This window comes from Triticum urartu, chromosome 2A, assembly GCF_056163025.1.
Source record: "Triticum urartu cultivar PI428250 chromosome 2A, HENAU_Tu73, whole genome shotgun sequence".
Lineage (NCBI taxonomy): Eukaryota > Viridiplantae > Streptophyta > Magnoliopsida > Poales > Poaceae > Triticum > Triticum urartu.
Genome location: NC_141874.1, coordinates 265,900,968 through 265,973,056, shown reverse-complemented (window position 1 = coordinate 265,973,056; position 72,089 = coordinate 265,900,968).

The following is a 72,089-nucleotide window of genomic DNA, read 5'->3' as shown; positions in this document are numbered from 1 at the left end:
CACATAATCCAGTCGACCGCCTCCGGGCTCTGAGACGTAGGGCTATTTCTTCCTCCGAGAAGGGCCTGAACTCGTAAACCTTGCGTGCTTACAACTTCCCCATAGCTAAGATCCTGCCTCTCCATACGTACCCCCCTACATTACTGTCAGACTTAGAACCACGACAGTTGGCGCCCACCTTGGGGCTGGTATTTTAGCGTTTGTTGGAGAAGTTGCGACTTTTTTCCGACCCGAATCATCATGGTTTTGGGCGGAGTTTCGGTGGAGGGCCGCGAGATCCATCTCGGCGCGCTCACGTTCATCGTCGACGACTCTGCTTGGCTCCGGGAGGCTCCGCTCGACGTGGACGCACTCCCTGCTCGCGGGGCAACGCACTTTAGCGCGTGCGTCCGCGGCGTTCTACTGCGGCAACCGTGGACCCCCTACCGGTCGGCTCCTGTATCATCCTCCCTCCATGTTTCCCACCAGCGCAAGCGCTCCGGTCGGTCGAGACTTCAGCGGTGGGTGAGGCACGGGGTGGCACGTCAGTCGGCCACCCCTCAAGTCGCGGTGATCGAGCCCAACGAATCCCTCTACGGCCTGTTCGATCTGTCGACTAGCTCCGCAGAGACCACATCCGAGTGCGATAGTAGCGATTCGGTGGTGGAGGTTCTGCTGGCCGATGGACCACCCAGTCCTCCCGATTTTCCCCGCACCGACGGAGGCGCGGGTGGAGGCGACACGTCGCGTCCCCATGAGGAGTATCTTCCCGAGCCTCTCACGTCGCTGCAGAGAGAAGAACTTCGCCGCCGGAACATGGATGCACTGCACACTCCTATCATTGGAGAAATCCCCGAGGCTCGCACCTTGGAGGACGCGCGCCTGGCATACTTGGCTGAGCGCACTCGACTGGAAAACCTCCAGCGAGCACTCGATGAGCGTGCGCGACAACGGGTTCCCGAATCAAGTCGATGTCAGCCCTTCCCGCCCCCGCAGGTATATCAAACTCCAATTCAGAATTTAGCAGCTGCGGCCCGTATAGAGGAGTCGATTCAGCCTTCCTAGTCGGAGGCTGGCGGAGGCTTGCTGTAGATCAGAGCGTTACTCCGGGCAGCAGGAGATCAGAATTCCACTGTTTCTCAGTCGCGGAATAGGATTCACAGCAGATCCGTTGCCACGGACACAGTCCAGTCGGCTCACAGCCCGAGATCGCCCCCGAGGAGTGAGGGACGTGGAGACCGGCATGACCAGTATGGGAACCATGAGCAGTATGAACACCGAGTCGACCGTGACGGTCGACGTCGAGCGCCCACGCCTCCCCCGAGGAGCGGGTCGTATGTGCCTCGTCAGCAGGATGACAGGCGCCCTCATAGTGGCGGGTGAAGGATTCTAGTCGACCCCAGAGGGCCAGGTTTTGACGCGAGATCCATTCTCGTCCAAGGTTTGGTCGACAGGAACAGGGCTCACCGAGAAGGTCACGACAGAGATGCACCTACCAGCAGCAGAGTACATGTTTTGGGGCCAGAGTGCTTTAGTAGAGCCATCAGTGCCGCTGTGATTCCTCCCAACTTTAGGTTGGCGACTGGAGTCAGTAAGTTCACTAGCGAGTCCAAGCCTGATACTTGGCTTGAAGATTACCGAGTGGCCGTCCAGATCGGCGGCGGTAATGATGAAGTGGCCATGAAGCACCTGCCTCTCATGCTGGAGGGCTCGGCCAGAGCGTGGCTGAACCAGTTAGCGCCTAGCAGCATTTACACTTGGGAGGATCTCTCCCGAGTGTTCGTCACCACATTCGAAGGAACTTGCAAACGACCGGCAGGGCTGACGGAACTACGGTCTTGTGTATAGAAGCCAAATGAAACTTTGAGGGATTACATCCAGAGGTGGATCACGTTACATCACTTGGTGGAGAATGTGCTTGACCACCAAGCAGTTTGTGCTTTCAAGGAGGGCATCAAGTACAGAGAACTGAGTTTGAAATTCGGTCGAACCGGAGAGATGTCCCTGAATCGGATGATGGAGATTGCCACCAAGTACGGTAATGGTGAAGATGAGGATCGACTCCGGAGTGGCAAGCTGAAGTCAGTCGCCCAAGAAACCAGAGGAAATTCCACTTGGAAACATAAGAGGAAAGCCGAGCCAGCTGCTCCCGGAGAAGCCTTGGCTGTAACTCAGGGAAAGTTTAAAGGGAAACCTAAAGGACCTTGGAACCCCAAAAAGGTTAAAGACCAGGACGGTAATGATGTGTTGGACTTGCCATGTCTCGTCCACACGAAGAAAGATGAAGAGGGTAATTTCATTTACCCGAAACATACCACTCGACAGTGTCGACTCTTGATCCAGCAGTTCCAGGTCAAGCAACCCAAAGGTAAGGAAAAGGAGTCGGACAAAGTCGAGGACAAAGAGGACAGTGACGACGGATACCCTCAAGTCAATTCAACCTTGATGATTTTTGCTGATGTTGAGAGCAAAATTCGACTGAAAGTCATCAACCGAGAGGTGAATATGGTTGCTCCGGCGACACCAAGTTATTTAAAATGGTCCCAGACTGCCATCACGTTCGACCAGTCCGATCACCCAACGCATATTGCCACCCCTGGGAGGCAAGCTCTGGTGGTCGACCCAGTGGTTGAAGGCACTCGCATTGGACCATGTTCTTTGACGGTTCCAAGATGCTAAATGGTTCCAGAGCCGGAGTGGTGTTGCTCTCCCCCAGAGAAGATAAACTCAGATATGTTCTTCAAATCCACTTTGATGCCTCTAACAACGAGGCAGAGTACGAAGCACTTTTATATGGGTTGGGCATGGCCATTTCACTCGGCGTCCGTCGCCTCATGGTCTATGGCGACTCAGATTTGTTGGTCAATCAAGTGATGAAGGAATGGGACGTCAGAAGTCCAGCCATGACTGGTTATTGCAATGCAGTGAGAAAGCTGGAGAAGAAATTCGAGGGGTTAGAGCTTCATCACATACCCTGACTGAAAAATCAAGCAGCTGATGATCTGGCAAAAATAGGTTCCAAAAGAGAAGCCATTCCCAGCGATGTGTTTTTGGAGCACATCCACACATCGTTGGTCCAGGAGGATCCCTTCACCGAGGAGGCCCCGCAGCCAAAAAGTGCCACGGATCCGACTGAAGTTGAAGTTCCGGCTGTGGTCGACCTGATCATGGAAGTCTTGTTTATCACTCCCGTCTGGACAGAACCGTACATCGCGTACATCCTAAGGAAAGAACTCCCAAAAGACGAAGAAGAGGCTCGACAGATCGTCCGTCGATCCAAGGCCTTTACAGTCATAAAGGGACAGTTATATAGAGAAAGCGCGACTGGGGTTAGCTAGAAGTGTATTACACCAGAAGAAGGTCAGATGATCCTTAACGATATCCACTCAGGGACCTATGGTCATCATGCATCCTCTCGGACCATTGTGGCTAAAGCATACCGAGTGGGGTTCTACTGGCCAAGAGCCAATGAGATGGACAAAGATATAGTCGACAAATGTGAAGGATGTCAGTATTACTCCAATATGTCGCACAAGCCCGCGTCAGCCCTGAAAACCATTCCACTCGTCTGGCCTTTCGGTGTTTGGGGGTTGGACATGGTTGGACCACTGGGAATAGGCAGGAGTGGCTTCACTCATGTAATGGTAACAGTCGGCAAGTTCACCAAATGGATTGAAGCCAAGCCTATCAAGAATCTTGATGCTTGCACCGCTATCAGTTTCATCAGAGAGTTGATATTCAGATATGGAGTTCCACACGGCATCATCACCGACAACGGGTCAAACTTCGATTCCGACAAATTCAGGGCCTTTTGCGCCTCTCAGGGGACTCGGGTCGACTATGCTTTGGTCGCTCACCCCTAGTCGAATGGGCAAGCAGAAAGGGCAAACGACCTAATTCTCAAAGGACTGAAACCCCGATTGATGCGCGATCTCAAGCACACAGCAGGTGCATGGGTCGACGAGCTTCCATTAGTCCTTTGGAGGTTGAGGACAACCACAAATCGATCGACCGGAAGAACCCCATTCTTTCTGGTCTATGGAGACGAAGCAGTCTTACCGAGCGACCTGCTTCACAACACTCCCAGAGTTGAGCTCTACTCAGAAGATGAAGCAGAACAAGCCCGGCAGGACGCAGTCGACCTCCTAGAAGAAGAAAGAGAAATGGCCTTGATTCGATCAACCATCTATCAGCAAGACTTGCGTCGATTCCATGCCAGAAACGTGAAGAGCCGAGCCTTCAAGAAGGAGACTTAGTCCTCCGAGTGGATCAGCAGAAACCACACAAGCTCGCTCCTACTTGGGAAGGCCCCTTCATAGTCACCAGAGTCCTCCACAATGGAGCATACCACCTTTACAATGTCGATCGCCAGATTGACGAGCCACGAGCCTGGAATGCGGAGCTACTCCGCCCCTTCTATACTTGAATTCTCACTCGAATGAGATGTTATAAAAAAAACTCCTGTAGTTTATTTATCAAAGATAAGAGCGTTATAATTATTATTTTTATTTGCGTAAGAAATCCCCCAGTGGGTGGCCTAGCTGCAAATCCGCTTCGCCTAAGTTTGTAAAAACAGTTTCCTACCGAGTGGCGAGCCAGCCTCACACTCGGAGGCTTAGCTGCGAATCTGTTTCGCCTAAGTTTGAAAAAATCATACCGAGTGGAGAGCAATCCTCCCACTCGGGGGCTTAGCTGCAGTCCAGCACTCGCCTAAGTTCTCTCACTTAGAGACTTAGCTGCAGTCTGGCACTCGCCTAAGATTGAAAAAATCCTATCGAGTGGAGAGCAATCCTCCCACTCGGGGCTTAGCTGCAGTCCAGCACTCGCCTAAGTTCTCTCACTTAGAGACTTAGCTGCAGTCCGGCACTCGCCTAAGTTTGAGAAAATCCTACTGAGTGAAGAGCAATCTTCCCACTCGGGGGCTTAGCTGCAGTCCAGCAGTCGCCTAAGTTCTCTCAGTTAGAGACTTAGATGCAGTCCGGCATTCGCCTAAGTTTGAAAAAATCCTACCGAGTGAAGAGCAATCCTCCCACTCGGGGGCTTAGCTGCAGTACAGCACTCGCCTAAGTTCTCTCACTTAGAGACTTAGCTGCAGTCCGGCACTCGCCTATGTTTGAAAAGATCCTACCGAGTGGAGAGCAATCCTCCCACTCGGGGGCTTAGCTGCAGTCCAGTACTCGCCTAAGCTCTCTCACTTAGAGACTTAGCTGCAGTCCGACACTCCCCTAAGTTTGAAAAAACCGTACCGAGTGCAGAGAAATCCTCCCACTCGGGGGCTTAGCTGTAGTCCAGCACTCGCCTAAGCTCTCTAACTTAGAGACTTAGCTGCAGTCCGGCACTCGCCTAAGTTTGAAAAAATCCTACTGAGTGGAGAGCAATCCTCCCACTCGGGGGCTTAGCTGCAGTCCAGCACTTGCCTAAGTTCTCTCACTTAGAGACATAGCTGCAGTCCGGCACTCGCCTAAGTTTGAAAAAATCCTGCCGAGTGGAGAGCAATCCTCCCACTCGGAGGCTTAGCTGCAGTTCAGTACTCGCCTAAGCTCTTTCACTTAGAGACTTAGCTGTAGTCCGGCACTCGCCTAAGTTTGAAAAAATCCTACCGAGTGGAGAGCAATCCTCCCACTCGGAGGCTTAGCTGCAGTACAGTACTCGCCTAAGCTCTCTCACTTAGAGACTTAGCTGCAGTCCGGCACTCGCCTAAGTTTGAAAAAATCCTACCGAGTGAAGAGCAATCCTCCCACTCGGGGGCTTAGCTGCAGTACAGCACTCGCCTAAGTTCTCTCACTTAGAGACTTAGCTGCAGTCCGGCACTCGCCTATGTTTGAAAAGATCCTACCGAGTGGAGAGCAATCCTCCCACTCGGGGGCTTAGCTGCAGTCCAGTACTCGCCTAAGCTCTCTCACTTAGAGACTTAGCTGCAGTCCGACACTCCCCTAAGTTTGAAAAAACCGTACCGAGTGCAGAGAAATCCTCCCACTCGGGGGCTTAGCTGTAGTCCAGCACTCGCCTAAGCTCTCTAACTTAGAGACTTAGCTGCAGTCCGGCACTCGCCTAAGTTTGAAAAAATCCTACTGAGTGGAGAGCAATCCTCCCACTCGGGGGCTTAGCTGCAGTCCAGCACTTGCCTAAGTTCTCTCACTTAGAGACATAGCTGCAGTCCGGCACTCGCCTAAGTTTGAAAAAATCCTGCCGAGTGGAGAGCAATCCTCCCACTCGGAGGCTTAGCTGCAGTTCAGTACTCGCCTAAGCTCTTTCACTTAGAGACTTAGCTGTAGTCCGGCACTCGCCTAAGTTTGAAAAAATCCTACCGAGTGGAGAGCAATCCTCCCACTCGGAGGCTTAGCTGCAGTACAGTACTCGCCTAAGCTCTCTCACTTAGAGACTTAGCTGCAGTCCGGCACTCGCCTAAGTTTGAAAAAATCCTACCGAGTGGAGAGCAATCCTCCCACTCGGGGGCTTAGCTGCAGTACAGTACTCGCCTAAGCTCTCTCACTTAGAGACTTAGCTGCAGTCCGACACTCGCCTAAGTACAAAAAAACATCTCAATCCTCAAGGACGACGAGGGGCAGGTCGACCGCCACCTTCTCCTGGGGAGCTTCGCCACAAATACAATGCGCAATTCATCCCGCTATACAGCAACGAAGTGCAGGTCGACCGCCAACTTCTCCTGGGGAGCTTCGCCACAAATACAATGTGCGATTCATCCCGCTCTACAGCAACGAAGTGCGGGTCGACCGCCACCTTCTCCTGGAGAGCTTCGCCACAAATACAATGCGCGATTCATCCCGCTCTACAGCAACGAAGTGCGGGTCAACCGCCACCTTCTCCTGGAGAGCTTCGCCACAAATACAATACGCGCTCCGTCCCACTCTGCAGTGGCAACTGTGGGTCAACCGCCGTCTTCCCCTGGGGAGCTTCGCCACAAATACAAGACATGTGTCGACTGCTTCCCTCTCCTTCGGAGTTGCGCCGCGAATACAAAAGTTGTCTCGAATGAAGAATGGTTTCACTCAGCAGGAGATTCGTAAAGATATTCAACGATAAACCAAGTTCAGGTAAATTCCAAAGGTTCCAGATCGCAGATCGAAGTACTCGGGCATGCAGCCTGAAAAATTTTAACGGTTACAAAAACCACTCGGCATTCCGAGCAAAATTTAAGGTGGGACATAAGAGTTTGTTCACTCCACGGGAGGAGGACTGGCAGGCTCGACGGATTCATCCAGGTCGACGCCGTCGGCTATTCGAGTGGCTGCAGCGATGAAAGTCTCCATAAAGTTTCGAAAGTCATGTTTCTGGGTGTTGGAGACCTTGATTGCTGCCATTTTGTCTTGTCGCACCTCCTTGTAATGGACATGAACCAAAGACAAAGCCACATCAGCGCCACACCGAGCAGAAGACTTCTTCCACTCCAGCACTCGGTCAGGGATTCTATTAAGACGAGCCATCAGAGACTCAAGATCGTTTTGGAATGTGGCCTCTGGCCAAAGTGCCGGGTCGATACGTGACATGGACACCTTCAGTCGAGCCATGTAATCCACCACACTGTCGATGCGAGATTCCAGACAGAGCAGATTCATGGAAGCTTCATCTTTCACGGGAGAGTTGATTGGATCCAAACCTGGTTCGGTCCGCCCGGTCTCCTCTTCAAAGTTCTAGCAAAACTCTGCATTCACGATCCAAGGATAAGTCAGTTTTCGTACACATAGTTGACAAAAAAAATCAGTCGGAACAAAATGTGCACCTTCAAGCTTGATGAACAACTTCTTGGCAAGACTTCTCTGATAGCTCTCCAGATCATCCCTCCTACGGGCAACACTTTCCATTTTCTCACCCTGGTCAAGGTACGACTTCTTCCAGTGCGAGCACTCCCTGTTGGAGTCATTCAGAGCGGTCTTCAGCCTGGTGTTCTCTTCTTCCAACTGGCCGACCGAAGCCAACTTCTGTTCGGCCAGAGCGGTCCGGTCGTCGGCCTCCTTACGAGCAGCAGCCAAATCCTCATCCCTCTTCGCCAGAGCTTCTCTCAGTTTTTCTGCAAAAAGTAAAGATTGACTCAGAAATAGCAGAAGGGTACTCGAGCCTAAAACTGAGCAGTCGACAAACTCGTCTTACCAGCGGCGCCGTCTCTGACCTTTTGCAGCTCCGTCCTGGCCAGCTCCAAGTCAAGGTTCAGTTGAATCTGCTGTGTCTCCAACTCAGCAAAGCGAGCTCCAAGATCACAAGATTTCTGAAATCAAAGGGGAGAAGTTATTTTACAGCAAAAAACAACAAAGGCAATAAATACTAAGACTACAGTCGACTGCCAGCAGTCCACCGTAGTCTCGGGGACTACACCCAGTGGGTGCACTTGGCGTGCCCCCACCGGTTCTGATCCCACTCGACCGACCAGCCGAAGTCGAGTCCAAAAAAAAACAGGCAGGAAGAGAGAAAGCAGAATTAAGACTACAGTCAACTACCAGCAGTCCACCGTAGTCTCGGGGACTACACCCAGTGGGTCCACTCAGCGTGCCCCCACCAGTTCTGATCCCACTCGACCAGACCGAGTGGAAAAGAAAAACTATACATTCGACAAAATACAAAGACTACAGTCGACTGCCAGCAGTCCACCGTAGTCTCGGGGACTACACCTAGTGGGTGCACTAACCGTGCCCCCACTAGTCCGAAAATTCAATCGACGCACCCAGTAGGTGTACAAATGTAAAGATTTTCGGAAAGAATCTTCAGGTAGCATATCCTAACAGAACAAGCGGCAACCAACTAACCAGAACGTTGCTCTGGAGAGCTGAGCTGGCATCATAGGCGGCTTGGCTGGTGTCCCGCACCGTCTTCATCTTCTCCATCATAATGCCCGCCTGGCGTATGGCTTCCCCAGCAGCATTCACCTCGTCCTCTGCGACATGATGGGTCGCAAAAACTGAAGGCGGGTCGACAGGGGCCTGAGCAGTCGACGAAGAAGGCAAGGCACTCGACCGCGGCTCAGCGAAGGTAACAGAACCCCGATTGACGTCGCCAGTGTCCTGAACAACTGGTTCCGCCCTCGGCATCGTCTGTAGCGCCTCGCTTGCAGGAGCTCGCCTATTCTTCCTCGTCAAAGGCCTCTCGGGGTCTTCTTCATCATCAGGGAGGTCAATAATGTTGGGTGCTATACAAAGTTCAATTGCCAAGATCAGGTCACCCAATGATGCACGTTGCAGTTGAATCGACCGAATAAAGATAGTATGGCAGAAATCATACCCGGATTAGAAGTGACCGCATCCTCCATCACCTCGTCATCATCCCTGTAAGCTGAGGTCCCAGAAGTGGCAGCGCTGACAATTCCAAAGTTCGTCCAGTTAAAACAAGAAAAACAAACAGTGCGGAGCGTCGAGTGAATACAAAGAGAGACGCTCACGCGGAAGCAACGGGGATATCAATCTTGATCTTCGGCAACGCCTTCCGAGTCTTCGGCTCTGCAACTTTGGGGTGCTTTGGCGCCTTCTCAGTGGGGGTTGGCGAAGAGATCCGAGGATGCTTCAAGGACTGACCAACCGGAGCAGTCGCCTTGTCACGGGCACTCGGCCGTTCTTGGATCGCCTCTCCCTGCGAGGGGGCGACTCAACTTCTTCTCCATCACTTGAGTCGTCACTTCCTCCATCCCCTTCGCCATCGGAAGTCCACTCGCCACTGTCACCGCCACTCGCCTCGCCTTCCAGAACTCGCTCTTGCTCCCCGTTAGGCATTGAATACATTTCAATAATGGTCTGAAAGAAAGCGGATAAATCAAAGTCAGTCGACGCAATACAGGCAGCCACGCGAGTGAATTCAGATTACAAGTAAAACTCAAAATCAGACCTGCTCTGGTGCGTGAGACTGGTCGAATGGAGGGACTCTCCTAGCTCCCCTGGGGTTGTCCTTGTTTCCGGTCATGCCCGACAACCACTTCTCCAGTGTGTCGTCGTCGACCTCCTCCGGGTGAATCCGAGTGGAGTCTTCAAGACCCGAATACATCCACATGGGATGGTCTCGAGCTTGAAGAGGCTAGATGCGCCGCTGAAGGAAGACCTCCAAGAGATCCATACTGGTGACCCCCTCACAGATAAGCCGAACCACTCGCTCTACCAGCACCTTCACCTGCACCTTCTCCTCCGGGAGAACCTTCAAAGGGGAGGGTTTTTCCACTCGGTCCATGGTAAAGGGAGGGAGGCCGGTCGATTGCCCTGGTGTCGACTGGTCTTTATAGTAAAACCAAGTCGCCTGCCATCCGCGAACTGAGTCGGGAAGAATCATGGACGAAAAGGAGATTTTCCCTCTCGTCTGGATGCCAAGACCCCCACACATCTGGATCACTCGGGTCCTCTCGTCACTCGGATTGGCCTTTTTCACTGTCTGGGAGCGACAAATGAAAATATGCTTGAAGAGACCCAAGTGAGGCCGACAACCCAGGAAGTTCTCACACAAAGAAATAAAAGCGGCGAGATAAACGATTGAGTTGGGGGTAAAATGGTGGAGTTGTGCCCCAAAGAAGTTCAGAAACCCTCGGAAGAAGGGGTGAGGGGGCAGAGAAAATCCACGGTCGACGTGGGTGGCAAGAAGAACACGCTCACCCTCCCGAGGCTGTGGCTCAGATTCCTTCCCCGGAAGCCGCGCCGAGTCGTAGGGGATCAGCCCCCCTTCAGCCAAATCGTTGAGGTCTTCTTGGGAGATCCTCGAGTGGATCCAGTCGCCCTGGATCCAACCCCTCGGCAGGCCAGACCGCGAGGAAGATCCGCCCCGGCTGGTCGTCTTCCCCTTCGACCTCGCCGTCGCCTTCTTGGCCCGCTCCAGAGCCGCTGTCTTCTCCCTCCCCATTGTCGCCGGCGAGACGCGTGCGGTGCGGTGGCGCTAGGGCAAGAGCGAGCGCAACGGAGGGGCGTGAGGGAGAGAAGAGGTAATGAGGTGCACTGTTCGGGAGACTCCGGTCCGACGCTTTATATCAGGACGCTCCCGAGTGGCTGACGGGTAGGCCCAGGTGGCTCTGTGAAATCCCGTAACGCCCGCGCGCATGATACGTGGCGAAAAAGGTGGCACGGGGATCGAGGCGGCTCCGCTCTATCCCATCCGATTACTGCGGCCTCCCCCGTCCGCGCGCTTCCCCAAAATTCGGATCCCACGAAATCTGCGCGCAGTAAGCAACTTGTCAGACCAAAGATCTCCTCCACACCATCACTCGGAGCCTTACAAGTAAAGAAACCCACTCAACGAGGAATTAAGAATGGATCAAGGTGACTGGAAAGGAAGTTGCTGCCATCACTCTGGCCCGTTGATCTGAAACTAGATATGCTCACGACATGAAAAACGAGTCGGAGAAGTTCTCAACTCCTTCCCCACTCAAACCTCGATCCATTCGGGGGCTAATGATGAAGCTATGTACCTAGGGTAGGGTCATGGACCTGTCCTACCTAGCCTACCCAAGGACATCTCTAGAAGAAATCACCTTTCAATCGACTTGGAGGTGTTCTACTCGACAGACTCGAAGACACTCGACCAAGAAGCAATCACTCGACCAAGACCAAACCACTCGACGGCCAGGAGACCTGAAGTAACTCCGCACGCTAACAGTCGGTCATTAAATAGCTTTTATGGTCATCATAGCACTTTATTACTAGCGTTACCACTAACGCCCCGCCTTAATGTACATTGAACCCTTGGTAACGTGGGCTGGCCGGGGTCCTGGCGCACTCTATATAAGCCACTCCCCTCCTCTGAGACAAGGGTTCGCACCTCTGTAACTCATACTCACATAATCCAGTCGACCGCCTCCGGGCTCCGAGACGTAGGGCTATTACTTTCACCGAGAAGGGCCTGAACTCGTAAACCTTGCGTTCTTACAACTTCCCCATAGCTAAGATCCTGCCTCTCCATACGTACCCCCCTACATTACTGTCAGACTTAGAATCACGACATTACCTCCATAGAGAGGGCCCGAACCTAGGTAAACATCGTGTCCCCCGTCTCCTATTACCATCAATCGTAGATGCACAGTTCGGGACCCCCTACCTGAGATCCGCCAGTTTTGACACCGACATTGGTGCTTTCATTGAGAGTTCTACTGTGCCGTTGATGAAAGGCTCGATGGCTTGCCTTGTCATTAAAGACAACATTACCGGAGGGGTAGTTTTGGCCTCAGGCCAAACCCTCCGGCTGGGCGACTTTACTATGATCGCCCGTTCAGTCGCGTAGCCGACGATGACCTCTCGGGCCATCGAAAATCCCCTTCGCATCAACTCCGAGCACACCAAGCAGATGGATCCGGTTGAGTTTTCGTCCTTAAACGAGCTTGTCGGATTTCGGGTTCCGGCAGGCCCTTGAGGTTCGAACACTTGGGTGCGGGCGGAGCTTTCGTCTCCTACCTACCTGCACCCCTCCGCCTTGCTAGGATCTAAACTAAGGAAAGAACAACACAAGAGACATAGGGTTTATACTGGTTCGGGTCACCCTTGTGGTGTAATAACCTACTCCAGTGTGTGGTGTGGTGGATTGCCTCTTGGGCTGATGATGATGAACAATACAAGGAAGAACAGCCTCGCGAGGGTCTGTTCTTGGCTGGGGCGATGAAATGCTGGGAGGAGCTCAGTCGCCCTTCTCTCTCTCTCTCTCTTTCTTTCTTTTTGCCCTCGGTCCTCTCTCTCTCTCTTTCTCCGTCCGTCCCCGGTGTCTAGCGGGTGGCTGGTCCTATTTATAGGGGCCCTGGTCCTCTTCCCAAATATCGAGCGGGAAGGGAGCCAACAATGGCGGGCTAATTTGAAGGGGGCAGCTAGTACTACCTATCCTGACAAAAGTAGTCTTCGCCTGCGCAAAGCTCTAGTGATGATACCGTCTTGGGCTCCACGGTGACCTCCATCTCGTAGTCCTCTTGGTCTTGGTCTCGTTGCACCGAAATGGCAACCTTTGCCGGATGCCTCGGTACTCCGCGGCTGCGCTTGCCCCCCTTGCACCATAGAGGGAAGGAGGACACTGCGCGGGCTGGCACCCGCCTGGCGCCCTCGGTCGTCATGGCTTGCGTCATGGGCACCTTGTGAGGTACCCCGCCTTGATCTCTCCGCCTCCTCGTGAGCCAGCCCGACGAGGCCGTGCCTGAGGAAGCTCCGCGTCGACCGCCCCGCGAGGCTTGGCTCCTTGCGAGGGTCTTGGGTTTGTGTTGGTGAAGATGGGCCGCGCTGGGCCCCCTTTTGAGCCACGCCGCAGGCCGCATGCAGGCAAGTCTGGGGACCCCCGCTCCCATAACGCCGACAATAGCCCCTGGGCCCAAGGCGCGCCCGGACATGGCCGTGCAGGGTGGCGGAAGGGAAAGAGCGAAGCACCGCGGGCCCTAACAGTCTGCGGCCTTGGGCGCCGCGTGGCGGTTGATTGGATTTGGGCGCCTCCACTTCCCCATGGCACCTTGGCAACTTCACGGATTGGACAAGTCCCTGCATGCAAAGTGGGTCATGATTACCTACGATCGTGGAGGTAGGTGGTTGGCCTCTGCCGGCCATAAGTACGAAACAGCGTGCGCCTTCCAGTCCATCCCTCCTTGCTTCTCCTTCTTCCCGATCCTTGCTCCGTCTTGCTGCGTTGGCTCCGATCCGCCGGTTCTCGACAGCAGAGAAGGGAAAGGCTCCCCGAGAGGAATCAGACCCACTCCCGTCGAAGAAACGGCTCGCCCCCCGTGGCTCGGATGATGGGGCCCTTCAGGTGGTGTCGAGGCCTTTGTGCGAGCGGGCACCGCCGGGGTTCCCGCTTCCATTGTACGCCCATGTCGAGGGCCCTGAAGGAGCTGATGCGGACTGCCACGGGCGGCGCCGCCGTCGGCGCCGGCGGGTCACGAAGGTGTGGGTCGTCCCCCTGGGGTCCACACCGAGGGCTCCTCCCGAGAGTTCGTGCTTCACGTCGCCATTCCTCTTTAGTCTTGGATCTACCTTCCTCCCTTCTTCGCCTCCATCATCCCGCAGGGGGAGCCCCTGGAGCTCTGGCTGCAGCACGCCGGCTGCAGCACCCTCGTGACCGAGGCAGAGGTCGCGGTCGTTGCCCCGGGCGAGGTCTACATGACTCGGGGCTGGAGAGAGATCGCTCGGGTTTGCAGGGTAAGGGGCGTCTTCGCGGTCCACCTGGATTACGACGGTGCTTCGGTGATGCTCTTCAAGGTCTTCGATGCGAGCGGGCGCTGGTTGGAGTGCTGCCCCCGGGGAAGGTGGCCAGGACCCTGCCGCGGCGAGGACTGGGCCCGCCAACCGCTCCCTTGGCGGCTCCTCAGGTGGTGGAGGCGTCGGAGGTTCCAACGACTCCGGCGAGCTCTTCACGACTCCGGAGACGAGCGACGATAGCTACGAGCCCCCGAGCCGGCGCCGCTCCTGGAGCAGGCGGGCTCGTCAGGCCGCCGTCGACCCTGATCTGGATGGGGTTGGCGTCGGTGCTTGACGGCCCACTGTTGATGATGGCATCTTTTGCTGGGACGCGTGTAGTTTGTGTCCCTTTAGGATCTGTTCCCTGTGAGGAATCAAAAACGCGTCCCGTGGGGGCTTGTAAGGTGCCTGTGATCCTGTTTTGTTAATATAACCCCTGTCGTAGAATTGTGCGAGTTGCTCATTCCGTCTTAGCTCAGTCCTTCCTTTCGAACCTCACGAGGGCTTGGTGCTCTGCACCGATAGGTCCCAGTCCCAAGGCGGCTTCAGCCGTCGCTGGTATGCCAGGTCGCGATGCCGTGGTCAAGGCCAGGAGGTGAGCAACCCAGAGTCCGATAAGAGCCCCTGAGTCGCGATGCTTAGGAGGTCCCCTTTGGCGCCCAAGCAGCCGTCGTTTGGTGAGAAAGGAGAGTGGCGTCGCTAACACGGGATGGCATTAGGTGCGGGGATGGTGCCACGGTAGCTGGCGCTTCCGGGTGATGACTTATCTCGAGGATCAGGGGCCGCTCTCTGGTGTGTCGCCGGGTCCGTGCTTCGGCAGGCGCGGGGTTGCTCGGCGAGGTCCTCGCGTGTCTCTCCCCTCTTGCCTTTGTTCCCCTTTCTACTCTATGTCCTCGGGTCCCGGCCGTCGAGCGGGTCTCAGCCGTTGCTGGTATGCCAGGTCGTGATGCCGTGTTCAAGGCCAGAGGGTGAGGGCTGGAGAGCCGGTAGGAGCCCTGAGTCGCGATGCTCAGGCACCCCACCTTTAACGTGCAAGCGGTTCGCGCGGACGAGGGCGAAAGAGACACCGCAAGGGCCTTGCCTGACGCAGCTCCTTAAGGAGGTCCTGCAGGTCCACCATAGAAAAAACAAGGGGTTGCCATGACAATTGACAGTCAGCCGTTGGTTGCTTCCGAGGGGTAGTGAGGCACGGAAGGCTTGATGAGGTGACATTGTGCGGGGCTGCCGCGGCCAGAGCTCAGCCATCCAGGTATGTCGGCGTTGCAGGGACGGACCCATGTGCAAGCGTCGTGCCGTTTGGGAGCAGCTCCGTTAGTTGGCGTCAGCTGAGCAGGCAACTAGGTAAAACACATTAGCCGTGAAGGGGTGGGTTCGTTCAAATAGATGCTGGGAATGCGGACATCACTGGGTCAGGCCCAAGCGACTTGGGGATCATGCAGCCTGAGGGGCGCCCCCAGCAAGGTAAGCTAACAACATGGAATAAAAAAGGGATACACGCCGCAGGGACGGACCCACGCGGCCTGGGAATAATGCAGCCCTGGGGGGGGCGCTCCCAGCTGGAAGTAAAACTAGAAAGGTGTTACCCGATGATGTTGAGGACGAAGGAGCGTTGATGTAGCAGGCTCGGTGGGCTGCGGGAGCCGATCCTCACGAGCCCCCAGGCCCAGGGGCCTCGGGAGGCTCCGGAGGCGTTGGCGGCTCCTCGTGGGCCATCTCCATCCCTGCCAGGGCAGCGGAACGCCTGGCCTCTCGTGCCTCTATGATGCCCCTCATGTGGCGCTGGTACGCGTCAGTTGCGCTCGGCAGGCCGTAAGGTATGCGGACGTAGCTGTGGGGTGGGCCTCCGCAGCGCCCCACTCGCGAGGGCCAGAGGCGCTCCAGAGAGGCGACTCGGTTGAGCCCTGGTATGTCCATGTAGACGTGCAGCCCACCATCCTCGCCTGGATGGGGAGCCACTACTGGTAGGCGGCGGCCGCCTTTCATGACTCTTGACTCCTGTAGCTCCTAAATGACCTTGCTGATGAACTCCTGAGGGTCTGGATGTCCTTGCCTTGCTCCTTCTTGAGGGAAACGTGCTTCGAAACACGCCTCCATGTGGTGCCCAAGCGCCTCCCTCGTGACCCTAGCTAGGTCGGTGGCCCTCCAAGGGAGAGCCCCCGAGCCCTGCCTGAGGAGGGCGCTGGGCGTGCTTTCCTATGCGATGGAAGGAGGTTCCCCCTGGGCAGGCGCGGGCCCAAAGGGGCTTGCCTCCTGAGTGGTCGGGCCGGACGATGTCTTCTTCTTCTTAGGGGCGGTCTCGGGAGGCCTCCTGCTTCCACGATCCGGGTCTTCCATTGATGCGACCTGAAAGGCTCGTTCCAGGGAACACACCGCGTCCTTCTCTTCACAGGGCACCGTGATGACTCTGCCACTTCCTGGCATCTTGAGGACGTTGTAGCCGTGGTGAGTTACGACCATGAACTTGGCCAGCGCTGGGTACCCAAGGATGGCGTTGTACGGCACGCGAATGTGAGCGACGTCGAAGTCGATGAGCTCGGTGCGGTAGTTGTCGCGTGCCCCGAAGGTGACAGGGAGGCGGAACTGCCCAATCGGGACCGTGGAGCCTTCGGTGATACCGGAGAAAGGCTTGGTTGGCTGAAGCTGGCTGTAGGGCACTTGGAGGTTGTTGAATGTTTCCACGGACAGGACATTGAGCCCTGCCCCGCCATCGATGAGGGTCTTGGTGACCACCACGTTGCTGATGATTGGGGAACAAAGCTTCGGGACGACTCCTGCTGTAGCCGCACACTTGAGCTGATCTGCCGAGCTGAACATGATGGCGCACGCCGACCACCTGAGAGGGCGCGTGGCTTCGAGCCTGGGGAGGACTGCGTTCACTTCGCGGGCGAACTGCGTGAAGATGCGCTGAGAGGCTGGGGCTTGTGCCTCGCCCAAGATGCAGGCGATCGCGCGCGGCTCCTGGAAGCCCCCAGCCCCCTCGTCCTGGTGGCGGTCTTTGTTTCTTCTTGGCTGCGGCGGCAGCGGTGGGAGGCCTGCATTGCCTTGCGGGCGATCCTCGCGAGGCTGATCCCTCCGGCCTCCCTCGCAAGGGGGTTTTTGCCAGCGATCTTCGTGAGGTTGGTCGCGCCACCCTTGGCGTGGACCATGGTCTTCCCAGCGTCCTGCGTTCCTTCCTCCTCCTCGGCCGTAGCCCCGGTCACTACGGTCAGGGCGACGGCCGATCCTTCCTTCTCGCACGGCTCGGAGCTCTTGACATTCGTTGGTGTTGTGGGTGTGGAGGTCGTGGTACACACAGTACCGGCCGCCCTTGGAAGGTTCGGGCTGATCTCTGCCTCGCTTGGTGTCTGGTTCTGCTGCGAGCACGGTAGCCCCCTTGCGCTTCACATCCTTGGTCTTGGGCTTCTTCTCTTCTGGGTCTACGGCAGGCAGCTCGAGGAGGGAGAGACGCCCTTCCTCGGCCCTGGCACACTTGGTTGCCAGGTTGAACGGCTCCAAGGAGATGCACAGGTCTTCATGCATCGCCAGCTCCTCCTTCATCTTGACGTCGCGCACGCCGTCGGAGAAGGCCGAGATGATGGCCTCCTCGGTCACCTTGGGAATCTTGAGGCGCGCGTTGTTGAAGCACTGGATGTACTTCTGCAGGGTCTCCCCGGGCTGTTGCTTGATGCGGCACATGTCGCTTACGGCGGGTGGCCAGTCGCGAGTGCCTTTGAAGTTGGCGATGAAGCGGGTGCGCATCTCGTCCCAGGAGGAGATTGTGCCTGGAGCCAGGTTCACGAGCCAGGTGCGGGCCCCGTCCTTGAGTGCCATGGTGAACCAGTTCGCCATGACCTTCTCGTCTCCGTTGGCAGCTTCGATGCCCAGCTCGTAGAGCTGGAGGAACTCCGCAGGGTCAGCCGTGTCGTTGTAGCAAGGAGGCAAGTCTGGCTTGAACTTGCCGGGCCACGCGACGCTGCGTAGCTCGGCGGTGAAGGCACGACAGCCTGCTGTGGCCACGGGAGGCCTTGGATGATGGGGAGCTTGGTCTTGCATGTCCCCATGCGCTGCAGCTGGGTGCAGCGCGGGGTCTTGACGCGCTGGAGCAGGAGCATGGTCGCGACGTGCTGGAGCAGGGACGCCCGGGCAGCTTCTTGCGGGCGAGGGACTTCTTGACAGCTCTGCTCTTGCTGCGCTGGCGCCTGCAGGAGCGGCTTCCGCCCAGGGGCCACGCGCCTTGGATCCATGGCGCGTTCCTGAGGAGGAGGCGGTCGGGGCGCCGCCAGAGCTTCATTGCCCGCGCAGGGCGGGGTGCGGTGCAGCGGAACGGACGACGCAGGAGAGCCCCCTGTGGCGCGGACGAGCTCGGCGACGCGGTCGAGCCATTCTTCGTTGACGTCGTCGACGGGGCGGTAGCGCAGGAGCTCATTCGCCGCGATGAGTGCAGCTCGAGCCTCCATGGGCGCGCGGAGCGCGCGGGACGAAGAACCACCTAGGGTGAGCGAGGGAGTTGCGGTGCGGCCGTCTTGCCGCACGGACGGATGCTGGGACGATGCTTGCCGCTCGTCCCCCGCCGGGCCGGTGGCGGCGTTGACGGCAGGTGACGGGGAACGGCGAGGGCGCCCGCCGACAGGGGCCGTCTGGGCGACGCGGGAAGCGAGCACGGCCCGGCGCTCGGCGCGGGCCCGACGACCATCAGACATGGGCGTGATGGCCGGAGGAGAATGGGGTCGTGGCAGACGAATCCCGGCGCACCCCTACCTGGCGCGCCAAATGTCGGATTTCGGGTTCTGGCAGACACTTGATGTTCGAACACTGGGGTGCGCTCGGAGCTTTCGTCTCCTACCTACCTGCACCCCTCCGCCTTGCTAGGATCTAAACTAAGGAAAGAACAACACAAGAGACACAGGGTTTATACTGGTTCGGGCCACCGTTTGTGGTGTAATACCCTACTCCAGTGTGTGGTGTGGTGGATTGCCTCTTGGGCTGATGATGATGAACAATACAAGGAAGAACAGCCTCGCAAGGGTCTGTTCTTGGCTGGGGCGATGAACTGCTGGGAGGAGCACAGTCGCCCTTCTCTCTCTCTCTCTCTCTCTCTCTCTCTCTTTCTTTTTGCCCTCGGTCCTCTCTCTCTCTCTCTTTCTCCGTCCGTCCCCGGTGTCTAGCGGGTGGCTGGTCCTATTTATAGGGGCCCTGATCCTCTTCCCAAATATCAAGCGGGAAGGGAGCCCACAATGGCGGGTTAATTTGAAGTGGGACAGCTAGTACTACCTATCCTGACAAAAGTAGTCTTCGCCTACGCAAAGCTCTGGTGATGATGCCGTCTTGGTCTCCACGGTGACCTCCATCTCGTAGTCCTCCTAGTCTTGGTCTCGTTGCACCGAAATGGCAACCTTTGCCTGATGCCTCAGTACTCCACGGCTGCGCTTGCCCCCCTTGCACCAAAGAGGGAAGGAGGACACTGCGCGGGCTGGCACCCGCCTGGCGCCCTCGGTCGTCATGGCTTGCTTCACGGGCACCTCGTGAGGTACCCCTCCTTGATCTCTCCGCCTCCTCGTGAGCCAGCCCGACGAGGCCATGCCTGAGGAAGCTCCGCGTCGTCCGCCCCGCGAGGCTTGGCCCCTCGCGAGGGTCTTGGGTTTGTGTTGGTGAAGATGGGCCGCGCTGGGCCCCCTTTTGAGCCACGCCGCAGGCCGCAGGCAGGCAAGTCTGGGGACCCCCGTTCCCAGAACACCGACAGAGCTCCTAGATCGCATCGCCGCTTTGGGAATAGTCACAGATTACGATCAGATCGGGCCTAAAACCGATCAGGGAGAAACCGAAACTCCACCGGTCACCCACCAGATCGCGGCAGTCCTGGAGCAGGATGGCAAGTCTTCTTCTATATTGAAGATGGACTATGTTGGGGTCGTCGTTCATGAAGAGCCGGATACTCACCCGCGAAAGGACGCAACCAGGCCTCCGAACATAGCGTCGGACGGCGGTTCCAAACAATCAGAAGATATTTCGGAACCCGGACTGTCTAGTCCAGAAGGTCGCCGGACTCCGGACAACCAGTTAGGTCGGGGTTCAGATTTAATTCCACCCACCCACCCAAACATATAGGCTCTCATGAGCATAAAACAACAATATTAAGAGAAGGTCCACCACTTTTGGGCCAGATTCCTCCTTGTCAAGGAGAAGGTAAAAGATTGCCGTGACATGGACGCAATATCAGCATTCTGTAAAAACTGTGCGGACGAAGGAATCCTCAATGCCATCAATCAACGCCGCACACTAAAATTTGCTAACTTAGCAACCATCGTACAAAAATACTGCGCGATGGAAAGCGTCTGGGAAACTCGGGCATCTCGCTGGGAACCACCAGCCCCAACCCAACTTCCCCTACAGGTGAAAAGGGCGTACCCTCGGGGCACACCCAGTCCAATAGTAAAAAAACACAAAGCCACTATACGGCACGACACCGTTCTGGAAGGGTGGCTCGATGGCCCATGCAAAATACATACAAGAACAGATACTGTGGCAACCCACAGCCTTACAGCATGTTGGATACTACGACAGGTAGCCAAGAGCGGTGAGGACATCCTTATCAAGGACGCCCCAGAACAACACCCCCCCAGAGGACGACGACCCAAGAGTATTGATTGTCTTCGAGACATTCGCTTCAAATAACAATCGCAAAAGGGCACTTCGCGAGATCAACGAAGTCCGCAAAATCGCTCTAATAAACCCATGGAACGACACGGCTATAACATTCAACGTCGGTGACGAACCAAAGTACAAAACAGTACGAGCACCAGCCGCGTTAGTCCTCAGCCCCATCGTGGATGGGTTTGGACTCACCAAGGTCCTCATGGAAGGCGGCAGTGGACTAGATCTCATTTATGAGGACACACTCCATAAAATGGAAATAGACAGGAGCCGCATCAAACAAAGTAACACAACCTTTCGGGGAATTATTCCTAGTAGGGAAGTGCGGTACGCGGGCAAAATCACACTTGACGTGGTATTCGGATCGCGGGAGAACTATCGGTTCAAAGAAAAAACCTTCCAAGTGGCCCCTTTCAGTAGCAGATATCACGCCCTGTTGGGGCGGGATGCTTTTACACGCTTCCAAGCTATACCTCACGACGGATATATGAAGCTCAAAATGCCCGGACCAAACGGTATAATCACTCTCGTTAGTGATCCGGACATAGCACTCCGTGCTAAAAACAAAACGGCATCCCTGGCCCTAGAGGCACTATCTGAAGCCCTCGCGGCCGAAGAATTAACCGCACTACGCTCCACAATGGACAGGGACGATGTGATCCTCGACAAACGCCCCAAATCCACCTTGTTCAAACCAGCAGAAGAAATAATAAAATTCTAGGTCGACCCAACGGACCCCAAGTAGACAACATCCATCGGAGCTCAATTGAACCCAACAGTTGACGCCGCACGAGAATTCCTGCACAAAAAATGGGACATATTTGCCTGGCACCCTTCGGATATGCCAGGGATCCCACACAAGTTGGCCGAACATAGCATCAACATATTAATGGGATTTAAACTAGTCAAGCAAACACTTCGGCGCTTTTCCGAACCTAGGCAACAAGCCATGGGAGAGGAGCTGGCTAAGCTCATCGAGGCCAGATTCATCAGAGAAATCAAGCATCCGGACTGGCTGGCAAACCTGGTAATGGTACCAAAGAAAGATAAATCCTGGTGCCTATGTGTCGATTTCAAGGATATCAACAAGGCTTGCCCTAAGGACCCCTTTCCCCTTCCCCGCATTGATCAAATCATTGACGCCACCGCAGGACACGACTCACTATGTTTCCTCGATGAATACTCCAGATACCATCAAATCAAAATGAGGGAATCCGATCAAGCTGCAACAACATTTATTACCCCATACGGGCCATTCTGCTTCAATACCATGCCCTTTGGGCTCAAGAACGCCGACACCACATATCAACGCATGATTCAAACATGCCTGGAGAAACAGATTGGCAAAACAGTAGAAGCTTACGTTGATGACGTCATCATCAAAACCAGGCACGTGCAAAGACTAATAGACGACTTACATCTTACATTCGACAACCTCAGGGCGTATGACATCAAGCTCAACCCGGAAAAGTGTGTCTTCGGCGTCCCCGTGGGAAAACTGCTGGGCTTCATCGTCTCCAATAGGGGAATCGAAGCAAACCCAGCCAAAATCCGAGCTTTGTCACAATTGGCTAAGCCAACAGACCTTATACAAGTTCAAAAACTTGCAGGTTGCGTGGCAGCTCTAAGCCACTTTATCTCCATATTAGGAGAAAAGGCATTGCCACTCTATCGCCTTCTACGGCGAACAGACCACTTTGAGTGGACAGACATGGCAACAGCCGGACTGGAAGAAATAAAAACCCTTCTTGTGAGCAATCCAATCCTGGCCGCACCAAATGCCAGTGAAACGATGTTATTATACATATCGGCAACACAATAGGTGGTGAGCGCCGTACTGGTCGTTGAACGAGAATAGGACGGACATAAATTCCCGCTTCAGAAGCCAGTATATGCCAGTCTACTGTCCTTACACCATGCAAATCCTGGTACCCTCATTATCAAAAAATAGCATACGCGGTCTTCATGGCATCCCGAAACCTCCGTCACTACTTCCAGGAGTGTTCGATCACGGTGGCCTCCGAAGTACCACTCAACGACATTATAAACAACCGCGATGCTACGGGCCGGATTGCCAAATGGGCCATTGAGCTCCTGCCATTTGACATTACATATAAACCATGTCTAGCTATCAAATCCCAAGTACTGGACGACTTCATCGCCGAATGGACAGAGGCCAAACTCCCTAAAGAGTACATCACATACTCCAATTGGGTCATGCAATTCGACGGCTCCAAAATCCTACCAGGGTTAGGAGCGGGTGTCGTTTTAACGTCCCTTACCGGAGACATCGTCCAGTACGTTCTCCAAACACTATACACAGACTCCAATAATGCAGTTGAATACGAGGCCTTATTGCATGGTCTCCGGATGGCTGTCTCCATGGGCATACAATGCCTAGAAGTGCATGGGGACTCAAACCTTGCAATATCTCAAATAAACGGAGATTTCGACACTAAAGATCCGAAGATGGTAGCGTAACATAACACAATCATAAAAATGTCGGCCCGGTTCGAGGGGCTCGAGTTGCATCATGTGGCTCGAGAAAGTAATCAAGCGGCGGATGTTCTTGCTCGTATGGTGCTAAGCGCGACCCCGTCCCACCTAATATCTTCCTGGAAAGGCTCTTTAAGCCATCCGTGGTGTGGGAGGGGAAACGACAATTCTAGTCCAGACCGAAACATAACCCCAGATTCCGGAAACACCGACATAACACCGTCGGTGCATCTCATCATGGCAGCCATTGCCCCATGGACCGAACCCTTCTTGGCCTACCTTAAGAGGAAGGAGCTTCCTGAGGAACAGAATGAGGCCCGCTGCATTGTCCGGCGCTCAATGGCCTACAAGGTTCATGATGGAGAGCTCTACAAGAAAAGTGCCACCGGAGTCCTTCAACGATGTATATCCGAGGAAGAGGGGCGGCAGCTCTTGGCTGAAATTCATGCCGGACTGGGCGGTCACCATGCCGCAGCTCGGGCCCTTGTTAGCAAGGCCATCCGTATAGGGTTTTATTGGCCAACAGCCCGAGAAGATGCACATGGCCTTGTCCAATGTTGCGTCGGATGCGAACTCTTTGCCAATCAAAGCCATATGCCCCCACTACCCTACAAACAATCCCCATCACTTGGCCTTTCGCGGTCTGGGGACTCGACATGGTTGGACCCCTTAAAGGAGGAAGCCATTAGAAAAAATATCTGCTGGTTATGGTGGACAAATTCACTAAGTGGGTAGAGGCTAAACCGGTCAAAACTGTTTAGTCTGGCCCGGTGATAGACTTCATATGTGATGTTGTGCACCGTTATGGTGCCCCACATAGCATCATCACTGACAACGGCTCCGATTTCACAGCTGACGAGGTAAAACCTGGTGTACTAATCTAGGTATTAAACTAGATTACGCCTCTGTCTACCACCCACAAACCAACGGTCAAGTCGAACGCGCCAACAGTCTTATTATGAGCGGCATCAAGCCCAGACTAGTGTGGTCTTTGAAAGAATCAGACAAGCACTAGGTTTAGGAGCTCGACTCCGTACTCTGGGGGCTGCGGACCACGCCCAACCGTACTACCGGGTACACACCTTTCTTCATGGTGTATGGTGCAGAGGCCGTATTGCCCTACGATATTATTCACGACTCACCTAGAGTGCTTATGTACGAAGAGAGAGAAGCCGAGATCAATCGGCAAGACAGCCTAGATGCCCTAGAGGAGGAACGCGATGTCGCAAAAGCCCGTTCAGTAGTTTACCAACAGCAGGCTCGAAGATATCAAAGCAGAGAAGTACGGGCCAAGACTTACAACGTTGGCGAACTCATTCTACAGCTCCCAGAGGAGAAAAGGGACAAACTCAGGCCCAAATGGGAGGTTCCCTTCATAATTGATGAAGTTCTCACCGGAGGAGCGTACCATCTTCGCGATGCATCAGACAATCGCCTCGAGCCGAACACCTGGAACGCAGCCAGACTCCGGAGATTCTAAGCCTAGCGCTAAACCCCTTGTTCGTCTCCTCCTCCCCTAGAGTTTCCATTATTTTTTCTCTCTTTTTTGATTACTTTCTTCTTTCTCGATTTAAAGCTTTGGTGCGGCTAGACCGCACACCATTGGCACATACATCTTTAAAAATGTACGCCACTTGTACCTGGGGGCTTCTCGGACAGAAGTTCTTGTCATTCCTTGAGCATCAAGCTCCTCACATATGAGTTTTTCGACATGTACCTTTTCTTTGCCATTATATGCATCGATATGACTTATGTTTTGGCCAAGCTGGGTTGCCTGGCTCCTGTGCTTATGCCCTACATTCCCGTTAGTTCGGCTAGGGCATACAGGGAGCACCTCTCCGGTTGTTACCGTCGGGTCATCCGGATGTGTACCTCAGACTGGGTGAAGCCGAAAGCTAGAGTTCTTAAGGGAATATTCGGTCGGCGAATTAAAGATGATTTTTAAAACTCACTCCATTATGAACCCCCGGAAGATACACAAACTGTGGAGCTCACATCACAATTCGGACATGTGCATTAAATGCATGCACACCTAGGGAAAGGAACCCTTAATGAAACTATTCTCTCTGGAAGATGTTTCTTATGATATCAATGTAATATAACATAGCTAGCCGGATACAACTTGTCGGTTCAAGCAACTATGACCCCTATGCCTAGTTTTCCAGGCATACCCCGGCCTATTCGGCTGCGACGGTATTCGGAAACACTTCGCACTTTCGGGACCGGAGGTTGAAGTGAAAAAGTCTGCCATGACAAATGATATACAATTCATCTAGATGAGGAAAGTACACAGTCACTTGGACTCGAAAACCTCCTCCTCTACACCTTCCAACAGGCAGTCTAACTTACAATCCTGTTGGGAATATTTGGCGGCCACCTCTACTTGGTCATATACTAAACTAATGGTAATTTCTTCCCCATTCGACCCTACCGGTCCGACACGAGCCATGTGATTAGGATCTAGCTTGGTATATCGCGTCTTCCCCATGGCCCAGGCTTCTCGCGCACCCTCTCGGCATACCGATATCTTCCATAGCTGGATATGCCGCTGCGCTCCCTTGAACAGCTCTACCAGCTGCTCCATGCTTCCTGAAGGGGGGTCGGATGGCTATAAAGCCTTGGCTACACTCCGCATCGCCTGTCGAGCTTGCTTGTGCAACTGCGACAGGCCTTTCAGAAGATCACTCGATGATCCGGACATCTCCTCTTCGGGGCGGTTCATCAAAGTACCTGCAATTACAGCTATGTCAGCTACCGTTACCTCCAAAACTGTTATAAAACAAAAGTGGCCACATACTGAATATGCCGCCTGACAGCTTCTTGTTCTCCTTCACAGAGTCAGCTAGCTGAGCTCGCACATCTTTCAGTTCTTCGCCTAGTTTGGAGTTCGAGTCCTGGAGTTTCTTTTTCTCTTGAACGACTTTTGTCAATACATGCTCGCCCGCTGCTAGTAGCTTTTTGTATCCACGTTCTTTGCTTCAAGCGGCGTCCAGCTGCTCTTACACTTGGTCTAACGGCCGTACACAAAGATTAGCATGCAGATTCGCACTATCGGTGTATCATTATGAATTTTCGATAGAAGGAAACATTACCGGGAGATGCCTTGTATTTCTCCAATTTGGCATTGGCAGGAAGCAGCCGGCGCTGACACTTTCCCAGATCCTGAGCTAGCTGGGTGTGCTTCTCCGTAAGCACATGGTCATACATTGATCCTTAAATCAGTTGTTTCAAGTCCTTTAAGTCTCGGGGGCTACTGGCATATGGTTATCATAGTTAGACAAAATAAATTTACTTGCACATCTTTCAAATGTTGCTTTGTGGCCCTGTTAATCCCATGTCAAGTAGCTCGGATGTACGCATCGGCCAAGTTGAAGGCATTAAATGACTCTTCTGAAAAGCCAGCGTCTTGTAAAATGGCCTAGCGGTGTCGATGATTCATCGCACTCTCCACTTCCGAGTTGGTGATGGATACATCATCCGAGTCCTCGGCCGGAGGACGGTCCGGCTTCACCTCTGCATCGGCCCCCGTCTTCATGGCAGTATTTGAATCCTGGCTGTGGGAAGTATGGCCGCTCGAGCCTCCGGATACGGTCTAGCGCGTCTTTCTCCTGACACATGAATAACAGGAAGGTCACGGTTGGACGTGACTGCTCAGGTGCAGGTTGGCGAATTCATACCTCTTCGATGAGGGCACGGCCGTATTTTCATTTGCTTTCCTCTTGGAAGGCTCGCCCGGAGTGGGGGACGCTCTCTTCGAAGGTACCCTTGGAGTAGTACGGCGCGCCGAACCCTTCCCCTTTTTAGCACAAGATAGTGCGGTGGGTAAGAAGGAAGGAGAGATCTCTTTTGAATAAGGTGTGTTCGGATCACTTACGTGTGAAGCTGGAAGAAGACCAGGGTAGTCGGCGATGATGGCCACTTCTGTGCCATCATAGCTCGTCTGGTAAAACATCCCCTCCGCAAGCACCACAAATATATCCGGATCCTCTTCGAACCCAGGATCGAGCTCCCAGTTGTGGTCCTCTGGCTGTGGGGCGGGACTATAAAATCCCTCGGTGACCTTTGCCAGTGCTGTCATAAGCAAACAGGCTAGAAGTTTATCAAAGGCAATTCAGAGATGGAAGAAGTAAAAACAGAGGGGTCGGGCCTTACCCAGTTGGGAGGGTTATACATAGAGTACTCGTCTCTACATTTGATGCGGAGAAATTCCTTTTCCTCCCCTTTGAACAGGTCGGCTAATATCTTAGCCAAAGCGGCAGGGGTATCCGGACCTTTCCGGCCGCAACGAGATGCGTCATCATCCCCATTGTATTGCGACATAGGAAGCCCTTTGTATTGGAGCGGATGAACCCCTCACACTATGGAAATTGCCATAACCTCGATTACTGTGAGTCTGGACTGGGTGAGCTCTTTTATCCTGCTCATCAGCTGATGAACCTCCGCGCCGTCTTCCTCTTCAAGACTCCGGGGACACCAACTATGGCGTTTCTTCAGCGGGACACGCGCAAATTCAGGAAGACCCTTTCGAATCGGGACAGGAAGCGCAACTTCCTCTATATAAAACCATTCAAAGGGCCATTCGTCAGGTGCCTTCCTTGGTGTGCCGGATGGATATCCGGTATCGGCGACGCGCCATATTTCGGCTCCACCCACTTCAAATATTGACCCTTCGTGATTGCGTGGGACGAGACAGAACAACTTCCTCCACCACTCGAAATGAGCCTCGACGCCAGGGAAAGTTTGCATAAAGCGATGTAACCCGCAATATGCAGAATAGAGGCCGGAGTGGAGTTGTGCAGCTGGAGGCCGTTGTATTCCAGAAGCCCTCGGAGGAACGGATGGATTGGAAATCCAACACCTCGTAGCAGGTAGGGGACAAAACACACTCGCACCCCTCCGGAAAGATTGGGGAAGTCCTCTGCCTCAGTCCCCTCATTGAAGAAAGCTAGCCCCGTTCGAGCAGGGACTAGATCTGCATGGGGAAGGAATCCATGCGTTTGCAACTTCGTCAATCGGCTATGAGACATGGAACACCTCTCCCACTCGCCATTCTCTGGGACGGGATGAGCGGAGGAGCTGGGAACACTAGCCATGCTGGAATGGTTTCTACTAAGCAGTCTCTGGGATTTCTTCTGCGTAGCGCTGAATGGATCTGGGATCCAATCTCTTTAAATAGGCTCTCTTCCTTGCATGGATGGGGTGTTATTCGCAAAAATACCCTGACTTTCCACATTCACTTGACACGTGGAGGACGAAGATTATTCAAATGCGCAGAAGCCAAGGAGGCGACATTGGATCAATGGACGAATACATTACTTGGGGATCAGTGAAGGGGGAACCCGCCTTGCAATGTCAAAGACAATATGTGTGCCGAGCACCTCTGTAACACCCCAGATGTAACTTTCCCAATTTGTACTCCAACTCTTGCCATTTCCGGCGTTAAATTAATCTATTATCTCGGGTTCGGGTCTTTGTCTCCGTGTGTTGTTATCGTTGTCATGCATCTCATATCATGTCATCATGTGCATTGCTTTTGCATACGTGTTCATCTCATGCATTCGAGCATTTTCCCCGTTGTCCGTTTTGCATTCCGGCGCTTCGTTCTCCTCCGGTGGTCATTTCTACCTTTCTTTCGTGTGTGGGGATTAAACATTTCCGGATTGGACCGAGACGTGCCAAGCGGCCTTGGTTTACTACCGGTAGACCGCCTGTCAAGTGTCGTATCATTTGGACTTCGTTTGATACTCCAACGGTTAACCGAGGGACCGAAAAGGCCTCGTGTGTGTTGCAGCCCAACACCCCTACAATTTGGCCCAAAACCCACCTAAGTCTTCTCCATCATCTAGAGCGTTCGATCACGATCGCGTGGCCGAAAACCGCACCTCATTTGGACTCTCCTACCTCCCTCTATGCCTATATAGAGACCCCCTCCTTCAAATTCGCAGTTCCACTCTCCCCCCTAAAACCCTAGATCCATCCACCGCCGCCGCCGAACGTGTCCAGAGCGGGCCGGACAACGTCCGCCGCCGCCCGCGCCCTCTCAGCACTCGCCACATGGCGCCACCAGCGCCATCGCCACCGTGGCCCCGCTACCTCGCCCCGCCTGCTCGCGATCGGCCCCGCCCGGCCGGCGCGCGCCGCCGCCCCGCCGCTGCCGCATCGACGCCGCCCCTCCGCTGCCACATCACCACCGCGCCGCCGCAGCTCGCCACCCCGCCTCCTCGTCGACGCCGGCCCGGCCCCGCGCCGCCGAGCCGCCGCCCGGCCGCCACCTCCATCACCACCGCCGCCTCGCCGCTCCACCGCCTCGGGCCGGTCCTCTCTCCACTCCGGCGACACCCTCTTCTCCGGCGAACATCGGATCTCGCGCCCGATCCAGATCCGTGAACAGTAAACCCTAATCCGGAGATTGTTTTTTTCGTCTAAGTCCCAAAAATTCCGATCCATATGCTCCTGTTCGTGACCCCGTAACTTTGCATCTGTAGCTCCGATTCATGCATATTGCATATCAAAATGTTCATCTCAAAGAGTACATCATTTCATTCCATTGCATCATTTTCATTTGAGTTCATCTTGATGCCCGAAATGCTGTTAGAAGAGGGCTACTTGAGTTAATTGTCAGATCTGCTGCTCCATTTAGGTTTTTGTCATTTTTGCCATGATTAATGTGTGCATGATATGCCGTGATGCTCTACATGTGGTTTGTTAAAGGTTTTGTCATCTCTCCAGAGGTGCAACCCATGTATTTTTAGGATGTGTGTGGTGACTAGTGCAAGCTTGAAAAGTGGTGCACTTAGTAATTCTGTTTTCAGGGACTTAGCAATTCCACTAAGTCCTTGATCTAGTTAGCTCATGATGCCATATGTTCATGTTTTTTCCTAGTGATCCGTGCCTCTTTTGAGGATGATCAGTATAGATGTTTTGTTAATATTGTAGTGCTCTATCCATCCATGTCTTTGTTTTCAATTATGGAACACCCTAGCTTGAGTGAATCGAGCTCTACTTTTGCTACTTTGTGAATCTGGGCAGATTGTCAACTTGTTTGCAATTTTGCCGATGATGTTGTAGTTTATCCGTGCATGCTATGCTATTGTACTTGCCATGTCTAGCTTAAATTTTGTGTCTTCTTTATGGGTGTATGCTTGTCTTGCCATGACTTGCACCGTAGTGAGTGCATCGAGCTCGTAAACATGCCTACTTGAGTTATATTTCAGCATGTGTCAGTTTTCACAAAGTCTGAAAATTGATTATGTTTTGCTATGTTCACGTGCTTGCAATTGTATTTTCTGATCCCTTTTGGCTCAAGGTCACTAAGGGACTTTTGTTAAGCTCTTCGAGTAGCTCCATGCCATGCTTTACTTTGCCATGTTCAGATCCTATAGCATGTAGTTTTGTGGCTCCGAAGAGGGCTACCTGATCTGAAATTCCAGACAAGTGTTAATTTCACTAAGTGTGAGATCTGTTTTCCATATGCATTTTTGCCATGCTTGTTTGAACCTGTTAATGGATGATTTGCCATAGCTCAGTGCTAGAGTTTTTTTAAGCATCTTGTATGCATCCCTTCCATGTATTTTGTTGTCATGTTTGGGTGCTGTAGCATGTTCATTCCATTGCATTAAATGCCCACTTGCAGTAAATCGCAGACCGGTGTCATTTTTGAATCGCTTGCCATTTCCAAACCGTAACTCCGATTCCCGCGTTCTTTATATCGTTTTCAAGCGATTTCATCTCATATTTCCAGTGGCACACTTGGTTTTCCAAGTTCAGTCCAGGTTCTTGCATTTCTTGTCATATCTTGCATTCTGCACCGCGCATCGCATCCCGCATAGCATATCATCTTTGCATCGTGTTGTTTGATTTTGCACGTGGTTGATTGTATCCTTGTTGCTTGTTTGTCTTGTTTGGGTAGTTCGCTAACGAGGAGCCCGTTGAGTTTGCTTTCGAGGATCCAGTCAACTCTGACAACTGTGCAGGCAAGATGATCATACCCTCGAAATCATTACTATCTTTGCTATGCTAGTTTGCTCGCTCTGTTGCTATGCCAATGCTACGATGCCTACCACTTGCTTTCAAGCCTCCCAAATTGCCATGTCAAACCTCTAACCCACCATGTCCTAGCAAACCATTGATTGGCTATGTTACCGCTTTGCTCAGCCCCTCTTATAGCGTTGCTAGTTGCAAGTGAAGGTTGAAGGCCGTTCTTGTTGGAACATTTATTTACTTGTTGGGATATCATTATATTATCTTGTTATCTTAATGCATCTATATACTTGGTAAAGGGTGGAAGGCTCGGCCTCTCGCCTAGTGTTTTGTTCCACTCTTGCCGCCCTAGTTTCCGTCATATCGGTGTTATGTTCCCGGATTTTGTGTTCCTTACGCGGTTGGGTTATAATGGGAACCCCTTGATAGTTATTAAAGCTTTTCCAGCAATGCCCAACCTTGGTTTTACCATTTGCCAGCTAGCCTTTTCTTTCCCTTGGGTTCTGCAGACTCAAGGGTCATCTTTATTTTAAACCCCCCCCGGCTAGTGCTCCCTCTGAGTGTTGGTCCAAACCGGGCAGCCTGCGGGGCCACCTTAGGGAAACTCCAGGGTTGGTTTTACTCGTATCTTGACCTATTTGAGTGTGCCCTGAGAAAGAGATATGTGCAGCTCCTATCGGGATTTGTCGGCACATTCGGGCGGTGTTGCTGGTCTTGTTTTAACCTGTCGAAGTGTCTTGAATTACCGAGATACCGAGTCTGATCGGAACGTCTTGGGAGGAGGTGTATTCCTTCGTTGACCGTGAGAGCTTGTCATGGGCTAAGTTGGAACTCCCCTGCAGGGATTTGAACTTTCGAAAGCCATGCCTGCGGTTATGGGCAGATGGGAATTTGTTAATGTCTGGTTGTAGATAACTTGAACCTTAACTTAATTATAATGAATCAACTGAGTGCATTACCGTGATGGCCTCTTCTCGGCGGAGTCCGGGAAGTGGACACGGTGTTGGAGTAATGTTTGCGCAGGTTGTTCTCTAGTTTCTCGCTCGCGCTTTGCCTCCTCTTCTCACTCTCTTTTGCGAACAGGATAGCCACTATACTTGCTAGTCGCTTGCTGCAGCTCCACATTTTTACCTTGCCTTACCTATAAGCTTAAATAGTCGTGATCGCGAGGGTGCGAGATTGCTGAGTCCCTGTGGCTCACAGATTACTATTACACCAGATGCAGGGCCTGATGATTCCACTCCAGGAGACGCGCTTGAGCTCAAGTGGGAGTTCGACGAAGACTCTCAACGTTACTATGTTTCCTTTCCTGATGATCAGTAGTGGTGCCCAGTTGGGGGTGATTGGGACCGTGTCGCATGTTGGGTTATCTTTTATTTTGGCGCCGTAGTCGGGCCATGAGTGTTTGGATGATGTAATGTTATTTGTGTACTTGATTGACGTGGCGAGTGTAAGCCAACTTTGTTATCTCCCCTTTTATTATCTATATTACATGGGATGTTGTGAAGATTGCCTCACTTGCGACATATGCCTTCAATGCGATTATGTCTCTAAGTCGTGCCTCGACACGTGGGAGCTATAGTCGCATCGAGGGTGTGACAAGTTGGTAATCAGAGCCTTCCCCGACCTTAGGAGCCCCATTGCTTGATCGTTTTTAGCGGCCGAGTTGTGTCTAGAAAAATGTTTTGACTCTTTTAGGAATTATATATCGGAGAGTTTAGGAATTCTTTTTACTTCCCAGTCTCCTCATCGCTCTGGTAAGGCATCCTGACGTAGAGTTTTGACTCTTCTCTTCTCAAATTTCACTAAAAAAAATTTTTTAGGATCACGCGGGTATCTTGGAATCGTTCCGATGGTTTTATGATGAGAACATTGTCTTGGTGCCTCCTGTCAGGGGTTTAGTGGAAGTGTCCTGGGGAGTTGAGCTCTGAGGTGTTGTCATCATAATTTTATCGTTGCAGTTCTGGAATACCTGAGTCTAGTACGCCGACATCGAAAATCTATTTTATGCAGTTCGTTGTGAGATAACCTCGACGCCACCCAGTACTGGGGCGGGAGTTCGGGAGCATCGCCATAACTTGTATAACAGATGCTTTTCGAAGGTTGAGGTAGATGGTTTCCGAAGGTTTCTTGGTTATGTGTTGAAGGATGGATATAGTTGGATGTAGGATTTGCTAGTTTGGGTGAGATATTATGCTTCCCCTGTATCCCCAACACCTGATTGCATAACCGGAAAGGTTCGGGAGTTTCATAGGTGGGAATTCTAGTAGCTCTAGTTCTTCTTCCATGGATATTGGTTTGAGATTGGTATTTCTTACCAATTATTCGTTCTTGATCCGTACCTTGTTGATTTATTTCTCTACCTTAATTCTAAGTGGCTTCCCAATTTATGGATATGTGACCATTTCAAGAGGAATGCATTCGTTCATTTTGTTCGGATGTGAAGACTATATGTTGCAATTTTCATTCCGTTGGATTCAGCTTCAATATTTGTTTGTCAATGTGCTAATGGTGGTCAACCTCTTCAGGATGGCTCCTCCAACACGCACGACTCCGAATCCTGATCCGCCACCACCTCCACCTCCTCCAGAGGCATGGCAAGCTGTGATGGCCGCAACCAATGCAAACACACAGTTGATTATGCAAATTCTTCAAGAGCGCAATCAAGGCAACCAAGGGAATCAAGGCAGCAATCAGAATCACTTTGCTTCACTCAACCAGTTCCTTGCTAATGGGCCAAAGACTTTCAGCAATTGTGTTGAGGCAACCGATGCTGACAATTGGCTAGTGGATCTGTGCAAGCATTTAGAGTGCAGTAACGTCAGGCCTGAAGACTTTGTTAAGTTCGCTTCCTTCCAACTCAAAGATCAAGCTGCAGAATGGTTCCAGCAGTACAAGGACTCCAGAGGTGGACGTGTTATCACTTGGGATGATTTCCGTCGAGATTTCTGAGCTCATCATATTCCTCAGAGCGTGGTTGAAAGCAAGTGTGAGGAATTCCGCAACCTGAAGCAAGGCTCTTTGTCTATCTATGACTACAACAAGTTGTTCTAGAAGCTCGCATGTTTTTCCAAGCAGGACGTCCCTGATGAGAAGAGCATGATATACCAGTTCAGGGGTGGTCTCAAAGAAGAAATTCAGCTAGCTCTTGTCCTCTTCGAGCCCTTGAGATATGATGAGTTCTACAACATGGCACTGAAGCAAGAGGCTGCTCAGTTGAGGTGTGATGCTTCCCAGAAGCGAGCCAGAGATGTTACTCCTCCTTCCTCTACTCAAGTGGCCAAGCAGCAGAAGTTTTGGCTTCCTCCTCCTCCGTTCCGTCAGCCATATCAATAGAAGAGCAAAGGTGGCAGTGGTTCTTCCCACCCACCCAACCCTGGCTTTCAGAACAAGACTTCGTCTCAAGCTCCAAGATCGAGTGCTCCGTATCACCGTCTGCTTTCAGAGGTCACGTGCAACAAGTGCCAACAGAAGGGTCACTATGCCAACAAGTGTCTCAACCAGAGGCGTCTTCCTCCTCCTCCTCCTCCTGTCAGATCGGCAAGTACAGTTGTGGTCAAGCATAACCCCAAGCACGCCAAGGTCAACTTGATGAATGCAGCTCAGGCAGAGGACTCGTCAGATGTCATCATGGGTAACCTTCCTGTTAATGATATTCCTGCAAAAGTTCTTTTTGACACGGGTGCATCACATTGTTTCATGTCAAAGCCATTTTTTACCAAGCATGAGTTCGTTTCTTCTCATTTGGGTAAACAAATGGATATCGTTTCTCCTGGCAAACGTTTGAGTGCATGTCTCGAGGTGCCAGATGTTACTATCACTTTGGGTGAATACAAGTTCCTTTCTTCCCCTATGGTTCTTGGTAACTCGGATATTGATCTTATTCTCGGAATGGATTGGCTTTCTAAGCACAAGGCACATCTTGATTGTGCTGCCAGGCAGATTCAATTGACTCATTCGTCTGAGGATGTAATTGTCTTTGCCACTCGTGATAATACCATTCGTCTATTTTCTCTCAATGAGAAGGGTGAACTCGATGCCATCTCGCAAATTCCAGTCGTTTGCGAATATCAAGATGTCTTTCCAGAAGAGCTTCCAGGAATGCCTCCGCACCGGCCAGTTGAATTCGTTATTGATCTTGAGCCCGGCACGGAACCTGTGTGCAAACGTCCTTACAAGCTCGGACCTGAAGAGTTGAAGCAGCTGAAGAAGCAACTCGATATTCAAGAGAAAATGGGTCTCATCCGGCCTAGTTCTTCTCCATGGGGTTGTGGTGATCTTTTTGTGAAGAAGAAGGATGGAACGGACCGACTTTGTGTTGATTACCGTCCATTGAACAAGAAGACCATCAAGAACAAATACCCACTTCCCAACATCAATGAGCTGTTCGAACAACTCAAAGGTGCCCAAGTATTCTCCAAGCTTGATCTCCTTATGGGTTATCATCAGATTCGAATCCATGAGCAAGATATTCCCAAGACGGCTTTCAGGACAAGCTTTGGTTCATATGAATACACTGTCATGTCTTTTGGTCTCATCAACGCTCCTCCGACGTTCTCTCGCATGATGAACTTCATCTTCAACGCCTACACCAATGACTTCGTTTTGGTCTATCTCGACGACATTCTGGTTTTCTCCAAGAACAAGGAAGATCATGCCAAACACATGCGTTTGGTTCTTGATAAGCTCAGGGAAGACAAGTTCTACGCTAAGTTCTATGCTAACTTTGCCAACTCTAGCTCAGTCATAGCAGTCTTTTTCACAGGCGGCGATATGCATCGCCTCAACTGTGAAACGTGAAACATGCTGTGCACGTCCGACAATTCAGGGGGTAGTTCCAACTGATATGCAACAGTACCCACTCATGACATAACTGGAAATGGACCAATAAATCTGGGTGCCAACTTTCCACGAGTCTGAAATCTCTTGACTCCTTTCATAGGAGTGACTCGGAGGTATACATGTTCCCCGGGTTCACAACTGTTCTGTCGGTGCTTTGCATCATAGTAACTCATCTATCGGGATTTGGCCAATTGCAATCTGTCTCAGATTTCCTTAACTTGTTTCTCAGCTTCCATCATGAGATCTGTTCGGAAGATACAGTTATCTCCAGTTTGAGACCAATTTAATGGAGTGCGGCACTTACGGCCATACAAAGCCACATATGGTGACATTTTTAGGCTGGTCTAGAAGCTGTTGTTATAAGAGAACTCGGCATATGGCAGAAAGTCTTCCCATTTAGATCCTTGGGACAAAGCACAGGCTCGCAGCTGTTGTTATAAGAGAACTCGGCATATAACAGGCTACAAAATAAGCAATGTCTTTCTTCATCCCATCCCACCAAAATACTTGTCACAGATCTTCATACATTTTCGTACCTCCAGGGTGAATAGAATACGAAGATTCATGTGCTTCTGATAGGATTTTCTGCTTTATATCCGCCTGATTTTGTACACAAATTCTTCCATGGAATCAGAGAGTACCAAATTGATCCTTTGAGAAATCTGAAGTCTGTCCTGCTACCACATTCTTGGCACGTTTCTGCAGAATGGTGTCATCTAGCTGTGCCTTGTGGATATCTTCCTCAAGGGTGGGGGCGACTTCCGAAATATTAGCAAGGCCAACATCAACTATGACCAGGTTGAGCTGAGCAATCTCTTGTTGAAGTTCTGGAGGCAAGGATTCCAATATGACATTCAGGCTGACTTGCTTTTGACTGAGTGCATCGGCGACCACATTGGCCTTACCCGGGTGGTAATTTATTCCAAGATCATAATCCTTGACAAACTCAAGCCACCTTCGTTGATGGGGATTTAAATCTGGCTGAGTAAATATATACTTGAGACTTTTGTGATCGGTAAAAATTTGGGACCTCTTCCCAATGAGATAGTGTCTCCAAATTTTTAGAGCATGAACCACCGCTGCTAATTCCAGATTATGAGTGGGATAATTTCCCTCTTGGGTCGAAGCTGTCGCGATGCATAGGCTACTACCTTGCCGTCTTGCATAAGTACGCATCCAAGTCCTTGTCTGGAGGCGTCGCATTATACATCAAAAATGCAGTAGATATCTGGAAGGGTTAACACTGGTGCGGTCATCAGACGTATCTTTAGATCATTAAAACTTTTCTCACAGTCCTCAGTCCATTCAAACTTCTTATCCTTTTTTAGTAGCTCCATCATGGGTTTAGCAATCTTGGAAAACCCTTCAATGAAATGACGATAATACCAGGCTAATCCAAGAAAACTCCGGATCTGTGATACGGTTGTGGGTGGCAACCAATCGAGCACATCCTTGACTTTGCTTGGGTCCACAGCTATACCTTCGGCGGATAGCACATGTCCAAGGAATCCAACCTGCTTGAGCCAAAATTAGCATTTACTGAATTTGGCGTATAGCTGATGGTCGCGGAGTCGTTGTAACACTGCTCGGAGGTGTTCCTTGTGATCTTCTTCACTCCTCGAGTAAATAAGTATGTCATCGATGAAGACTACCACGAACTTATCAAGGAAGTCCATGAATACCTTTTTCATCATATGCATGAAGAAAGTCAGGGCGTTGGTGAGACCAAAGGACATAACTGTATATTCATAAAGACCGTACCGAGTAGTAAATGCGGTCTTAGGAATATCCTCCTTTTTAATCTTGAGCTGATGATACCCAGTCCGTAAATCAACCTTGGAGAATACTTTGGCCCCACTGAGTTGATCAAACAAGTCATCAATCCTTGGCAGCGGATATTTATTTTTGATGGTGACATCGTTCAACTGACAGTAATCCACACACATGCGGCGGCTGCCATCCTTTTTGTCCACGAAGATAGCAGGTGATCCCCATGGTGAAGAGCTGGGACGGATATATCCTTTCTGGAGCATTTCATCAAGCTGTTTCTTTAGCTCCACTAATTCTGATGAGGGCATCTGATAATACTTCTTGTACAATGTTGCGGTTCCGAGCACAATATCTATTGCAAACTCAAGCTCTCGATCTGGTGGCATGCCTGGCAGCTCTTAAGGAAATACATCTGGAAACTCACTGACCACAAGAATTAATTCCAATTCAGCCACAACGGTGAAGGCCATTTCTTTCTTGGGTATGCTTCTACGGGCATAGAATTTGGTAGTCTGCCCCATTTGACTGGTCAAAGTGACTTGTCGATCGCGCAATTTATGCATACTTGTTATTGAGTTAGCTAATTCATACCCAAGATAACGTCTAGTTTAGCAGACTCAATAATTATCAAATAAGTTGAAAAGCAGACTTCGTTGACATTGATTTCCAGATTACGGTAGACCAGATTGCTCTCGATTAAGGATCCCGGGGTTTGTACCAGCATATTCTTGCCCAAAAGCGAACAATGAAATTTGTTTTGGGCAACAAAACTCTGAGAGATAAAAGAGTGGGAAGCCCCAGAGTCCAATAAAATTACTGCAGGTATGTTGTTAACAGGAAACATACCAATGACAACTTCGGGGTTTTCTTGGACTTCATCTGCGGAGAGGTGATGAATGTGCCTAGTGATGTGGTGCTGGTCCGGGCATGATTCCATAAAGTGGACTTGTGGCCTGAATAGAGCATTCGTCTTGCTGTTCTTGGGACAGTATCTAGCTTAATGTCCGGTTTTCCCACAACTGAAGCAAGCATTGATGTGCTGGCGATCCTCGTGCGCTGGATTCGGCCCGACATTCTTGACTTGGGCGGTGGTCCTGTTAACATTTTGTTGCCAATGTAGCTTGTATTCCACCCGAGTTTGCTGCCAGGTACGAGCTTTTTGCATGGGTTGGCCATCCTTCTTTGGCTCAAACTTGGGCTTGTGGTCATTATTGACAGGCTTGTTGTCTTACACGAGCCTGTGCTCCCTTTCCGCAATGAAAGCTTTGTTCACCAGAGTTGGAAAATCTAGGAAATCCAACATGATGAGAGTACACCGGAGTTGCGGGTTTAATCCACCAAGAAATATGTCAATCTTTCTTTCTTCACTGGCCACGTCATGGAGGGAGTAATGTGAAAAATGATTGAATTTTTGCAAATATTCACCCACAGACTGATTTCCTTGGATGAGCGCGAGAAATTATTGCTGCTTAGTCTTCATAATTCCAGTAGGGATTTGATATTTCTAGAACTGATCCGTGAATTTCGACCAGGTGATTTCCTCATCAGCAGGCCACATGGCTTTTATATTTTCTCACCATATGGCAGCAGCGCCTTCAAGATAATGAGTTGCAAATGGAACTTTATCACCTTCTTCAGTACGAGCAATCTCAAGTTTCCTCTCAATGGTTCACAGCCAATCGTCTACTTCCAAGGGGTTAATAAACTGACTGAAACTGGGAGGCTTGGTCCTTTGAAAATCTGACAGCTTTGAGTGATGACCGTTTTGATTCCCATTCTTCCCAACCATAGCTTGCACACTTTTTAAAATTTCAATCAGATCATTATTCCATTTTCCTCAAACATACATAGCAGTTGCTCGGTGGAGGGCGGATTTGGCGGTGGAGGCGGTGGTGGAACGTACGGCTCGGGGGATTGTCCTGCCTGTCATGTGAACGACGAATAGGAGTACCCTCGCAAACGTTGCTACTGCTGCCTCCCCGTGGCAACCTATTGTGATTTTTCCCAATACAGCACAATCGAGATGAGAAGCATTCAAAATAAATTGGGGAAAGGCCAGCAACAAAAGCCCGAGAAAAACCGAAATGACGAATAAAACACGGCGAAAGAAATAGAGTTCAACATAATTATACATAGACTCATACATGAAAGATACATAACATGCCATGTTCAACTACCGTCATACATGAAACGAAACCTCGTGACTCGTATGACTACACTCATACATCATCCAGGCGACTACAAATACTCAGAAGCTCTACTGCCCTCCTGGTGCTGCGGGGTCCTCTCCTGACTCGGATCCTGAACTGACGTGGTTAACTAAGACCTCCGGGTTAAAGGTAACACGGCGACGTTGCCTCGAGGGCTCTCTCTCAGGGGCAGGTGTAGGGTGAAGCATCGGGGCTACAGGAGTACTGAGAAGTGAAACCCACTCAGCAGGAGCACTGAGAGGATTCACGGTCGAGGCGCCCGAGCTACTCGGAGGAGTAACCGGTGAAATAGGGGAACTAGAACTGACTGGAATATAAGGAATATATCCCAAGGAGGATGGAGTAGTAGCAGATCTAGTAGAGACTAGAGCAGATGCTAAAGCAGTACGGTCACGAGTCAGCTCTCGAGCCAGCTCGTGGATCATAAGATAGCTAGCGGTGATGTAACGAGCAAGATGGCTAGCAACACTATCGGACTCCGAATCAATGATAGGGAAGCGGACACGACCATTGTCGTGTAGAGAAGGATAGTAGTAGAAACCTGGGTGCTTCTGCATCCGGACCTCGTTGTAACGAAGCTCAACAAGGACCTCAAATGCAGCAAACTGGACAGCCTGGGATGCGGTAGAAGCGTAACCACTCCGAGAGGTACGAGTGTAAGTGCTGGAGTCGGAACTGGTGCGCAGAGTAACCACAGCGTGATACTCATACACTGAGTCAGCTAGATGCTCCCAGTACACACGATAAATTGGATTGTCACCGAGGGGGTACAACTAATGCCACACGTTACGTAGAAGATGCGGCGACATGTACGACATCAGCTGCAACTGGCACGGACACGGAACCGGAGCCATATACACTCACAACCATTAGTAGCGTAGCATAAAAATAAGACAAGTATATGCAATGCAACAACCAGCTACCAATGCTACCGGCACTCAACGTAAACTTGTATCTACCATCCAATCAACACGTCATAGTCTAGCGTGTCCTACAGTCAGCGCGGCTCTGATACCAAGTGTTGTGGCACCCCAGCACAGAGCAACCGGTTTACCATGCATTGCCAGCCTAGAGACCATGTCTTCTGGCAACACAGAACATCTTGGTACAAAAAACAACCGCTTTATTGATGTTAGCGGATCAAAGTTTACATTACAACAGGTAGCGAGGCCTAGCGGCACACACGGTGCGGCTGAACAATATGTACATTATTTAGTGAACATAAAGGCCTCGATCATAACAACTACGCGGCAGTGGAACAATGTCGTAGCGGAAGCTCCATAGCACAGGGACACCGATGTGGACACAATCTAGACTCGGACAACATTCCTCTCCAACAAGGCTTTTCTTGAAAGCTGGCATGACATGCCAGGTTAGTACATTGAATGTACTTGCAAGCTCACAACAGACATAAACATAATGACAAACAATATCATGATATTTAACCAATTATTAATAATGCAACAATATATTCAACATGTTGTGATCATATCCTTGTGAGGAAAAATTCCTCTTACCAACGGTGCTCACTTCTTGGATCACCACCGTACCAACCTCAAAATCTTAAGCATGAATATCTCGTGATCCTTTCGGTGATCACAACCTCGACCCATACTAGGTCTAAAACAGTGATCCTTTCGGCGATCACAACCACGACCAACACTTGGTCCTGTCCAACCCGATGGCCTTCCCACCATCATCAACAGTGCAGAGTTCATAACTTAGTGTGCAAGTTTTATTAAATGTTGACCCATGGTGTGACCTACTTTCGAGCGTGTCCGTAACCGTGGACTCGGCTATCGATAGATTAATACACTCTGCAGAGGTAGCGCACTGTACTCACACCACGGAACCCATGGCCTCGTACTCCCATTCGGGTGGACCAACGACATTCCGAAGAAACCACTCCATTGCCATGACACTCTCTCGGCCACTCTGACCCACTCCCTACTGGGCTAGTCCTGGGTGGCCCAGTGTGTACCAAAGACACAACGACCACCGTCGTGGTCAAAACGCCCCTCACAGGGACCGTCCCTCATGGGGACCGGTACGAAAAATCTCAACAATAGGCACACAAGGTTATGTCTGCTTACCAGGCCAGGGTACCGCACGCCCATAACCTTCCCTAGTTGGAGGAACTGACCAGAGGCATGACAACGGACCGAATAAAGGCCTTCCCATACAGGCAAACGTGGTTGCACTGGGAAAAACTTGATTCAGTGGCACCATGACCCGGTCAATGATATATTCAAGTTGTATTATTATCAGGTTCAACTTAAATTGAAACTAACCAGTGTCATAGTATGCCATGAATTGCAACAATAACATATGCATCACATATTAACGGAAAAGACTGAGTCAACTATATCCACACTAAGCATAACCATCAACAACTCTTGACACTCCTCTGGTCAAGATTAAACCTCACATTAAACAGAATCTTTTCTAACAAGTTTTATCATTTTTCTCATGCAAGAAAAATAACTTCAATTAATTACTTATATCAATAACCATATTATTTCTACCATAGCAAAAATTAATTCTAGTCTCTTTATCAACTTAGTTAGCTCTAAACTTTCTGTAACACAAGCATATTAACTTGAACAAGCACTTTAACAGAATATGAATAACACATAAAAAATCTATATGCATGGATTAAGTCATTCATTCAAGTAGGAAAATCACAACTATTGCAGTGGCACCATGAAAATGTTGTTGTGGCTTGCCTTAGTGCAGATGAGGTTCACAAACCTCCTGGTTATCCTCAAGAGAAGCTTCACTGCTCTGAAAACAATTACAAACACAAAAAGAAATCATCAAGAACCCTTCTGAAAATCACCATAAAATTTAGACAGCAGGAGAAAATCCCATTTTTGGTGAGGTGCTAGATTTCTTTGCAAAGAACACAATGCAAAAAAGAATCAATTCATTTGGACTTACGGTTGAAAAGTTATAGCTGTTTGAAGCTCTGTGGATAAATATGAATTTGAATTTAAATAAACAGACTGGAGGGGGGTGATGTCGAAGGTGTAAAGCCTCGGGGCACCACCACTTGTACTGCTTCACGCGCGTACTGAGTGGCTGACTAGCGGGCCCTGCAAGTCAGATGAGGGGGAGAGTGGAAACAAGACAGGGGGCGGCGCGGCTTCGCCGGAGCAAACGCCAGCGATGAGGGATCCTTGGCCAAAATGAGAGGGAGGGAACGAGAGATGAGACTGAGGCGTACCTGCCCCTACCCGTAGAGTAGCTAGGGGTGGTCAGACGGCGTCGAAATCTTCCTCATTAGCGGAGACATGAAGTAGAGCTCGCCGGAGAGGAATACGACCGCGAGCAGAGGCGACTCCAGGGGCTCCAACCGGGCGGAACGGCACCACCGCAGAGTGGCGGAGGCCCTCGAAGGGTTGCCCATGCCTGGGAGGAGCTGGAGCTACGGGGACGACCCAAGGGGTTCGCCGGCGAGCTCGAGCTCAGGGACGGCGGCCCACGGCCTGCCCGGCCGGGCTACGGTCCTCTACTAGGTTGTGGAGTGTGTGGGAATGTTGTATGATGCTCAAGGAGGCTGGGGGATGGCTCTATTTATAGTCGAGCATCGAGGGGGGTTTGGGCTCCGCTGGTGGACACCTAGACATGGCGCCCGGTGACGAGCGGCGTCAGTGAGAGAGGGAGAAGGAGCCAGAGCTCAGGCGGGGACTGTGGGCGAACGGGGACGAGCACAGGGGCACTGGGGTGACGACGAGCACAGTGTGCCCCACACTGTTTCATTGGCCGGAGCATGCCCGTGCTTGCTGTGGCGAGCTTCAGCATTGGTGAGTGTCATGGGAGATTTAATGGGGCTAAGACGAAGATGGTGGCGAGGTTTGGCACGCTTAGGCAGGCGGGGAAGCGAGCACGCGATGAACAGAGGCTCGGGCGCGTCACAGGGCGCGTCGGCCGCATGCCAGCACGCCTGGACGAACGCGGTCATCGCGTGAACTCTGACCTCATGCCGACCTAAGCCCAATCTTCATGTATGGCATGTTGTTAGTGGTAGTTTTGAATGTTACCACGCTTTGGTTTGGATCCAGACACAGTAGAAAAGATTTCACAAGCCTAGTAAGTTTCTGATCAGTAACTTTGAGAGCTTACTATGGTCAAACAGCTGGGAGTTGGGAGCTGAGTTTTGGAGGGTAGCAATCATCTACTAAGATGATGATGCACAAGACAAATCAGCCCCAAAGGAGCAAGTAAAATGGTAGTTGTTGTAGAAACTACCATTTTTGTCCAGAACAGAAAATATTTTCTGCAGCAAAATAATTCCAAAAATTCATGCAATATTTTTGCTTAGGAAGGTGCCCTAGGGTTCCTAGAATATTTGTGAATTTTCTCAGATTTTAGTGGGCAAGAAAAATTGGGGTAACTTTGGAGCACATTGATCTAGCTAGGGTTTAAGAGAGGGAAATGAATATTTTTCATTAAGGAAAAATATTCCAAATATTATTTTGAGATGAACCAGAGGGGGAATAATGGTTAGAGAGGGAAATGGGACACTTGGGTGAAAGCCAAGGGGTACCCAAGTGTTTAAGTCCATATGAAAGGATTCAAAAACCCCAAATTTCAAAATCAATCCACTGAAAATCAGTCAAATAAAGGAGGGCAAAGACCAGGCTGTCACAATCTTCGTCAAGAGAATGTACGATCATATGCAACACAATATACTAGAGCGACACCAAAAGAAAGGGTTAGCAACTAGATGCAATGTATAGTACGCAAACTAATTAACTAGAGGTACGCAGGTCATCATACCCAAACTAACAAAGTAGTGTTACGCAAGTTCAGCAGGGACCATGGACATCACAAAGTTTCATGGCCACAGAAAGTATACAAGTTCAATCGACACATATCATCATCATTGGCATCGTAAATCACTGGAAGTTCCATCCTTCCATATCATCAAGGATGGACCCTAGCTTCTTGAATGGTGTGAGGTCATGAAGTTGCATGCCTATGTGAATTCGGACGTCAGCTCGCGATATAGGTCCATGGTGGAACATCCCCTTCTCATCAACAACTTCTTTCATGATGATCGTCGAAATGTCTCTTTGGATGCGAAAGAAGACATCTCTAAGTTTATAAGCCGCTTCTCCATGAGATTCTACCCACTTGCGGATATGATCATCATTTCTGCTTGTCATGCGAAGCTTTTGGTGATCTGTGCTAAACTCAATCATGAGATGGAGGAGGTAGAATCCATCTTTCTAGCTTGGTTTTGGACATGGATGTAGGCATGTAGCATAAGTTAGTTTTATGCATGAAACCCAACTTCTTGTTCCTTTGTTTCCTGATTTGCAGGTGGCCACCCCTAATGCTGAAGCCTTGGAGAGTATCATCTAGAATATTCATTATGTGGGTGTAGTCCTTCTTCTCGTAGTTTCTGGTAGGGTAGAAACACACGGCGTGGGAGACTCGCGGGTAAAGAACGATAAGAACGGTGCACCCATTGTTGCGGGGAAAAAGACACCTCAAATTATTCTCCATATGAGTGAGAAGGAATGACTGAAATGTACGAAAGGGTTATCCGGAGCTGACTTACTTTGGATGATAAGCCAGGAGGACAATTTCCTGGTCCTTATTCTGTACCATGAAGTTTTGGAGGTACCCCCTAGCAGTTTCACGCTCAAAGTCTTAGAGACTCAAGAAGGACTCGTGGATGTAGTACTGATCCTCCACACAGATTTGCGAGACTTCTCTCTTCATGACGGAGCTCATATGTAGCGCAAAAAGGCGGACGATTGTAAAATCGAGCTGCCTTGTCAGAAACATCTCGAAGATATGGTAAAACCGCAGGAAGAACGCCTCCGTGGGCCTTGTGTCAACGTAGCACTTCCCCTCAGGCACAGGAGCCGCGTATGTCGGATATCCTCGATCCTTCGAGGCTAGTAGGCTTTTCTCAGTCGACAACGCGTGGTCGTGCAGTCTCGTGAGATCCCCTGATAGTGCCTCCAGCGGTTTCGGTGGTAGCATCGGCTCGCCCGTGACATGGAACATGGCCGCACCTTTGACGGGTACACGCTCTTCAAAATCCACCATCTGGCTGCTATGTGCTTTGGCTTGTTTGTAGGCAGCTGAGCCTATCTTCCCCGGTCTCTTCCTCTCCATTTTCTTGGGCACACCTTCCAGACCCTTCCTTAACCCCTGCCACACTGTTGCCAGGCTAAGCACTCTACGACCCCTGGCTAGTTGAGCATGTGTTGAGGAGGCATCTTCAGGCATGTCCTATGAGGATTTCATGAAGAGAGACTTATTGAAATCCCTGCTGGGACGTTCCTGCCTGGGCAGATCATCCACATCCTCATCAGCATGCTGATAACCCAATTCGTCATATGGCTGACTCATCATCATATCTAAGTCACCGTCATAAGCACCTGTAATGAGGAAACTCACTGGGTCCTCCATCTCCTCCATCTCATCATCCATTCTTTGTTCTACGGGGCCGATTACATCAGCCACTATTGGACCCCCTTCACCAGGTCATCCGCCGCTCTCACCCGGCACTACAGGAGCTGGTAATTGCTAGGCGGGGTGGTGGTCTCCATACATGCTTGTTGATGTGTGGTTATTGGTGTGCTCTCAGCCAGCTCTAGACGAAGAAGATTCTTTGGCCATAGCAACACCTAACCCATGCAGCTTCCAATTCCTAGCGGGGTCTCGTCGTCCTCTCCCCTTAGCCGTACTGGAGGAGGCAAATCCCCATGCCCCAGTTTCACACTCGACAAGTTAACCTTGAATTTCCCAACGGGGATTGGCTGGCTATGGAACGTGATTTCCAAGGGCTTCGTTATCACCCCCTTTCCCACGTCCACCTTCTGGCCTTTGATTAAGTAGAGTACGATGCACGGGGTTTCATCGGACTGCAAACACATGTATGTGGCGTAAAACATCCGAAAGGCAACGAAAATGGAATATTCTAGATATATATGTTGGTGGGACATGTAATTACCATGAGGGCATCGAGCTCAGCCAAACACGACGGACCGCCTAGTGCGCCAGAGACCGAGGACAGGGTGCTATTAGCGGGTGCGGGTGTGAGAGCAGGCCCGGTTGCGTGAGCAGTTGATAGTGCGGTGGTGTTATTCATGGAGTTGCTCGCAACGAAACTGAGCATGGGGAAATCATGTGACGTCTTGTCTGGATTTTCCTTCATCTAGTTGATGATAGCCGGGACCAAGTTAGTACCGTAATCATTTCTGTAGGCAGTTGCAGCTACATTGACTGTCTGCTGTAGCAACTCATTTTTCTCCTCGGCTGTTTTTTTGCGTCCTTAGCTGCATTTTTCTCGAATGCAAGCTTCACCTTATCGTCGATGTCCGCCTAACTAAACTTCTTTTTCTTCTTCTTGGCCTCTGGGCTCTCGTTGTAAAACACCTTCCATGTGGGGCCATCTCAGGCGCCATGCACATGTCCATATTGCGGCCGCTGGCCCAAAGGGAGTCCCTTAAGTTTGTTCAAGGGCCGGTTGAGAGGGGTGTCCCACTTGGGCCTCATCGGAGAAGCAGGGATTTCGGCTGCAAGCTGGTGTTGCTTCTCCTATAGATGGAACATGAACCGTTTATGAATGTGCAGTCAACTTGATCTGGAGCTAAGTGTAAGGTGTTAAAAGAATAATTACCAGTATTATAATCAATCTCCTCGTGCTCTAGTGAGTGTAAAAAACCTTCTTTTCCATGTCCCACTTTTAGCGGACCCTGATGAATTCACGCTCCAAGGGGTTGGTGAACTTCGTGAAGGGGTCTGAGAGACCCGCGACTTCACATTCCGTGTCCTCCTTATCCCATATGGGCCTTTTACCGAGGTAGCCACAGCTTCTGAGGCGATGCTTGCCCGTGTTCCTTTGCCAAAGGCTCTTGAATTTCACAACCTTAGCCTTGGCTGCCTCGGTAGCGCAAGTGTCCTTGAACTTTTTGAACTATTCTTCTGTAAGTGTAGGATTTTCCCCGAGAATCTTGGACAGGGGTTCCTCAGCCTCAATAGCTCGTTTCACCCTCCCTTTCTAGGAGGCCAAATCATTGCTAAACATGCCCATGGCGTGATTGTTAATATTTTTCATCATGGGATCATCCCACGGTTGTTCTATGCTATCATCCCGGCCGGGGAACTTAAATCTCTTGTGCAACTTCGTTAGGAGCAACTGCCTCAAATGTTCTTTACTCCTTAAGTCATCATGGTTGATGCTTGCGCATCCCCGTAGGATGCATCCTACTTGGTTCCCATAGCACTTGCGAGGTTCTTCCGGCTCTAATGGCTCAAACTTGCCAGGCGCCATCTTTGTGATCACCAGTCGTCCAATGCCGAGTTTGTTAGGTTTTCGTATTGTCTGCTTCTTCTGCTTCTTCTTTTCGGTAGCGGCATCGGCGTCCGTACCTTCCCCGCTGGTATCTTACTCGCTGGTCTCGGCGCCACCTTTAGTGCCGGCACCGTCAGTGTCAATGTCGGCGTGAGTACCATCATCGAGGCCGACCTGCGAACCTTGTTTGTGCTTAGCAGACAAAAAGTCGAGGTACTGTTGTTCACCATCATAATCGATCTCGTCTGCATCTTGGTCAGAAGGCCCGGTTTCTTCATTGTTCGACATGTTTCCTATGATTAAGTCTCCTCGTTTAATTCTAAAACTATGAAAAAATGAGAAATGACATAAAAAGATCTATGTTTGCCGGAATGCCATTTCCCAGCAACTCTCGACACTTGATATGCCTACTATCTAGCACAGGTCATGCCAAAAATCATGAAAAATTTCGGCATGACCTTTGCTAAAAAATGGACATATCGAGCGCCTGAAATTCATCGGAACGGCAATGAATCAACATTCGGGCGTAACATAGGACACTCGGATCATTTACACTGCACATAATCATCATTTTCCAAATATGGCATGTCCCAAACATCACATGACAAAATTCCAAATATGACATGTCCAAATCACATGTCCACATACCACACATCCACTTCAAATTTGCATATAAAAGGAAGAAAAATATAGAACTTGAAGAAAAATGCAGGAAGTCATTTTTCTTCACAATATTTGAAAGTAAATTCAGCCTACCTAAATTTCAAACTAAAAAAATTTGCTTTAACAAGGGATCTTGATTTGGACAATTGCTTAAACTAATTCGGTTTTTTAAATACTAGTTCTATTTTAAAATACTAATTATAATTAAATAACTAGCACTATAAAATTTAAATAGCAACAATTACTTAAAGAAAAAAATGCAAGAATCCTATATAATCAATTCTGCCTTTTCTTTTAACTAACATTGCTTAACCCTAAATTTATGTCCTAATTTGAAACATAAGGTTCATACAAACCTAGCTAAATTCATAACTAAATAGATAACCTAATTAACCTATTGTCCTAACTAAAACCTAAGTAAATTAACCAAATAACCCTAGCTAGCGGAGAGAGGAGGAGCGGTGGGGGGGCTTACAGAGGGTGTAGGGGCAAGGAGGCAGGCCCGGCGACGGCCAAGGTTGGGAGGGGAGGAAGCAGAGGAGGGAGGCGTGGCGCATTGGGGTCAGGGCCGGGGTCAGGGATGAGCGCCGGGCTCGAGGGCGAGCGCAGGGTTGCGGCTAGGGCAGGGCTCCGGCGGCGACAACACGGCGGAAGAGAGAGTGGGGATTTGGGGGGAAAAGCAGAGGCAGGAAGAAGTAGAGAGAGTGAGGATTTTGGGGGTTAAGTCGAGGTTCCAGTAGCACGTTCCGGACAAACGCACTATAGCTAAGTTAGCTATAGCGCTTTTATCCAGAAAACGCTACTGCTATTACAGGTAGCTATAGCATTTTTATACGGAAAGTGGTACTGCTACCTTGACTAGCTATAGCTCTTTTTCAGAAAAGCGCTACTGTTATAACCAGTACCTATAGCAGTTTTCTAGTTTGTTTCTTCTATTTTATTTTCCTTTATTTTATCTCCCTTTTCTTTTCTTCTCTTTTCCTTTTTCCGAGAGCAATGAACGAAGGGAAGGTGATACAGTGTATATAACTAAGGCGATATATATTGTGTCATTTGACGATTAAGTATGTATACAAAATTGGAACATGTATATTACATCATTTGACCCATGCATAATGGCTAAGTGTGTACACAAAATAGGAACGTATATACTACATCATTTGACCAATAACATACGGTTCCTCAGTGTTGACTTTTTCATTTTTGAGTGATCTTCTTTCCCTTCTTGTTCGTTGAAGAATAATTGAGCCCTTCATTGCGAATTTTCCTTTCGCATGGAGTACGATCTTTCTTAGGTCATGTAGTATTGATTATTCTTTTGACGTATACTTCATCGTCATCATCATCTTCCCTCATCGGGTTGCCGTACTGGTCGTAGTCTTCCTCGTTGGCGACTCCATCCATTCCAATTATGTTCCTTTTGCCTCTCCTCACGACAACACGACTGGTATTGCACGGGTCGGTTATGAAGAAGCAGTGTGTCACGTGCTTAGTGTGTACCCATGGCTTGTTTTTTGCGATAGCATTCACGGTAGTGCTCTTAGCGTCGGGTATAGTCATGGTAGTGAAATACCGGTTTTCTCTTTCGACATTCTTAGCCCATTTGACACGGAACATCGTTGCGTTGTGTAGTCCAAAGTAGTCAAGCTCCCAGATCTCCTCGACACTTCCGTAAAATCTCTCAGTTGCATCGTTATCACTGCCGGTCATGCATTCCATCATCTCCCCTGACTTCTGATCATCACTGTGCATATCTTTGGCCTCCGTGTAAAACGTGTATCCATTGATATCGTATGCCTGACAGGTGACAAGGTTGGGAAAGTGCCATGTGCTATGGCGTATATGAGCAATCCGTCCTTAGAGCCCTCTTCCGGGGGATTAGCAATAATATGCTCTTTGAACCAATGTAGGAAAGTGTAGTTGTGCTCTCTAGTAACTTTGGCGTCTGTCCTACATACCCCCGGTCATGATATTCTTTGAAATAATTTCTTTGTGCGGTGCCACGAAAGGATCTATCTTGTCTAGGTGTTGTAGCACTACCAAATTTTCTCTGTCAAAGTCGTTGCGTCGATCTGAGTATGCCACATCCAGTTCCCTGTGACTATTGGAGTGACCTTCTCCTTCGAGCCTCCCATCGTGCTTGTTAACGGGCAAACCAACACGAACACCAGGCGGCTGGTCTATGCCATATAGAAAATTTCTCGCAGAAAGAGATGATCTCTTGTGTCAGATAGGCCTGGACGATGCTCCCATCCGGACGGGACTTGTTTCAAACGAATCCTTTGATGATCCCATTCATCCTCTCAAACGACATCATGTTGTGTAGGAATGATGGCCCCAGGTCTATTATGTTGTCCATAATACATACACACAGATGCACCATGACGTCAAAGAACGCGAGCGGGGAGTACATCTCAAGCTCATTCAGTATCACAACTATCTCTTCCTGTAGCCTTCAGAGCTGCTTCACACTGATCGACTTTCGAGATATGACGTCAAAAAAGTTGCAGAAACCAATAAGCGTGTCATAGATGTGCTTGTCGATTATCTCTCTAAGGCCAACAACTAGTATCTATGTCATCATCACATGATAGTCATGGGACTTTATCCCGCTGAACCTTTTCTTGTTCATGTCTAGATATCTGCTTATCTTTCCACAGTAATCGGAACTAAGTTTGACTCTGGTAAGGCACTTAAAGAATTGATCAATCTCAGCCGGACTTAAGGTGAAGCAAGAAGGGGGAAGTAATCCTCTTCCTTTACTTGTTTGCCCTTCTTCTCCCGCGCCTCTGTCTTCGTCTCTGTCTCGTGTGACTTTTTACGAGGCGGCATGTGTAGATCTTCCCTGATTTTCAAATCTTGCAAGTATTTTCTTGCCTTCGGCCCATCCTTGGTCTTATCCGGCATGTTCATCAGTGTCGTGAGCAAGCTCTCAAGGACATTCTTACAGTTATGCATTTGATCAAGGCAATGAGGTGTGTCGAGTTTGTGCCAGTACTCCAAGTCCCAGAACACATACCTCATCTTCCATACCTTCAACAGCGGCTCCGGCGCCTTTTTCATCGTCTTTCCCAGCGCGGGGCACTGTTCCAACTTTTGAAACAACTCATCGATTTCGGCGCCACTCCGCTTATGTGGAGGTCCATGCTCAACGTGACCATTGAATAGATCTCCACGGTTTCTCCACGGGTCGTCGTGATCGAGCCATCTTCGATGCCCCATGTAAACGATTTTCCCAGACACACAATCTTTCCTCGACGTTAGCTTTTTGAGACATCCTATCATCGATGCACCACGTGCATCCGCAATATCCATGGCACACCTGGTCTGCGACATATCCGTAACCGAGATAGTCGTGCATCGTTGTGATCAGCACGACTCTCATGTAGAAATACTCGCCTTTGCTGGCGTCCCATGTCTTGGCTGGTGTTTTCCATAACGTGTCTAACTCCTGTTAAAGTAGCCCTAGATACAGATTAATATTGTTTCCCGGTTGTTTCGGCCCTTGAATCAGCATGTTCATGTGAATGTACTTCGACTTCATGCACAACCAGGGGGAGGTTGCACATCCATACAAACACGGGCCATGTGCTATGGTTGGTGTTCTGGTTGCCAAACGGATTCATGCCATCGTTACACGCGCCGAGCACGATGTTCCTTCCATCACACTCGAAATACCGATAGAAGCCGTTCAACGCTCTCCACTGGCTTCCACCCTTGACATTTCTCAGCTTCGGATCATCTCCATCGCCGGGATTCTTCCTCTCCGCGTGCCAGCGCATGAGCTTTGCTTCCCTGGGATCTACAAAATACCGCTGGAGACGGGGAGTGATCGGTATGTACCATACAACTTTCTGGGGAGATTTCATCCTGGCCTTCTTGTATTGAGAAGCATTGCACACCGGACATCTTGTTTTTTCCGCGTGCTCCTTCTGATAAATTATGCAACCGTTGATGCCATGGTATATAACATGCGGCGGATCAAGAGGCCACACAATCTTCTTTGCCTCATCCATACTAGTAGGACATAGATTCCCCACCGGATGAACATCCTTTAGGTACTTGAGATGCTCATCGAAGCTAGTGTCGATCCATTTGTTTTTAGCCTTCGTCTTTAGGAGTTGGAGAGTGAAACTCAAGTGGGTCACCTCAAGATTGCAACCATCATACAATGGAGTGTTCGAGTCTACCACCATTTGCTGTGGCTTAGCCTCCTCTCTAGAAGCAACTATCTCATTACTCGACTCCTTGTGAAGTAGTGCTTGAACATGAGGGTCCCGCACAATTGAACTTAGTACCGACGAACTCTGTGGCATGGAGTCCACGTTCTCTCCGCCGCCATGTCCAACCCCTTCTCCGCTGCCATGTCTGGTCCCTTCTCCGCCGCCATGTCCGGTCTCTTCCTCACTGCCATTGTCCATCATCTCTACGTCTTGCCCCGTGTCGTCATTGCCTGCCCCGTCAGCGTCCTCAACATCATCAACATCATCATCTTCTATTATCTACCGAGTATAAGCATCCATGAAACCAGTCATGAGCAGGTGCGCTTTGACACGACCATCGTCATAGGGGTCGAGCCAAACTATTCCTTTGCATCTTCGACATGGACATAAAACCTCTGTCAGGTTATTTTCTTTCACGTCCTGATACGTGTCCAACGTATCTATAATTTTTGATTGTTCCATGATGTTTTATTAATAATCTTAGATGTTTTATAATCATTTTATATCATTTTTTGCTACTAACCTATTGACATAGTGCCAAGTGCCAGTTGCTGTTTTTTCCATGTTTTTTACATCGCAGAAAATCAATATCAAACAGAGTCCAAATGCCACGAAACATTACGGAGATTTTTTATGGACCAGAAGGAAGATGTTGGGCCCTGGTTGCTCCTGTTGGAGTCCCGAGGAGGTGAAAACCCACCAGGGCGCGCCCTGGTGGGTTGTGCTCACCTCGGGTTCCCCCCGGACCGCCTATTTGCTCTATAAATACCCCAATATTCCCAAAACCCTAGGGGAGTCGACCAAATATTCATGCAACCACTGCAGAGTCCAGAACCACCATATCCAAGCTAGACACCATCACGGAGGGGTTCACCACTTCCATTGGTGCCTCTCCGATGATGCGTGAGTAGTTCCTTGTAGACCTTCGGGTCCGTAGTTAGTAGCTAGATGGCTTCCTCTCTCTCTCTCTCTCGCTGAATTCTCAATACAATGGTCTCTTGGAGATCCATATGATGTAACTCTTTTTGTGGTGTGTTTGTTGGGATCGATGAACTTTGAGTTTATGATCAGATCTATCTTTTTATATCCATGAAAGTATTTGAGTTTCTTTGATATCTTTTATGCATGATGTATTAGAGCCTCGTATTTCTTCTCTGATATTTGGGTTTTGTTTGGCCAACTTGATCTATTTATCTTGCGATGGGAAGTGGTGCCCGGTAGTGGGTTCGATCTTACGGTCCTTGATCCTAGTGATAGAAAGGGAACCGACACGTATGTATCGTTGCTACTAAGGATAAAAAGATGGGATCTATATCTACCGCCATAGATAAACGGATCTCATCTACATCATGTCATCGTTCTTATTGCATTACTCCGTTTTTCCATGAACTGCAGGCAGAACTTTAGATATAACTTGAGGCGAGCTACCGCTTCCTCGTTTAGCAAATCAGTGGATATTTTGAAGGATGCGAGTTCCTTCATGTACCACGGGCCGACAACGTGCGAGCAGATGCCCTGGCACGAATAGGCTCCACCCAGCAAGCTATACCAGCTGGCATTTCTCTCCACCGCCTCCTCAAGCCATCTATAAAGTCGTCTCCAGAATCTGATTCCATCTTCGTGCCGCCTGACCCCGACGCAGTCGGATCCGACTTGGGGAACCAAGCAGGCGGCTCGGGGACTTCGACAGGCGGCCCGGGGACTACCATAATGCCCGGGAACTTCGAAACTCGGCCCGGGGGCTACTGCAGCCGGCTCGGGGACTGCATCGACACAACAGGCGGTGGCCGACTCCAACTCTTCACCACCCAGGCCACCTGCCCTGGTCACAGTAGCTGTTTTGACAATAGAAGAAGTCACAGCTCCATCATGGGCACAGCCCATCCTCAACTTCTCAGTAAATAGAGAGTTGCCAACTGACGAGATCTCGGCAAGACAAGTCCAACGCCGAGCCGGAGCATACACAATAGTAAACCGAGAGCTTGTTAGGCGCAGCGTCACTGGAGTCTTCTAGCACTGCGTCGAGCCAGAGAAGGGCATAGCAATCGTCAAGGACATCCACCAAGGTGAATGCGGCCACCACGCGGCCTCAAGATCACTCGTCGCCAAAGGTTTCCGCCATGGATTCTTCTAGCCGACTGCTTTGGATGACGCCAAGGAGCTAGTCAAACACTGCAAAGGGTGCCAAGTTTTCAGTTCCAAGCAACACCTCCCGGCTTCTGCACTCAAGACCATCCCCCTCACCTGGCCTTTTGTCGTCTGGGGGCTGGACATGGTGGGCCCATTCAAGACGGCACGCGGCAGAATGACACATTTGCTCGTCGCTATGGACAAATTTACCAAGTGGATTGAAGCAAAGCCGATCAAGAAGATGAATGGGCCGACGGCAGTGACGTTCATCACAGATATCACAGCCCGGTACGTCGTACCGCACAACATCATCACCGACAATGGCACAAATTTTGCAAAGGGAGCACTGGCACGCTTCTGCGCAACACAAGGCATCCGGCTGGACCTAGCGTCCGTTGCCCACCCGCAGTTAAACGGCCAGGTCGAGCGAGCAAACGGCCTCATCCTCTCCGGCATCAAGCCCTGACTGGTCGTGCCACTGGACCGTTCGGCCGGCTGTTGGCCCGACGAGCTGTTGGCCGTCCTCTGGAGTTTGCGCACTACCCCAAACAAGTCAACCGGCTTCACCCCTTTCTTCCTTGTATATGGTGCCGAGGCTGTCATCCCAACTGACATCGAGTTCGACTCACCTCGGGTCACCATGTACACGGAGGCGGAGGCCAAGGAAGCACGAGAAGACATCGTCGACCTGCTGGAAGAAGGCCGGCTGTTAGCCCTCAGCCGGTCCGCCATCTATCAGCGGGGTCTGCGCCGCTACCACAGCCGGAAGGTCAAGCCAAGATCGTTCCAAGAGGGCAATCTTTGTGCTCCGGCTGATCCAGTGAACAGCCGGCGAGCACAAGCTCTCGGCCCCTTGGGAGGGCCCCTTCGTCATCAGTAGAGCTTTAGGCAACGACTCTTACTACCTAATCGACGTGCAGAAGCTGAAGGCACACAAGAGAGATGATTCCGGCAAGGAGTCGGAACGACCATGGAACGCCAATCTCCTCCGAAGATTTTATAGTTAAAAAGCAGTATGTACCACGCTACCTTTTGTACTAAGTACGAGACAAAGGGTCCCCCGAGGAGCACTCGGGGACTACCCTCTTTTATTTATGAATGATGAGTATCATGCCTATGATTATGTTACTTCATTTGCTTTTTCGTCTGGCACCGGGTTTGACCAGTCGGCCTGGGAACTCGCCACCTCGAGTTATATCTAAAGTTCTGCCTGCAGTCAGACAAGTAGTGAGCCTCAAAAGTCGTAGCTCGAAGAATCGACTGTCCGACTGGCAAGAGCCAAGGACAGGAAAGGATGCCCACACGAAAACGACGAAGGACTAACGAACTTATATAACGCGAGCCGGCCTCCCGCCCCGCCAACCGGCTACCAAAGCAGCCGGCTGGCCGGCTTCCCGTTCACCTTGCTACAATCTATGAAAGCTCGAGTACTTGTCTTCCCAAAACAACGAGTCCTTCTCCAGCCACAGACTGTAGAGCAGCTGTCCGGCTGGGAAGGCGGTGGCCAAGGGAAGGGGGCAAAGGAAAAAGCCAAAAAGATGAAAAGAAAACATGAACGGAAGCCAAACACATGCATCATTATATTTACACAAAAGACCTTCAAAAGGCCACCATTCAACATAATTTGAATACACCCCCATTTGGTGGAACTGCGGAAATTTAATGAAAGTTGTTCAAAAGAGTAACGAGTAGGAAAAGCAAGGACGGCGGATCAGGCCAAGGGAGCGACAGCCGAGTCGGGCAGGTTGGTAGAAACGGCAGTGCCGGCTGGAGGAGTGGCCGGCTGGTGAGTCTCGGCATGATCATCACCTCTTGCAGACGGCGTGGTTGCACGCGCCTTGACGGAGTAATTGACCACGGGTACCCCGAAGACGGCAAGACAATATTTCAAGACATCGGGGCTAGCAAAGCCCCTCAGTCTGACTGCCCAGCTGCTCCTGCCGGCTCCCCAGTCGGCTGCCGACTGCAGCTCGACCCGACAACGGCAAGACCCTGACGAGATGGCTATACCGCGGACAAGACAACTGTACCGCGACGCCATCATGTACAGTGTCACTTGTCCCCTGGCACTATTTATGAAGTGACCCAGGGGACAAGCATGACATGCACCATGCCATACCCATGCCCACCACCAAGCTTACATCCTAAGCTACCCTCTCCTATATAAAGGAGAAGACACACACACTCACGCATGCAGGCTCAGGCACATGCGGACACACACACCTATGCTCATATGCATATATACGAGATCAGATGCACTTGGCACTGATCTCAGATACAGCTCCAGGAGCACTCTGTACCAGATATAGCAGATATACTCAGACATGCAGGAGTAGGGGTGTTATCTCTCCGGAGAGCCCCGAACCTGGGTAAACTAGCGCGTCCTACTCGCATACCCGCTCCCGGTCCTATCAACAGCAGTCTCACCCTCACACTAAGCCCTCGTGGCATCTATCGACTCGCAAGCCCCCCGTGAGAATACCACGACACGCCTCGTTCCTAGAGGCACGATCAGGCTGAGGATGGCTGGTCGGTTCGCCGTCTGGCACGACGTATTCACCATCCTCTCCCTCCTCCTCTTCACCCTCATCACTGGAAGAAATCTCCTCCGCCGCGTCCTCACTTTCTGCCGAGTTCAGCCCGAACCACTCCTCTGGCTGGCGACGCCGTCATCATTCACCTCAGGGGCAAAGGCACTGGTGTCGGTGTACTCGGTGATCGCCGAGGCGCGCCGGACGATAGCCGGCCGCGCCGCCTCCAGCTCCTCGTCGGCCTCCTGCCGCCAGGTGCTCAGCTGGTCCAAGTTCAGCCCAGGATACCATGCTCGGACGAATCCAGCACCCACCCAGCGCCGGACCGGGCCGCAAACGCCTACCAAGCCTCGAAGCGGCCGACTTCAACCTCCAGCCAGTCGGCAGTCCGACTTGGGGTGCGCGGAACCACCTCGCCGGGCCAGAGGACGGCCACCACTTGCGCCCCGGCGCGCTGAAGACGGCGGAGCATGCAGTGAGCCGGCTACAGGCGGGCTTGAATCGCCAAAAGCTGCTCCTCAAGTGATCGGCCGGCACCCGGCACGATCTCAACCCCTGACTGCCGTCGCGCGTTGCGGTAGGCCTCGATGGCTTGGGTAGCGGCAACGGAGTAACCGGGAAAGTAATCTGCACAAAGAAGAAACCAGTTGTTCAAAATCAAAAGACGAGTCAGATGGCAGGAGGCGGGCAAAGAAACAAAGAAGAAGGCGGCTTACCAGCAATCAAATCTTCAACCCGGCTGTAGCCTTGACTCAGCGCCTGCCTCACCTCTGCCCAGCTCGCCGCCTCGGCCTCATATTCGGCTTTGAGGGCGGCCTCACTATCCTACGCCGCCTTCTGGCTCTACTCCTAGCCGGCCAGTTTCTTGGCCAGGCGATCGCGCTCCTGAGCGAGGGCGTTGCACTCGGTTTCCTTGGCGCGAAGGGCGGACTGGGCCCCACCGAGCTGCTCCCTTAAGTCAGCATTGGCCCCTACAGATATGAAGAAGAAGAAAAAAGGCAATAAGAAAGAAGTCGTCAGGAAAAGATCCGACCCGACTCCTCAGCGGTCGGTCGGATCTCGGGGACTACACCCAGTGGATGCGCTAACGCGCCCCCACTTGAGATAAAAGATGAAGCACTTACTGCAGCTCCCGGCTAGATTAGTGGCTTTCTGATTCAACTCCTGGGCCTGGGAGTTGAAAGCAGCTGCGCGCGAGGTTATGATACTCCTGCAGATAAGATAAGAGATGCGAGTAAGAACAAGACGGCAATCGAAGTCTACCAACAAGTTCCAAGCCGCCTGCTCAGCAGCCGACTCGAAACTCGGGGACTACACCTAGTGGGTGCGCTGACGCGCCCCCACGGAAGAAATCAGGAGCAATCGACGAAGAGCAGGAGGACTCACCCAAATAACCGTTCGCGTCATGAGAAACTCTTGAGTGTACTGCTTCAGCGTGGCAGCTTGGGCCAGAAGCCGGTTCCGGACATCCTGCGCCGCCACATTCAGCACGGCCATCCCACCGCCCGGCGTCCACCCGGACAAGCTATCGCTAGCCGCTTCCAGGTCCTGGGTCAACGAGCTGGCGCCCGTAGTTTTTTGCGGCTCCGGCGCCGAAGTCGCCTTCCCCGTGCGCCGATGAGACGGCGACGAGACCACAACATCCGCCCCCACAGTCGGCTCGCCTCCAGCCGGCTGCATGAGCGGCGCATTGGGCCGGCCTCCTTGGCCCGTTCTAGTCGGCGACGACGGCACCGCCTCCCTCTCCATTACCGGCCGGCCTCCTCCGACGGAGGCACTGGGATGTCGGGAGCCGCGGCACGAACGGGGATGACGAGCTGCAGAGGCTGGTTCTGCAGGGCCTCCGCCTCCCTCTCCGCGGCCGCGGCCTCCGCCTGGGCCTTGGCAGCCGCGTCGGCTCGCGCCTCCGCCGACTTCTCCCTCACCTCCCGAACCGCCCTCCGCTCCTCCGCCTCCCGCTCCTCCCGCGCCTCCCGTGCATTCCGCTCCGTCGCCTCTAGGAGATCGGCACGGGGATCCACATGGCGGGAGCTTGAAGACCCTCCCACGGCTCCGACTATGGAGGCAGCAGAGGCCCACTCGAGAGAAAGCGGGGCCCTGTTTGATAATTCAAGAAGAGGGCTTAGAAGAATATCAACCGAAGAGGAAAAAGAAAGGCGTGAGAAAAGCAACCCTTACGCCGAAACCGCCTGTGGCTGCTTCACCACCTTGTGGCAGCGGGCTGCCTTCGCGGCCGCTTCATCCCGCTTGGTTGCTACCGCGGTACCCTTGGGCTTCTTTGGCCGGCTGCCGAAGTGGGTCGATGCGGCCCGGCATTTCTACACGCCACCACGAGCAGCCAGCACGGCAGATGGGCCCGTGCCTTAATGATCGGGCGCCAGCTGACGGCGCGGAACAACTTCGGCCTCATCGTCATCCGGCCAGTCCACGAAGGTGGCCCTGAGCCCAGGGCCTCCTGCCTCGCCGCCTTCCCCTATGATGTCGTCTTCCATGGCGGCCGCCCCCAGGTCCGGGTCATCAACATCGTCCACCGCGCGGTCGGGGAGGAACTGTTGTTCCACCCCCACAGCCCCGGTTGTTGGCGGAAGCATGGGGTTCTGCCAAAAACAAGCCGACTGGTCAGGAGTCGGCCATCGCGAACCCGACAACAGGGAAAGAAGAAAAGAAGAGAAACTTACCGTAGGCGGAGGATTGGCGCGACTGCCACTCCTCGGCGAGCTTGCAGTTGGAAATATAGTTCACCATGTAAGACACCTCGTCGTGAGGCATCTCCTTGGTGCTTAGCCGGCACGGGTCGAAGCGGCCGCTCATCTGGCAGATCATGTGAGGTCGGCCCTGGAGCGGGAGCACCCGGCGCTCCACGAAGACGGCCACCAGGTCGGCCCCGGTCAGGCCCTCCAACTGGATCATCACCCGGAGCCATGCAACGGAGGCGGTCCCACCCTGAGACACTGACCTGGCCCGGTAGGACCATGAGGGCTGCCTCCCAGCCGGCGGGCCGGCTACGTAAGCCGGCAGATTGACGAAGTCGCCTTGCAGAGCGACGTTCTTCACGTAGAAGTAAGATTTCTGCCAGAGCTTCATCGACTGGATCAGCAGGATGGGCGGAAATGGATTGTTATCGCTTGTCCTGCGCATGACGATGAAGGCGCCGCATGGGGCGGGCACGCCCGCGACGACAGTGCCAAGTTTGCACTGGAAGAATTCCCCCAGAGTTCGAGGGTGGGGAGGACTTCAAGAAAGCCCTCGCACAGGGTGACGAAGGCCGATAGCTGCATCACTGCATTTGGAGTAAGGTGATGCGGCTGGAGATGATAAAACTTGAGGAAGGAGCGGAAGAACCCGCTCGCCGGCAGGCCGAAGCCGCGCAGGCAGTGCGAGCGGAAGAGTACCCGCTCGTCCTCCTCCGGTGCCGTCAAGATCTCCCTCTTCGGCGCGAGACGGACCCGTATGAAGTTAGCGCCTGGCAGCCGCCGCCTCCGGCGGAGGAAGTCGACGTGGTCATCATGGACGTTGGAGCCATCCCAGGAGCTCGACAGCGCCATGGGGACGGCGCGGCAACGAGAAAGGTGCGGCGGCGGAGAGGCGCGCGACCCTGTCACGACAGAGCAATGGCGAGCCAAGAAGATTGGCGGAAGAGCCGGGTGGCGGCAGGAAGCTGTGGCGACGGAGAGGAAGAAGAAGAACGAAGGGGCGGGGCGAGGGCGAGCGTGCGAGCGTTTGCCGCTCCCCCTCCTTCCCCCTACTTAGAGCCTCGTGCGGCGAAGCCGAGGAGGCGAGGCGTGGGGGGACATGAGATTAACTGCGCCCATTCCCCCACGTCCCTCATTTATTGCGCCTTAACAGCGTGCGGAAACCGCCGCTGGGAGGCGCGCGGTCCGCCCGGGCCACAGAAGATCCGTGCGTGGGCCGAGGCCCGGTAGTGGCGGGCCCCGGACTGCTGCGACGCCCCGTCGCGCGCGTGGGCTTGCAGGCTCTTGCGGCTGTAGGGTGCCACGTGGCGCGTAGGCGGCGAGCGGTCAGCTCGCAGGCTGACTTGCGCCCCCCCTGATTCCCGCCTTCAAGCTTCGAAACCTCCAGAAGACGGAGCACCAAATCAAAGCCGGCTCCCAGCTGCCGGCTCCTCAAGATAGGAAGCTGATTGAGCTTCTCGTCTTTTTTTTCAGCCTCGGAGCCCAACCAGCTTCGGGGACTACTGTCGGAGTAAATGACCACGGGTGGCCTAGCCAGCTCCCTTTGGCTCTCCAGAAAAATTATAGGCCGAACAAGCCCCCAAGCATCCAAGGCATGGGGCCGCCTTCCCCAAGCTGGCTACCTCTCAAGCCGGCTGCATGAAGGCGGCCCAGCCCTAAAATCCTCGAAGAAAACCATGAGAGGGCTGGCTCCAAGAAGCCGGCCACGAGAAGGCCGACTCCAAGAAGCCGCCCCCCAGCAAGCGGCCAAGATCGTGCCCTCAGAGTCTGCACCCACATAACGGCGATGAGACGGGGCGTGGCTACAGTGAAGCCTGCCACCCCCGAATCCCGGGATGCGCATGGCCACAGTGCGTCGTACGGGGCGGCCATCACCCGTCCGGCGCGACACTTTTGCCATGTTGACCATGACGTCACCCACGGCGAGCTGTCAGTACGACCCATGGGAGGCGGGCCCCCTCAGTCAGGGAGACACCTAAAGGCGGCCATGCCTCCCCCAGTCGGCCTGGGGTATGGCCGACTCCTGATAGCCGGCTAGTTCACTCCCTCGAAGGAGGCGCCTCATTAAGGAGATAAGACGAGGTAAGGCTAGAGTGATAAGCCACCCGGCGGCAGCACTGTAGCCATGCTTATCACGACAAAGCCCTCGTCACCAAAGGCAAGGCAACAGTAACCAGCCTCCGACAAGACCCCCGAGCGGTGGGACCGGCCTGTCGACCAGAAGGCCGGCAGCCGGCGGGGTCCACCAGTCGGCGGGCCCCATCGGTCGGCGGAGAAGCCAGCGAGCGTAGAAACAGACGGCTAGGGCCCACGCCTAGCCGGATTAGCATTGTACCCCTGGGGGTAGGCCTATATAAACCCCCAGGGCACCCATGCAGGGGGATCCTTTTCAGTAGTTTTAGACACCACATCGAGAGGAGAAGCGGGCTAGCCTTGCCCATCTTCATCCTTTCACCGAACAGCTCAAGGAGCCTCTCGTAGCTACTTGTCGATCTAGTGACCATGCGGAGACCCCGCAGAGCTGCAGTAGGGGTAAGATCCGCCGGCATGCATGTCTTCGCCTTATCACGTTTCCAGGCACCGACGATGTTTTATTGGCTCCCACAATGATAAGCCACCCGTTGGGATATGTCACACCAACCACCCGACACTTTCATTGAGAGTTCCACTTTGTCGTCACCATAAGGCTTGATGGCTCCTTCGATCATCGGTAGTGATGCGGTCCAGGGTGAGGTTTCCCCCCAAACAGATCTTTTTATTCGGCGACTTCGCACTGCGGGCCAATTCGCTTGGCCATCTGGAGTAGATCGAGAGCTATGCCCCTGGCCATTAGGTCAGATTCGGAAACTGAAACTACACTGCCGACGTCTGTGGAGACTTGATCTTCGACGGATTCGAGCCCGTGTCAGGTGCGCCGCACAGTCACGACGAGCACGACGTAACTATGCCGTCGGACAGTGTTCGGGAGATCGCATCTGCAACTCCTCCGGCCTTCAATCCGAAGCAAATTGCGCCATCCAAGGACGTAGGGATAGACCCCGCCATGGAGGCTGCACTCTCAGTGGCGATGGAGCCGGATATTGACTTCACCCCTTACGAGAGCCATGTCGCCGAACCACTGGATTCGTCTCCGGCCATGGACTCCAAGCCGCCTGCATCCGTGCCCATCGAATCCGACTGGGCGCCAATCATGGAGTTCACCTCCGCGGATATCTTTCAGCACTCACCTTTCGGCGATGTGCTAAGTCCAAATAATGGGATATGGACGACGAAGAAATTCGCTGCCCGCCCACCACCCACTTAGTAGCCACTGTCGATGACTTAACCGACATGCTCAACTTTGACTCCGAAGACATTGACGGCATGGACGAAGATGCAGGAGACGAATAGGATCCATTGCCCACAGGGCGCTGGACAGCCACTTCATCACATGACATATACATGGTGGATACACCGAAAGAAGGCAATGGGAAGATACAACAGAGGATGGCCCCTCCAAGAAGAAACCCAAGCGCCGACGTCAGCGGCGCTGCTCTAAGTTGACTCTAGAGGAAACGACGACCACATTACCCCGGTGGCAGAACACGATGAAGCTGCAAGCGGCGAACATAGCACGGATCCGACGTCCGAACACGGCGGTGCCGAGGATAACCCTCATCAAACCCCATCTAGGGAGGAAAACAGTCCGGACGAAGATGCACACATCATCCCGGAAACGCACTTGGAGCAAGAGAACCTCCGCAGAAGGCTTATTGCCATAGCGAGGAGTCTGAAGAAGCAGAAGCAAAGGCTTAAGGCCGCACAAAACACACTCAACAGTAGGTAGAACAAAGTGCTCGATAGCGAAGCAAAGTATGGTGGAGGTTACCACACGAAGAGCTATCCAAAGCGCAATAGAGCAGATAACAAATAATGAAAGGATGGGCTCCCGAATTCGACGACGAGGCCTTAGAGCCCACACAGCCAAATAATGAAACGGCCAACCGGCCGGATCCACCACCTTGTGACCGTAAAAGAGCGGATAATAAATACGCACATAAGTCAACACACGACATACGTGAGGACTTGCGCCAAAAATCCGGTGCGACCAGATCCATCAATGGATCTAGGAAGCGTGCTCCCGCACAAAATCAAAACCAAACACCACAACCGTCCGAACGCCATGGTACTTTCAAGTACAGGGGTGCCGCACACCCCCTATATTTCACCGATGAGGTGCTGGACCACGAATTCCCAAAAGGATTCAAACCTGCGAACATAGAAGCGTACGATGGGACCACGGACCCTAGGGTCTGGATTGAGGACTTTATCCTCCATATCCATATGGCTCGCAGAGACGATCTCCATGCCATTAAATACTTGCCCCTCAAGTTGAAAGGACCAGCTCGGCAGTGGCTGAAAAGCCTCCCCGAAAACTCATTTGGAAGTTGGGAAGAGCTCGAGGACGCTTTTCAGACTAATTTTCAAGGGACCTACGTCCGACCTCCGGATGCAGAAGATTTAAGTCATATAATTCAATAGTCCGGGGAGTCCGCCCGAAAGCTTTGGAACAGGTTTCTCGCCAAGAAAAACCAAATCGTCGACTGTCCGGACGCTGAGGCCTTGGCAGCTTTTGAACACACCGTCCGAGATGAATGGATCGCTAGACACCTCGGCCAAGAAAAACCGAGAACAATGGCAGCTCTAACAAGTCTCATGACCCTCTTTTGTGTGGGCGAAGACAACTGGTTAGTCCGCAGCAGCACCAGCGACCCAAGCACATCCGAAGTCAGGGATGGCAATGGAAAACCATGACACAATAAAAGCAAGCATCGAAATAAAGAGGATAACCCAGATAATACGGTGGTAAACACCGGATTCAGGGGCTCTCGACCAGGTCAGAGGAAAAAGCCTTTCAAAGGCAGCAGAGACGGACCGTCTGACCTAAACAAGATTCTTGAGAAAATATGTAAGATTCATGGCACCCCCGATAAACATGCAAATCACACCCACAGAGAATGATGGGTCCTCAAGCAGGCTGGTAAGCTAAACGCCAAACACAAGGTGAGGGAGACACCAAGCGAAGACGAGGACGAACCTCGCCAGCAAAGCACTGGAGGACAGAAAAAATTCCCACCAGAGGTTAAAATAGTCAAGACGATCCATGTGACGAAGAGGAAAAGCAAACATGCACTCCGAGACACACGCGCCATAGAGCCTGTCACCCCTAGGTTTAACCCCTGGTTGTCCTGCCGATCACGTTTGATCGCGCGGATTACGCGACAAGCATCCGGCACGAAGGATTGGCTGCCTTGGTGTCAAACCCAATAATAAATGGATACCATCTCACACGAGTCCTCATGGATGGCGGCAGTGGTCTATACCTGATATATTAGGACACAGTCCGCAAAATGGGGATAGACCCATCAAAAATAAGCCACCGTACTACTACCTTCAAGGGAGTAATACCAGGCCTAGAGGCCCGCTGCACAGGCTATCTATTACTAGAGGTTGTATTCGGTTCTTCCGACAACATCCGAAGGGAAAGGTTAAATTTATACATCGCTCCATTCCGAAGTGGCTATCAGGCACTACTGGGAAGAGTGGCTTTTGCTCGTTTTAATGCAATCCCGCATTACGCTTCTCTCAAGCTTAAGATGCCCGGTCCACGTGGCACCATCACAGTTAGCAGAAATACTGAGTGTGCTCTACTCGTGGAAGAATGTGCGGCGGCTTTAGCAGCCGAGCACTAGATGGCCTCAGCAACCAGAAAAAATGACAGGTCGTCAAGACCACGGACACGGTTAGACGAGTCCGGTGCACCACTACATATACATGAGATTGGTTTGATAAGCAAGCCCTCCTAGACGGTACCAGGGGCTTCCCGCGTGTAATCAGGGCTAGTCCGCAACTTTACTTATCTTAAACTTTAATGGTTTATTGACAATAACCAATTTTCTGGCACAGCAACTTTCACATAAGTTCTTCTCTTTTACAGATGACAATCGTGCTACACCCGTCCAGGACACGGCACAACGGAGACACAGGCGCAGACGTGCAGCAGGGACCCGCTCAAAGGTTTCTCTTTAGATTAAGACCCTGCATCATCCTTTTTCACTGTCTCTTGTTGCCCACATCCTCCGGATAATCAATACAACCGAGAAGGATGTCGACGTATAGGCACCTGGGGTTTATTATTAAGGGCATTATTCAGCCCGTCATATGTTATAAAGACCGAATACCTTAGGGAGTGTTCAGCGTCGCGAGTTCGGCGTCACCTGAGCTCTGAATCATGTCTTTGGTCAAATTTTTGGTTTGCCCGGCTCCCATGTTTTGGTACATTACGTTCCGCTATATCGGCTAAGGTAGCACTGGGAGAACTACTGCGATTGTGCCCTGGTTCATCCGGATGAGCACCTTAGTAGAGAAAGCCGAAAACTAACTGTCATGATATAGCATGAGACTGGTCAACTACTCGATGACCCAGCGGAATCTTCGGGATTCCTCCGCATTAACGAAGGGCCGTTTCCCGGTCATGTACGTATGCGCCCCGTATTCGGACGAGCGCAAAAGTACCAGGGGCTATATAGTAGCCCCACCATCAAACTCCTATCGCTAAGTGAAAGTGTTAAAGCAATATAGTCCGATTGCCCCGTTCGCCGTGCTACCACCTCCTTAATGGACCAAGACGTTGGATCGAGTGTGAATACGCATTTTTTGCGAACACCCCCGCATTATCCCAGCCATGATATTCATGGCTTGATGCAGCTCCTCCTTCGTCGCTCTGATTTTAGAACGGGCTTCCTTGGCTGCTACCATGGCTTTCTTCCTCAAGAAGCTGGTAACAGTCAGCAGCATCTTTCAACTCAATGGCCATCTGGGCTATCCTTTCCTTGCTCTGACGATGCACGGACGGTTCGGCCCGCAGCTCTTCGACCGCCCTTAGAGCGGCCGCATCGCTATTCCTTGCTTGTTCCTTGGCCCGGGGAAGCTCTGCCCGAAGGGTCGCCACGGTGGCAGCTCCATCTGCAGTCACAACATATTAAAGATATTGGCATCCTGCTCCTCTTACTATGCGTTGATCACCGGAGAAATCACTCACCCTGTGCCTCGTCAAGCCGCTTGTTGACAAGCACGATGTCGTCATCTGCCACATCAATTTGCCGCTTTTCCTCGGCAAATCCATCAGTTCGGCTAGCCACCGGAGCTTCAGCCACCTGCACATAAAGGCGGTTTGGTTATTACCTAGGACTATGATACTCTGTTTTCCGCCATTTTCGACGACAACTAGAGTCTCAGGGGCTGCTATCTGCGTAGGGCACACCTAACATGTGCGGTACTGTCAAAAACATCCACTATGTCATGTTCCTCAAAACCTTTCCGAAGACTCATGAAAGCTTCATGCAATCCACTTTTAGCGGATGAAATCCTTTCATGTACCGTACCCATTAGTGTACGATGCGCTTCTGAGATGGCCGGTTTCTCCAAAAGATCCTTCAGTGCGTCCGACCGCACACTATACAGTTCCGGACTCTTTCTGTTGCTCTCTTTAGGAGCCGAATACCGAGGACTCCGGGTGGCCAAGGGATTACCCCCTGGCCTTGGCGGATCAGGAGAAACCCACCACGACGACACTTCAAGGTCGCCCGCTTCATGAGGCGGGGTGGCAGGGGGAGGTGTTTCGCTCTCCATTATCTCTAGAAGAAGATCCGCCGAAGACGAACTCTGTTGAGAAGGGCTACGATCCAAACTGCAAGATATAAGGTTCGGTTATTGTCTTCAGAAGTAAGGTAGGATATTTTCACTACTAAGTACTTTTTGATTACTTACATATCGGTAGAGGGCTGATTCCCTTGCTGACACTGTGCGGCAAGGCTACCCCCCGGGGTAGGATCCTCCGGCGAAGATTTCTTCCCTCGTTTGGAAACCTATGTTTCCGGATCTTTAGAGGTTGTCCTCTTCCTTCCCCGGGGAGAGGGAATGTCAGATTATTCTCCCTGGTTGTCCTCCTTCGCGGAGGCGCTCGTTCCCCCGGTTGGGGCGAGTAGTGAGTCAAGGTCGCTTCCAGCCTCTTTATTCCCCCCTTTATCTTCCTTCGGGGGCACTTGATAAGGCGCCGGCTCCAGCATTCTGTCTAGTACTGGATTGACCAAGCCCTTAGGAAGGGGGGCCAGACACCTGATCATCTTCGCCTTTGTTATCTAGTCCTGGTCAAAGAGCGACTTCTCAGAATGATGTTATGATGAATAAGAGAAATAGTGTGTTCGGCCATGGGATTACTTAATTGGGTATCTGGGCGATTACATCTCAGACCCGCATCCTCGGTGGTGTCCGGACACTTTATTTGTGATCCGAAGAACAACTTGTACATCTCCTCGAGCGTCATGCCGAGGAAGTGCTGAATGATTCGTGGTCCCTTCGGGTTGAACTCCCACAAACGGAGAGGTCTATGTTTGCAAGGCGGGACCTGGCGAACTAGCATGACCTGCATCAGCGTGACCGGGTTGAAGTCTCTCTCAATGAGATCTCGGATACGACTGTGCAATATCGGCACATCCTTTACCGGACTCCAGTTTAGCCCCTCGCTGATCCATGACGTCAGTTGTGGTGGGGGGCGAGCGAAAGGCAGGGATGGCTGCCCACTTGGCACTTCGGGGAGCTATGATATAAAACCACTCCCGCTGCCACAAACCGGATACATCTGGGAAGGAACCCTCTGGCCATGGAGCGTTAGCTCCTTTGCTTATTACGGCACCTCCGCATTCTACGTGCCGCCCCTCGATCATCTTCGGCTTCACATTGAAGGTCTTGAGCCACATGCCAAAGTGAGGGGTAGTGCGGAGGAAGGCCTCACATACGACGATGAACGACGAGATGTGAAGGAGGGAATCCGGGGCCAGATCATGGAAATCCAGCCCGTAATAAAACATGAGTCCCCTAACAAAGGGATCCAGAGCGAGGCCTAGTCCTCGGAGGAAGTGAGAGACAAACACAACACTCTCATTGGGTTCGAGAGTGGGGATGACCTGCCCCCGGGCGGGCAGCCTGTGTGAAATTTCGGCGGTCAGATATCTGGCCTCTCTTAGATTCTTGATGTCCTCCTCTGTGACAGAGGAAGGCATCCACCGACCTTGCAGGTTGGATCCGGACATGGTTGAAGGTCCGAAGTGCCTGCCCTGAGCCTAGGGTGTTGGAACTCAAGGCGGTGGAAGGATTCGATTGAGCGCAAGAGGAAAAGGGGACATGTCTTGGCCTCTTTATAAATAGGGTGAATGTCATGCGTCCTCCTCGCAGCCGTTTTAGACTCTCCTAAAATCAAGGAGTCATACCAACGGGCACGAGTGGGTTACCCACGTACGTATTGATGAGAATCCCGTAATAAGGGGGACATGATCTCTGCTTCGACAGGATGTCTCAAGAAAACCGCCTCACGATGTGAGCAGTGCTGGTTGAGAAAAACGGTTCGAATAATGACCGGGCCATGACGTAACGTCGTATTGTCAAAATACGTCAGCAGTTTAGATTTATGGAAATATTATTCTCTCTACGGTGGAATGTGGAACTTGTTTTGCAGAGCCGGACACTATCCTTGTGTTCAAAATGATCCATGGAGTATTCGGAGGAGGAACCTGCCTTGTAATGCCGAAGACAATACTTCGTGTCGGACTCATCGTCGTTGAAGCCTGGTTCAGGGGCTACTGAGGGAGTCCTGGATTAGGGGGTCTCCGGACAGCCGGACTATATCCTTTGGCCGGACTATTGGACTATGAAGATACAAGATTGAAGACTTCGGCCCGTGTCCAGATGGGACTCTCCTTGGCGTGGAAGGCAAGCTAGGCAATACGAATATGGAGATCTCCTCCCTTGTAACCGACTCTGTGTAACCCTAGCCCCCTTCAGTGTCTATATAAACCGGAGGGTTTAGTCCGTAGGACAACATATACAATCATACCATATGCTAGCTTCTAGGGTAGCCTCTACGATCTCGTGGTAGATCAACTCTTGTAATACGCATATCATCAAGAACAATCAAGCAGGACGTAGGGTATTACCTCCATCAAGAGGGCCCGATCCTGGGTAAACATTGTGTCCCCTGCTTCATGTTAGCATCCGCCTTAGATGCACAGTTCGGGACCCCCTACCCGAGATCCACCGATTTTGACACCGACGGGCTCGCTTTCGGCTTGTTCTAGTCCTAGTAGTCATACTAGGTTGTCTACGCATGTGTAGATTTATTCTTTTTGACGTCTCGTGTTCACTGTAGTGCCACGACTGTTGATGAATAGACGGTAAGTTATTCACGGGGAAACCCTTGTTGAGCGTGTTTGAGAGAGAGAGAGAGAGAGTGCGAGTGTGATATTTCTAGAGACTGAGGCAATGATAAGAGATTCTTTTTGTCTATGTGTGTGGAGGATAGAGAGAGACATGTACATGGGGCTTTGTGTTGTGTAACATGGAGACACATAGACATAATTAGAGAGTGAGTGTGTGAGATACACATGCGTACATCGGGAGAGATGTGTGAGTTATAGAGCTAGAGAGGGGGGATATATAAATCTCTAGAGTTGTAGAGAATTTGCAAGGGTGTGTGTCTTAACAGAAGGATCCAGATAGCTAGATGGGTGTTTGTGCATGTATGTGTGTGTTTGAGCGCGCGTTTGTGTGTGAGACGGAGTGTGTATGTGGAGTAGAGAGACCACTAATAATGTAAACCTAGTATAAGGGAAAGGGGAATGGTGTGACATGTGTGTCAAAGGCATGTGTAGTAGCAGGATAGAATGGGTGCTGGCGGGGAGCAGACTATTTGGAAGAGACATCGAGTGTGTGTGGGTGTAACACCCACAATGCGGCTATATCTCCCACGTGTCGGGGGACGACTTAGAGGCATAGCCGCATGGTACGCTTGTCGCAAGAGGGGTAATCTTCACACATCCCATGTACTCAATAAAAAATGGATAAAGAGTTGGCTTACAATTGCCACTTCACACAATACATAAATAAATCATACATCATCCAAGATATAATCAAAGGTCCGACTACGAAATCAAAATAAAAGAAGACAACCCCAAATGCTAGATCCCCGATCATCCCAACTGGGCTCCACTACTGATCAACAGGAAATGAAACAAAACAACTATCAAGATCTTCGTCGAGCTCCCACTTGAGTTTGGTTGCGTCACCTGCAACTATTTGGAAGTATCTGCAAGTCACGAGGACTCAGCAATCTCACACCCACGAGATCAAGACTATTTAAGCTTATGGGTAGGATAGGGTAATGAGGTGGATCTGCAGCAAGTACTAAACATATATGGTAGCTAGCATACGCAAATAAGAGCGAGAAGAGAACCAACGCAACGGTCGTGAACTAGAAGTGATCAAGAAGTGATCCTGAAACTACTTACGTTCAAGCATAACACAAGAACCATGTTCACTTCCCGGACTCCGCTGGAAAGAGACCATCACGGCTACACACACAGTTGATGCATTTTAATTAAGTTATGTGTGAAGTTCTCTACAACCGTACAT